The sequence below is a fragment of the Staurois parvus genome, unplaced genomic scaffold (assembly GCF_062004578.1).
Source record: "Staurois parvus isolate SC_StPar_1 unplaced genomic scaffold, SC_StPar_1.0 ptg000436l, whole genome shotgun sequence".
Classification (NCBI taxonomy): Eukaryota; Metazoa; Chordata; class Amphibia; order Anura; family Ranidae; genus Staurois; species Staurois parvus.
The window spans coordinates 4,092,044-4,164,132 of NW_028318232.1; the positions used below are offsets into that span (position 1 = coordinate 4,092,044).

General features: G+C 43.6%; 1 protein-coding gene across 2 annotated transcripts; it reads left to right on the forward strand.

Moving 5' to 3' along the window:
- The first annotated feature begins 11,498 nt into the window (after positions 1–11,498).
- LOC149454173 (uncharacterized) lies at positions 11,499–34,766 on the forward strand. Of its 2 annotated transcripts, none has more exons than XM_089687696.1 (3): positions 11,499–12,225; positions 14,705–14,887; positions 31,063–34,766. In XM_089687696.1, exons 1-2 carry the CDS (start codon positions 11,809–11,811, stop codon positions 14,714–14,716), a joined length of 429 nt encoding a protein of 142 aa, XP_089543822.1. In that variant the 5' UTR covers positions 11,499–11,808; the 3' UTR covers positions 14,717–14,887; positions 31,063–34,766. The 2 variants fall into 2 exon arrangements, 1 of the variants encoding a protein (XP_089543822.1); XR_016314358.1 differs by lacking the exon at positions 11,499–12,225 and adding an exon at positions 12,364–13,341.
- Positions 34,767–72,089: the final 37,323 nt, after the last annotated feature.

Genomic DNA, 72,089 nt, shown 5'->3' on the forward strand with positions numbered 1-72,089 from the left:
AAGAGAAAATATCCAAATTATATTTATGGTAAAAATACACTAAAAACATGGACACAATCCCAACCATATTCCTGTGAAATCTAAAGGATAAAACTGTACTGAGTTCATAAATAAAGCTGTGTGTGTAATTGAGGTCTTGGGGGTCATTCACATGGGTACTGTGGCCTGTAGAGTATGAATCAGTGGTTTGTTTTTGTGGCTGTCGCTGTTTGCAGGCAACCTATGTACACTATGGAAGTGCTGCAGGTCCTAATTTGACCAGGTGTACAGCCCTGAACACAGACAGTGAGCATTCAGGGCCACTTCCCCACGCCTTCACACCTGTCAGATTAAAACCTGTGTTCATACAGCTGTTGTGTCCCCATAGTGTAACAGATGGCTCCAGCCACATGAACAACCCACTCATTCATGCTGTACAAGCCAGAGGACCTGTGCGAATGTGGCATTTTTTACTTTTTTTTTCCTCAGCTCATTTATTTCAATGGGTTGCCTAACATGTGGGAACATGCAAAAATACTGCAGGCATATTATTTTAAAAGTGTGTTGCACCTGACCGCACAGTAGTGTGGTGCCATGCGTTTTGGTGGCTGTGAATGTGTCTGTGTTTACTAGACGTGTGGAGGTGCAATTAAGTTTTCATCATGGTACCTGCGCACATCTGTAGAGGGCATTGCATTTCTTTGCTGTACAGAAAAAATTTCTGCTCTTGCATGCGTTTTTGCACCACAAATGGTGTGAACAAGTCCTAAGAGCCAGTTCACACTATAGAAACACAGTCTAGATGTGTTCCAGATGCGTTTTTGCATGCACTTTTTTGATGCATGTTTAACGTGTTCCAGTGCATTTTGGATGCGTTTTTTATATGTTCCAGTGCATTTTGGATGCATTTTTGACATGTTCCAGTGCATTTTTTTATGCATTCCAGTTAATGTTTTCCACTCTCTTTTTCTTCAATTTAATTAGGGACATGTGCGTTTTAGTGAGTTCCAGGGCATTTTACCGTGTTCCAGTACAGTTCTATGCATAAACAATGCAGCCTGTTCAACTTTTTTGGCAGCACCTGCAACGCACTGGAACTGCAAGCGCTGATGTTAACTATGACAGTGACAACCATATAACCTTCTTTCTGTGCGTTTTGGATGCAAAAAAAAACTGAAACATGTAGTGTGAACTGGCCCTAAAGGTTATTATAGGTAAGGGAATGGGACTGACCAGGAATTGTGAATTCAATCAGACTAGTGGTGAGATACAATCAGGAATCATATACTAATGTGAGATCTGAGCTGGAGGTGATAGGAAATGAGACACATTAACTTGATCAGTAAATAAATAGTTAAATAAAAAGAGTAGGGGGGGGGATACATAGATTTGCAGCTGGAACAGGTGCTGACAGGGGTGGGGGTCAAGTTGTATAAGGAGAGAGGTTTAAGGGCTCGATCACACTTGAATTTATTTCTAACTCTTGCCAAGTGGCCCTATAGCATTTGACAGGCGTTTGGGAAGCGGTTTTAACGCTCCAAAAATGCTCCCCAAACACCCTATGCACGGTTTTGACGCATTTTATAGGCGTTTGCCAAGAGTTAAACTGCACCACAAATGCCTGTAATGAAGTTAAATGGTATTAACGCTTCACAAACGCCTCACAACTGCAGAATTTTCAGGCATTTGAGAAGTGTTAAAAATACTCCCAAACGCATGTCTGACACCTGCTGACAAAGCTAGTAGCCTAAGAGAAGAGAAAGTTGTAATGAAATATAAACAGAAGGAAAATTGAAAGTTTCAAACTTGTCAGAAGAACAGGACACAGGTAAGATTCACTCCCATTGAGTGATCAATGTTCCTGGCACTGACAGAACCCTGGAAATTGATCTCCATATTTTGGGCATTTACAAATGTCAAGGAGCTTACAATCTAAGGCCAGAAACATACTAGGCCCAATTAACCTAACAGCATGTCTTTGGCGTGTGGGCAGAAACACCCCCATGCAGAGAAAATATGCAAATTCCAGACAGGTCAGTCATTACTGGGATTAGAACCTGTGACCCAAGTGCTGTAAGTCCTGAGTACTAACCACTAAGCCACTGTAGGAGACAGAGGTTGAGCTGGAATGTAGAATAGTTACATGACTAAAGAGAAGGAAGATATATAATTATATTGGGAAATTAGAACTAGACAGTCAAATTATTTGAGATAAAAGTGTGAAAATGTTTGACATTTGAAAATAGAATGTATGACATTCATTAGGAAATGTATTAGTTGGCTGATCATTTTTGGAGAAACCGCAAAAAAAAAAAAAAAAAATAATATAGATGTGCTTTTTATTTTAAATTATAAGTATTCTCATATGCAAACAGAAAAACGCCAACGGGACAAAGTCCGCGGTTGTGTGCTACCTAGCGAACATATCCGGCATTGCATCTAGAAATGTGCCTGCCGTGATTCCGGATTTACTAACAGGAAAGCGTCTACAAAGTAGACTCTTTTCAGTGAGCTTGCTAGATGCCTTTCTGATGACTGACAGGTCTAGATTGACTGAATTGAGTCTGCCTGAATGTTCAGCGTCTGCTGGTAGACTCAATTCTTAGTAAATCAGGGCCATAATGTTGTCAGAAGAGACACTCTGGAAAGCTCTTCATCTATATATGATGATGAATATGCAGTGACTACTCACAACAGATTCCATGCGCTTCAGAACATACAAGATAATGAAATTGGTATGAGGGATATGAGATCTTTGCCATCTTCCGGGAATAATTTCCATAAAAGAAGATCTTATTTCTCTACTGCTAAGGGAAATTCTGGGAAAAAGAGATTTAAGAAGGGTAATGCTCCACATACAACCCCGTACCATTATGGACATCCTAAAAGGGAAAATATTTTCCCCACACATGGCCCCGGTTACAAGGGACCTGGGACATACACTAGAAGTTCAAACAATAGGTATGTATCCAATTCTCAATTTAGACAAACTAATAGGAATTATGGTGGCTATTGGGACTATCATGTAGATGGACGTCCCTATCAACGCCATTCTTTCCTAAAGGCTCTCCACCCAACCGTAAAAACCACTCTCATAATATGAAATATCCGTATGATCATTATCCACCTACGGGAGACCATGCCCGTAACCATAATACACCAAAACAGGATATGTGTTATTCTCACGACAAGAATTTTTTAGGGTTAGGCCATCATAAAACCAGTGGATAAAGGGGGAGCAGTTGTTGTGATGGATACAAATACATACATACAAGAAGGCCAGAGGCAGCTGGAAAATGCCATCTACTATAAAAAACTGGATTATGATCCGACCCAGGACTTTACAAAGCAATTAAAAGGCCTCATTAAAACACTTCCAGCCCACCTACATTCAGAACTTATAAATGCGATTCCGGATCATCCAGAAATCGGGGACTTCTACATGCTACCCAAAATCCACAAGCCAGGAAATCCAGGCAGACCCATCATAACAGGTATGAATACACTCACCGAACAAATCTCAGGCTTTGTAGAACATTTTTTTAAACCGTTAGTCAAGAATACTGCTATTTTCCTGCAAGACACAACTGACTTTCTGAACAAGATCAACAACATACAGCAATTACCATATGTCACGGTATAGGGGCCTGGCCAATTATCAATTCCTGCTTAAGGTATTAATTCCTTGTTCCTAATCCCTCCTGGCCATAGGAAGAGCCTCCTCCAATTAGTATTCACTCCTGTGTGCCAAAGGCCCCTAGCTGTACTTAAGGCTCCCCCTCCACAAAAGGTCCCAAATTTAATTAATGTATACATCCCTAATTAGTGTCTTACTTTTGCATTAATGTATTTTCCCCACTGTTACACCGTTTACAGCTGCAGATTAAATTATTGTGTCCATCCTGTTCAACCAGTTTGCCTAATTCTAATCTCCTCCCCACTAATTATTGCTTTACTTTTGTATGAATGTACTTCCCCCCACTGTTACACTGTTTACAGCTGCAATTCCAATTATCATGTTTCAGTGTCCAGCCGGTCCAACCAGTCTTTCTGTTTACAGCTACAAATTAAATTACTGTAGTTCCATTCCTGTCCATTTTCTTCATTGTCACCTGCTAATGACCCCCCCCCCCCCCCCCCACACCTCTCATCCTGCTCAGGGGGTTTAAGAGGCCAGTACTGGTCTCTCTGGTAGAGCCATTATGCTGGGCAACCACTGAGGGGTCCAGCTGGACTCTAGTGGCCCCTCGACTCTGCCTGAGCCCAATTGGAGGAAGGGGGACCCCAGAAGCTACATCATCCCTGCCCAAAACGCTATCAGCTTTGCCGGAGACTACCACATCAGCTCTGACTGAGACCACCACATCAGCTTTGCGTGAGTGTATGCTTCCCTTGTGCTATCTGAGTGCTTTTGAACTGCCTCTTGGAGTACAAATTGCTGTAGAGACTTTAACTTTTCCCGCCAAGGCTGGATTACAAGTATTTTGGACTCTCTCTCCCTGCACTACTCCCCATTGAGTGACTGTCATCTGTTCTAATAAAGCTTTAACTGTTTGCCATCTACTCTGTGTGTTCTGTCCCGCTTACCCTCTGTCACACTGGTTGGCAGCGGTGGGACCAGAACACTAAGGGAGATGGCAGACAGCGAAAGCCAGCTGATACTGGACCGGGCCTCCGCAGCCATCCCCGCTGGGTTCTCTGCATGAGCCCCCCTCCTCAAAGGTCAGACCCCACAGCCATGACTCCCGCTGCTGTTCCTGGCCGCTGCAAGGGCCCCTGCCTGTTGATCGCTGGGCCCCTGGAGAAGCTGGCCGCTGTGAGGGCTGCTGTCCGTTGCTGAGTGTCCTTGGAATCTGTCCGTTGCTGAGTGTCCCTAGAAGCTGACCGCTGGGAGTGTCCCTGGGAGCTGTCCGTTGCTGAGCGTCCCTGGAAGCTGTCCGTTGCTGGGTGTCCCTGGAAGCTGTCCATTGCTGAGTGTCCCTGGAAGCTGACCACTGGGAGTGTCCCTGGAAGCCGCCTGCTGCTGGGCACCTGTAAGACACCTATCGTAAGTGTCCCTAGAAGTCCTGAACTGTCCCTATTGTGCGCTCAGACCACCCGTGCCCTGAACTGTCCCCATTGTGTGCACAAACCACCCTTGTCCTGAACTGTCCCTATTGTGTGCACAGACTACCCGTGCCATGGACTGTCCCTATTGTGCGCACATGCAAATTTATGGCTGACCTGGTGGAAAAATCCTTGAACAGCATGGAACAAAAACCATACAGATACTATCGCTATATTGATGAGATTTTCATCATATGGACAGAAGGTGAAGAAAACCTAAAACAATTTTACTCATTGATCAACACTTCATCCATCAATCAAACTAAAAATGGAATACTCAAACACACACATCAACTTCCTAGACACCACAGTATACATCAGGGATGACACACTTCACACCTCAATATACAGGAAACCCACTGACAGATGCAACTACCTCCACAGTTCTAGCTTCCACTCCCAACATACGAAACGTGCCATCATACACAGTCAGGCCATTAGATACCACCAAATATGTTTGGTGACCCAAGAGACAGAGATACACATCTTGGGACACTAGCAGACTCCTTCCATAAGAAAGGTTACAAGGACAAAACTATCAACACCAGCATAAACACAGCCTTGAGAACCCGAAGGGAAAATCTACTTCAGTACAAAGAGAAAAAAACAAACAACTGTGTACCTCAATTAACCAAATACAACCCAGCACTAGAAGGAATAAGAAAAATATTCAAATGTTTACAACCCATTATAACAGAGGATGGAAAGAAATATTCCAGCAACCCCCAATACTAGCTTTCAGACAACCCCCCAACCTCAGAAATAAACTAATCAGCAGGAAACGTCCTTCTGATTATGAGGTCACAAATAATGGAAGCAAACCCTGCAATAAAAAACGCTGCAAACTGTGCAACCAAATCAATCCATCAAAAAGTGTCAGACACTCAAAAGGGATCTTCAATATCTCTGGATCATAGCTGCACCTCTAGTAATGTTGTGTACCTTATCCAGTGCAGAAAACGTAGCAACGGATCTTATGTTGGCGAAACAGGACAGAAGTTTCAAACAAGGATGAATTTGCACAGACATACGATCAAGGAACATAAAGAAGATGATTTTTGCACACCTGTGGGACACCATTTCGCACAACCAGACCACATTATGGAAGACCTCAATGTTTTAGTTTTTAAAGGAAATTTCAAATCCATGCAGGAAAGAAAAACTTTTGAACTAAGAATGATAATTCTATTTGACACAAGAGATAAGGGCCTTAATTTGGACATGGGATTCCTCAATCATTATCCAACATTTTTATGACTCCCTCTGTGAGTGTTGTTCTTCCCCCTCAGTCTTTGCTTTGCTGTGTCTTACCTCTAGTCTAACCCTAGGCTTGTGTTTCTTTCTGCTTTTTTTTCTCATCCCTCACATCTCTTCTAACATTCTGCTAAAACTTTGTGATTAGTACTGCTTGGACCTTGAAGAAGGGGACATACCCCGAAAGCTTGTCCTCAAAATTGTATGTTAGTGCAAATAAAAAAAGTATCATGTCAGTACTCAATTGTTTCTGTTGCAAGTGCACTAATACGGCTACAATCACCTCAAGCCACCATAAAAAAATTAATTTTCATCCGGAAGAGGCATCCGAGGGGGAAAGAGGGTCAATCGACCCCAAAAAGACGACGGGTGTAACCAACAGTGGTATATTCAATCTTAGTAAAACAGTCCTGACGACGGAGGAAACTGATCTGTTAAATAAAAGCTTGAAATGTACCCCCCAGACCAAGTTTAACCAGTTGCCGACCGCAGATAGCCGAATGACGGCTATACTGCGGCCGGCCAGTTCTGGGAGGGACATCCTCCCAGAACACGTTCTCCTGCATGCCCCCGGGGGGCGCGCACCTGGCAATTTCTGTGATCGCTGTGTCCTACGGACACAGCTGATCACGGGATGTGGTAAAAGGCCAATCACAGCGGCCTTTTACCACATGATCAGCTGTGTCCAATGACACACTGATCACAGGGAAATGCAATTGCCGGTTCTTGGCTGCACTTTCCTCACGCTGTCAGATCGTGAGAAAAGTACTGCTGAGAACCGGCAGTTGTTAGAGCAGGGATCAGCACCGATCATCAGGGCACTGATGATCAGTGCCCTGATGATCGGTGCCCAGCAGTGCCACCCACCAGTTCCGCCCACTTGTGTCCAGCAGTGCACCCATCTGTGCCCAGCAGTGCCCACCAGTGCCACCCAGCAGTGCCACTCACCAGTGCCACCCAGAAGTGCCACCTACCTGTGCCCACCAGTGCCACCCACCTGTGCCCACCAGTGCCACCCACCTGTTCCCACCAGTGCCACCCACCAGTGCCCATCAGTGCTGCCAGTCAGTGCCACCAGTCAGTGAAGGAGAAAAATTACCTGTTTGCAAAATTTTATAATAGAAACAAAGAAACTTTTTTTTTTCACATTTTTTGCAATTTTTTTGTGTATAGCGCAAAAAGTAAAACACCCAGCGGCGATTAAATACCACCAAAATAAAGCTCTATTTGTGAGAAAAAAATTATATAAATTTCATATGGGTGCAATCTTGCATAACCGCGCAATTGTCAATCAAAATGCGACAGCCCTGAAAGCTGAAAATTGGCCTGGTAAAGAAGGGGGTTAAAGTGCCCGGTAGGCAAGTGGTTAATAAGTTTCAGGCATACATCGACATCCACAAATTTGTGTGTAATGTTTCTTTAAAGAAATTTCTTGAAAAATCCTGTAACCAGGAACCTTACAACCACTAATATGAATATTAATTCCAATTTAAAAAATCCCTCACTTTTTAACCCTCCTGCTGGCAATAACCCACATATTACCACCTTCAAGAACATGGTTCTCAAGGATCTAGAAACCTTGAGAGTTAGGCATAATAGTCAACCTCATTCTACCTCTAAGGGTATTTCCAGTTTAATGAATAATAAAGATTTGGTCATCCGATCGGCAGATAAAGGGGATGGAGTAGTAGTCATGGATAAATCAGACTACATGTTTGAAGCGTACAATATTTTGAAGAATAATGCCAAGTATCAATTTTTACCTAAGGACCCTACACTGAATTTTAAGAGAGAATTGAAAAGTCTCATTAAGATTGGATATAGAGATGGTGCTATTACGAAAAAGGAAAAAGAATTCCTATGCCCATCGGCTCTGAGCTTGCCCATATTATATTGGTTGCCTAAGATCCATAAGGATCTGGTTCACCTCTCGTGATGTTCCATTATCAGTGTAATCGGTTCCTTTCTCTCTAGAGCAGGGAAATTTATTGATGTGTTCTTGCAGCCTATGGTGGGAAAAACTCCCTCTTTTCTTAAGGATACTAAGCAAGTTTTGCTAGATGTTATTAATATTTCTACCACCCCAGGCACATTCTTAGTTACGGTAGATGTTGCTTCATTGTATAGCAACATTAATCATAAAGATGGGATGGAAGTCCTAAGCTATTATCTCCATGAAATCAGAGACTATAGCGATGCTCAAAAGTCCTTTATTTTGAACCTTTTTTTACTTTACCATGTCGCACAGTTACTCTTGGTTCAATAAACAATTTTACCTACAGATTAGGGGTGTCGCTATGGGGTCCAAGTTTGCCTCGGAGGGAGGAGGATCTAATTTATGTGAGGGACTTGTCTGAACTAAAATTCTACCATAGATATATTGATGACATTCTCCTTCTTTGGCAAGGCGATAAAGGATCTTTGAATAACTTTATTGACACTTTAAATAACTTGTTAAACATTATCTTAAATCACACCTATAGCCAAGATAGGATTAATTTCTTGGATTTAACATTGATCAATAATGGGACCAACATAGTGACTAAATCCTTCTTTAAAAACACCGTTAGAAATAGCTATATACCCATTGACAGCTTCCACCACCCCCTGTGGTTAAAGAACATCCCCAAGGGGCAGTTTATTAGGATCAGGCGAGATTGTCAGAACATATCTGATTTTCATATACAAGTTGGTACCCTCAGAGATGGGTTCCTTTGAAAAAGGGTATACCAGTGATGTTCTGGATGACACCGTTAGTCAAGAAGCCAAATTAGAAATTCTCTGCTTGTGACTGACACTATGAAATCCAAATCCCCATTGACATTCTCAATCCTCATTGGAGAGGGTGTAATAAAAAGAAAGCTGTATCACAATTTGAGACTAGATGGATTTACGAAATGGGGTCCTTAATCCACATGGGTCATAACGTAGACATCGACATTAATTGTTTCATTGATAAAAGCTGAATTATGATTTTTTACCTATGTCATCCTCATTCATTATGTTGTCCGAATTTATTCTGATCATTCACTTATGATATTTGTAAAAATCTTTTATAAGGAGGATCCCCATATCAATATAGCATTTGGTAATTATGTTATATGATTCATATAATATTATGGCCTTTACTAATTATTTTATATCATATTCTCAATAATATATTTTTTATAATGTATGTTCATACATGTATCCCTTACATTTGGTAGCATCTTATTGTTAGGGGATTTAATTTTTTTATAATTTTTTTATACATTTCTTTATACATCTTTTTATAAATGTTTATATACTTTTTTCTCATGTATGTCCCACAATTTGCATTATCAGGCTGTACGATTTACAGTGAAAGAAATAAGTATTTGATCCCCTGCTGATTTTGAATGTTTGCCCACTCACAAAGAAATGACCAGTCTAAAAATCGAATGGTAGGTGTATTGTAACACTGAGAGACAAAATAAAAACAAAAAAATCTAAAGAAATCTAAGTCTAACAAATTATGCACTGATTTGCATGTTCATGAGGGAAATAAGTATTTGATCCCCTATCATTCAACAGGATTTCTGGCTACCAGGTGTCTTTCATACAGGTAACAAGCTTAGATTAGAAGCAGTCTCTTAAAAGGAGTGCTGCTAATCTAATTTTGTTACCTGTATAAAAGACACCTGTCCACAGGAGCAATCAAACAATCAGATTCCAAACTCTCCACCATGGCAAAGACCAAAGAGCTGTCCAAGGATGTCAGGGACAAGATTGTAGACCTACACAAGGCTGGACTGGGCTACCAAACTATCGCCAAGCAGCTTGGTGAGAAGGTGACAACAGTTGGTGCAATCATTCGCAAATGGAAGGAACACAAAACAGCTGTCAGTCTTCCTAGGTCTGGTGCACCATGCAATATCTCACCCTGTGGAGTGTTAATGATCATGAGAATAGTGAGGAATCATCCCAGAACTACACGTGAGGATCTTGTCAATGCTCTCCAGGCAGCTGGGACCACAGTCACCAAGAAAACAATTGGTAACGCACTACGCCGACAAGGATTGCAATCCTGCAGTGCCCGCAAGGTCCCTCTGCTCAAGAAAGCACATGTTTAGGCCTGTCGGAAGTTTGCCACTGAACATCTGAATGATGCAGAGGGCTGGTTGAAAGTGTTGTGGTCAGATGAGACAAAAATCGAGCTCTTTGGCATCAACTCAACTCGCTGTTTGGAGGAGGAGGAATGCTGCCTATAACCTCAAGAACAACATCCCAACTGTCAAACATGGTGGTGGAAACATTCTGCTTTGGGGGTGTTTTTCTGCTAAGGGGACAGGACAACTGCACCGCATCAAAGGGACGATGGACGGGGCAATGTACTTTCACATCTTGGGTGAGAACCTGCTTCCCTCAGCCAGGGCATTGAAAATGGGTCGTGGATGGGTGTTCCAGCATGACAATGACCCAAAACACACGGCTAAGGTAACAAAGGAGTGGCTCAAGAAGAAGCACATTAGGGTCCTGGAGTGGCCTAGCCAATATCCAGACCTTAATCTGATTGAAAATGTGTGGAGGGTGTAGCAATCGTGCACACAGAGCCGGACGCGGCCCTCTATTTTGTTAAGAATTCTCCATGTTGTCCCATGTTAGGGATCCAGGTATGACCAGAGATGTGTGGACTGAAATAGGGAACAGCAGGCTTCAGAAATGATGAAATAATAATAAAATTTATTAAGAGCTGCACAAATATACAAATGCAGTGCAAACAAAAACCAAACCTTAAACTAATATTAATATGTACAAGTGTAGTCAGGGCTGGAGAGGTGAAGTGGTCAGGCAGGCCAGGTCAGGAAAAATCGGGCAGATAAGGTACAACAGGAGCAGGCAGTAGAATGGTCAGGAATAGCTGGGGTCGGTGCAGGCGGAGTTCTAGCAGAGTCAGAGTCAAGCAGGAGAGTCAAACAGGCAGAAGACAAGCTACAGGAAACAGGATCAGGACAACAGGGCACATGGGAAAACACCAAGGCACTGATTGCAGGCCTGGTACTGCTTAAATATACCTCCTGCAATCAGCCTCAGGTGATGGCTTGATTGCAGGAGTGAGATCCTGGCTGCTGAAAGCACCCGCTGGCAAGCACCAGTACTGCAGCCCGCACAGCAGTGCCATATCCTGGGTGGAGTCTACTGCAGTGAGAGGTGCCAGTGAGCTCTCTCAGTCCCGTGGAGGCCTTGTTCAGGCCTGGGCCTCGATTTTGGGGGTTAGCCCAGCAGCATGGAGGATTCTGGGCAGGGCCCTGGAGGCGGCCCGGATAGTGATGTAAGTGCAGGCAGGAGTAGGGATGGAGGGCCTCATACTACCCAGGCTCTCTCCCCCCCATCCCCTCCTTTGAAGCTCGAGGAGGGGACCCAAAGGAAGGAGAATCAGTCACAGTGTACCGTAACAAAGTGGCAGCACAAATCTTGAGGATTGCAAAGGAGGAGGAGAAGCTGACCCACATGAGGATGGAATATAGGAAAAGGAAGGTTGCCTATGAAAAAGCATGGAGTAATAAGAGGTCTCTCTACAGGCCGGAGGTAACCAGCATGGGCGACAAGGTAAAGCGCCAAGCTGTTCTTGTGGCATGGAAGGAAACAAGCAGCTCCTTTAAGGAGAAATATAATAATGAAAGGAGATTCATGACGAGGAAAGGGGTCTCTGTTGTGACTAAGCCTGCTGTGGAGAGCCCCCCTCAACCCAGTGCTCCCATGGAGGGTATTGTGGAGAGTGCAGACATGCAGGAGGAAGCATGTCCTGCTGCAAGTGTGGAGCCAGGTACATCGGTACCTGACAGCCTGAGCAAGATTCCTCTGGGTCAAGGATCTCAGAATGTGGATGTGGAGCCTGCTCTGGAGGATTGCACTGGCACCCTGGAGGTAATCAGGGAGCTGGAGTCCCCCCTAGGCTCCAGGATGGCCATTTCTGGGGAAACCTCAGAGGAGGAGGACGCCATTCCCAATAAAGCACGGAAGCCAAGGGTGAAGGAGAGAGCCAGTTTCGTATCCCGGCCGTCAGCTGTGGGGGAGGAGCCAGCACCTGTCATGTCTGACACTGCAGCTAAGGACAAAGCAAGCAGAGACTTGTGTCAGCGCGGGGAGGGTGTGCACCCCACCCCGCTGGGTCAGCGGCTGGTTAGATTGTACCTGCTAGTGTTAGAGTGGGGGAGAGTGTTGCCACTGCTGCGGCTCTGGTGTCAGGCTGCACGCTAACCGGCTTGGTGGGGGGGTGGGAGTGGCTTGGTCCCTGCTGACAAGCCGGCAGTGAAGGAGAACGGCCCGGCCGCGACTGATAGGCTGGCAGTAAGGGGGCATGTCTCCGTGTCAGCAAAGAGGAGTGGTCTTGCCGCGACCGATAGGCTGGTAACAGAGGGGTGTGTCCCAGCATCAGCAGAGGGGCCGGTGATGAAGGGGAGAGATCCAGCTTTAGCTGTGGAGTCAGCAGGGGCCATGGCTTTGGACACAGGGAGCGTTGTATTAGCAGGAGGAGGAGGGGGGATTGGAACTCCAAGTGTGGTCCCTGGTGTGCTATCATATGCAGGGGCTGTATCAGGGGGTGTGCAGGCACCCCAAAGCTATGCTGCTGCAGCAGGGGGTGGAAGGGGTCAGAGTGCAGTGTAGCATCCCCAGCAGAGCTTCAGGCCGGGTGGGGGTGGGTCTTTTGCGAGGCGCAATGTGGTTCAGCTGCGCTGGATGGGTCAGGGTACCCCTCCATCAAGGGACTTTGTGGCAAACAGAATCCTAGAGATGGGGTTTAAGGTGGAAGAGATTTTTGCCTTAATTAGTCCAATAGGGTCCCCAGAGTTTGACTTGTCCTTTGTCCGGCCGGAGAGCCTGGACCTATTCTGGGACCGTTATGAAAACCAGTGTAAGATGATGGGGGACTGGGCGGGTCTGCTCCCCAAAGTGGTCTCAAGACAGCACCTAGTAAAAAACATAACTATTTTGGTCCAATGAATCCATCCCCGCTGCGGACCTGACAGTTTGGTTAAAGAGGTATGGGGACCTGATGGGATCTTTGAAGAAGGTCTATGATGGTAAGGGTATCTGGACTGGGGGTTGGACCGCTCAGGTGAAGCTGAGGGTGGTGGATAATGTGGTTCAACATATCCCCTCCTCTGCCTTCATTGGGAGGGACCGGATAATCATCTTCTACCAGGGCCAGCCCAAACTGTGTCATAGGTGTGGGGATAAAGGGCACTTTTCATCTTCATGCCCCATTCTGAAGTGCTCCCTCTGTCAGGGGCTGGGCCATCAGGCAAGGGGTTGTAATTTAAGACGCTGCAATCTGTGTAATGTGGTTGGTCACCCGTACAGTGCCTGCCCAGAGGCTCTGCATAATCAGAGGGAACTCATGGAGGAGTTTTTTATGATGGATGTGAAAAATGCAGCTTTGGTCCAGTCTGTCCCTGAAGAATCCCCTGTGTTGGACCCAGCCTCGGTCTCCCCCCCTCAGTTTGAATTGTCCCTTGAAGTGTCTGATCCTGTTGTATCTTCGGCAGAGTCAGTCCCTATGGTTGTTGAAGCAGTGTCGTCCTTGCCTGTGGTTGTTTCCCCCTTTGTGTCTGTCCAGTCATCGGGGGTTGTATCCCCCCCCCGCTAAGTCCAAATTAGTGCCCAGGGTATGTTTAGTGCCCTTAAAACCCAGCCAGTTGGCTGAAGCTGCCAGAGGGGTCGAAGTGGCAACCATTAATGTTGCCAGCATGAAGTCTGTTAGCGCTTGTAATTTGGCCTTATTTTTGCTCAGCGAGTTTGATGCTGATGTTTTATTTTTGCAGGAGACCCGGCTTGATAGCCTGGCCGATATCCACCTGGCAAAGAGGGAGTGGAGGCGTGGCCCCTCCTTCTGGTCTCTTGTGGCCGAGCCTTACAGTGGGGTTGCAGTTCTTTTACTGATATGGTAACGTGTCGGCGGGTTATTGAAGTGGAGATTGGAAGGTGCATGGTCCTGGACGTCTTTGTTAAGGGGCAGGACCTGCGTTTGATTAATGTGTATGGCCCACAGTTCAAGTGGGAAAGGAAATGCCTCTTTACAAAGATCAGGCCTTTCCTTTTTACGGCCCGGCAAGTTGTCTTTGAAGGTGATTTTAGCACCATCACTAGGCCCAAAGACAGGAAAGGCTCCACTGACAGGCTGGGTTATGATAGCGTTTTTCTTAATGCCATAGTCAGGGATGCAGGTCTGGTAGATGCACTGGTTAAGTGCAGCCCAGACAGCACGGGATTCACGTTCAGGCGAGGTAATAGTGAGAGCAGGATAGATAGATTTTTTTTTAAAGGGGGACTTTTTAGGCACCTGTGTGTCGGGCGGTTGAGTTCTCTGATCACTTTATGCTATCTGTGGTCTTGAATGTTTCAGATATGCTGCTGAAGGGAAGGGACATTTGGAAGATGAATTCGACCTTGCTGGACGACGAGGATGTGAGACAATCCTTTGAGGAATTTTTTCAGGCTCAGGTGACCCTTCTGGATTTCTGTAGCAGTAAGTCGGAGTGGTGGGAGCTTACCAAGCTGCGAACCGGCAGGTTTTTCAGAGCCATAGGTAAGGCAAGACAATTTGATAGATACAGTGGGGCAAAAAAGTATTTAGTCAGCCACCAATTGTGCAAGTTCTCCCACTTAAAAAGATGAGAAAGGCCTGTAATTGGCATCATAGGTAAACCTCAACTATGAGAGACAAAATGAGAAAAAAAATCCAGACAATCACATTGGCTGATTTGGAAAGAATTTATTTGCAAATTATGGTGGAAAATAAGTATTTGGTCAATATCAAAAGTTCATCTAAATACTTTGTTATATATCCTCTGTTGGCAATGACAGAAGTCAAACGTTTCCTGTAAGTCTTCACAAGGTTGGCACACACTGTTTCTGGTAAGTTGGCTCATTCCTCCATGCAGATCTCCTCTAGAGCAGTGATGTTTTGGGGCTGTCACTGGGCAACACGGGTTTTCAACTCCCTCCAAAGGTTTTCTATGGGGTTGAGATCTGGAGACTTGCTAGGCCACTCCAGGACCTTGAAACGCTTCTTATGAAGCCACTCCTTCGTTGCCCGGGTGGTATGTTTGGGATCATTGTCATGTTGGAAGACCCAGCCACGTTTCATCTTCAATGCCCTTGCTGATGGAAGGAGGTTTGCACTCAAAATCTCACAATACATGGCCCCATTCATTTTGTCCTGTACATGGATCAGTCGTCCTGGTCCCTTTGCATGATGTTGCCAACCCATGCTTCACAGTAGGTATGGTGTTCTTTGGATGCAACTCAGCATTCTCTCTCCTCCAAACACGACGAGTTGTGTTTCTACCAAACAGTTCTATTTTGGTTTCATCTGACCATATGACATTCTCCCAATCCTCTTCTGGATCATCCAAATGCTCTCTAGCAAACTTCAGACGGGCCCGGACATGTACTGGCTTAAGCAAGGGGACACGTCTGGTACTGCAGGATCTGAGTCCCTGGCGGCGTAGTGTGTTACTGATGGAAACTATGGACCACTTCTTGCTTCAGTGCCCTTTCAATGTGGAAGTCTATAAGGAGGTAGGGAGGGTCCTAGGTGTCCCTTTTCTGCACTGCATAAGTTATGCAGAGTGGGTATATGGGGCATTGCAAGACCGTTAGGGTTTTGATTTAGACACGCTTTACCTAGTTAGTTTAGTGGTCCGATACTTCACATGGAATGCACGGTGTCAGGTTTCTATTCGGCAGAAAGTCCTTCCTGCTGTGGTGGTGGTTCGTGACATCCTTGGTTAGGTGGGTAAAATTCAGGGTCTTGAGAGAGAGAGGTGGCGGCGAAGGGTCTGGATAAGGACGTGGAGAATATCTGGCCTGTGGTTGCTGCTTGTTGATCTCTGAGTGTTGGCAACTATTCTTTTTTCTTCCTTTCAATGTACTCCCTTTAGATTTTGACTGAGTTGGATTTTTGAAGAAAGGCTGCATGGACCTGAAGATCTGCGTTCCTTGGTCTGCGTAATGTATGTTTATTATGTATGTTGAAATAAGTCTAATGTGGCCATAAAGGCCTGTTAAGTGTGAAGTAGATATCTGGTTATAAAAAGCTATACATGCGTATATATGCATTTTTTGATTTGGACTTTGAAACTATGGACTTGAGAAGTTTTTTTTGGCCATAAAGGCCTTTATTGTTGGACACGTGGTCATTGTGATGAGATATGTTATTTATTCTTTTGTACTTTTATAGAAAAACATTTTGTATACTGGTTGTGAGAATTTAAACAATAAACAAAATCTCCTTTCCTGAGATTTTCCCCCCTCCCTCTCTATTCATCCACAGTGACATGTGGCCTGAGTGATGAGAAGGGCCACAGGCGGCCAAAGCTATAAAAGCTATAAAACCTCACGAGCTGGGTGCCTAGCTGTCTAAGAAACTGTGCAATCTGGCACATCGTAAAAGTATAAACCTAGTCCCTCACTTAACTTCAAAAGACCTTCCAAGGGGTCGTAAAAACAGACTTACTTTTAAAAACTTTTCATATAAGTTGATATCTTCACGTAGGACGTAACTACCTAAACATGGAGCCTATATTTGGAAGGCTCAGTTTGAGGCCATTCTCCTCGTATGTGAAACCCCTTAGCTGGCATACCTAGAAAAGCAGAAAAGTATATCTCTTGAACCATTCAAGTGCATATTTCATGTTTCATCTCTAACCATTCCGCAGATGCGGCTGAGTATTAATATACTAGTGCCCAGGCCGGCAAATGTACCTAGGAAAAGTTATGAGCCAAAATATCAGCTAGGAGAGATTCTGGTTGTAACTTAGGTCTCCACCCAACATCCCTCCCCAAAAGGAGACCATTGGTTACTAGTCCAAAGAGACACCCTGCTGGGATTTGCTAGGAAAAGGTTGCTATGCTTGGAGTGTGTGTGAGAGAAAGCAGAGTCTCCTGCGTTTAACATCGAAACTAGCAGTAGAGACAAGAAATCCTTTTGACTTATGACACTTGAAGCTGCTTAAACCAAGGCGGACTGGCAAGTACTTTAACCCTCTAAATTCCTTTCTGTTATCTCTTTATTGCTCTCTGTATTTTTATATCTATATATTGGCTACATCTTTTTTTCTGTAAATATTTTTATTGCACCCTTTTGACCTTTTCGTAATAAATATTACTTTCTGAAAGTGTTGAACTGTTTCTAAAGCTCTTTAATGCAACTTACGAATTCCTGCAGCTGAAGAGCGCTACTGTTTGTGTTTAACCCTCTGTATAACCTGCCTGCGGTGACAGTGGTATACAGACGATTATTTTTACCATCATAGTGTTATCGCTGATATTGCCGAGTTTCCTCATTTTCTGTACAAAAAGGAGGTGGTGGCAGTGTGAATGGTTAATTGCGTAATTAACCCGACCCAGTAACAATTTCTCCCAGGCTGCCGGTACATCGATTGTGGTCCAGTGAGCTGGAAAATCTTTGTGCAGGGTGCAGCTGGGCATGGCATTGTTACACAAGTGACATCGCGGTTTTAGATTGGCTAGTCCTTCGATCACGAGTTTGGTAAAAAAGGGTGGGGGTTTGACCCCGCGATCGTCACAGAGGGAGCTGAAAGTTCGAGTTGCCAAATGTCAGCAACCAAACCTTGAATTGGAGAGGATCTGCCAAGAGGAGTGGGCCAAAATCCCTCCTGAGATATGTGCAAACCTGGTGGCCAACAACAGAAAACGTCTGACCTCTGTGATTGCCAACAAGGGATTTGCCACCAAGTACTAAGTCATATTTTGTGAATGGGATCAAATACTTATTTCCCTCATGAACATGCACATCAGTGCATAATTTGTTAGACATGCATTTCTTTTGAATATATTGATGCTATTCTGTCGCTCAGTGTTATAATACACCTACCATTTGATTTTTAGACTGATCATTCCTTTGTGAGTGGGCAAACATTCAAAATCAGCATCAGGGGGATGAAATACTTTTTTCCTTCACTGCATATAATTTTATCACATTATGTTATAATAGTATGATATATATGTATTACTTATATTGTAACTCACTATTAAAATTGCCTGCTATATACTTTTATGTGCACTTATTGATATTATGGAGTGATTCCCCTTTAAGTGAATATTACATTATTTTTTACAGTTGCAAGAAAAAGTATGTGAACCCCTTGGGATTATGTGGAGTTTTGCATGAATTGGGCATAAAATGTGCTCTGAACGACATCTAAGTCACAACAATAGAAGAACACAGTCTGCTGAACATAATACTACACAAACATTAGATGTTGCCATGGTTTAATTGCACATAACATGTAAACATTCACAGTGCAGGGAGGAAAAAGTATGTGAGGTCCTAGCTTAATGACTTCTCCCAGAGCTAATTGGAGCCAGGAGTGAGCCGACCTTGACTCCAATCAGTGTGATGATATTGGATGTGTTGCTGACAGCTGTCCTGCCCTTAAAAAATACACACCTGTTTTGGGTTTACTAGTTTCAAGAAGCACTGTCTGATGTGAACCATGCCTCGCAGAAAAGAGCTCTCAGAAGACCTACGATCAAGAATTTTTGACTTGCATGAAGCTGGAAAGGGTTACAAAAGTATCTCCAAAAGCCTTGATGTTCATGTGTCCACGGTAAGACAGACTGTCTACAAATGGAGAAAGTTTAGCACTGTTGCTACTCTCGCTAGGCGTGGTCGTCCTGTAAAAATGACTGAAAGAGCACAGCGCAGAATGCTGCATGAGGTAAAGAAGAATCCCAGAGTGTCAGCTAAAGACCTACAGAAATCTCTGGCACATGCTAACATTTTTGTTGACACATCTACAGTAAGGAAAACATTAAACAAGAATGGAGTACATGGGAGGACACCACGGAGGAAGCCATTGCTGTCCAAAAAGAATATTGCAGCACGTTTGAAGTTTGCAAAAGAGCACCTGGATGTTCCACAGCACTACTGGCAAAATATACTGTGGACAGATGAAACCAAGATTGAGTTGTTTGGGAAGAACACACAACACTATGTGTGGAGAAAAAAAGGCACAGCACACCAACATCAAAACCTCATCCCCACTGTAAAACATGGCGGAGGGAGCATCATGGTTTGGGGCTGCTTTGCTGCCTCAGGGCCTGGACGGATTGTTGTCATTGATGGGAAAATGAATTCCAGAGTTTATCAAGACATTTTGCAGGAAAACGTACGACCATCTGTCCGCCAACTGAAGCTCCGCAGAGGATGGGTGATGCAACAGGACAATGACCCAAAGCATACAAGTAATTCAACAAAACAATGGCTGCAACAGCACAGAATACGCCTTCTGGAGTGGCCCAGTCAGAGTCCTGACCTCAACTGGATTGAAATGTTGTGGCATGACCTTAAGAGAGCGATTCACACCAGACATCCCAAGAATATTGCTACACTGAGACAGTTTTGTGAAGAGGAGTGGTCAAAAATTACTCCAGATCGTTATGCAGGTCTGATCTGCAACTACAGGAAACGTTTGGTTGAGGTTATTGCTGCCAAAGGAGGGTCAACCAGTTATTAAGTCCAAAGGTTCACATACTTTTTCCTCCCTGTACTGTGAATGTTTACATGTTATGCACAATTAAACCATGGCAACATCTAATGTTTGTGTAGTATTATGTTCAGCAGACTGTGTTCTTCTATTGTTGTGACTTAAATGTTCAGAGCACATTTTATGCCCAATTCATGCAAAACTCCATGTAATCCCAAGGGGTTCACATACTTTTTCTTGCAACTATACAGGGGTTCAATTCTGCCAAAGTCTACTTCCATCCCTTTCTCAATTTCAACATTTCCTGTATTCATCTTCTGGGTTAAAGGGACCTTCCCCAGTTTTTCACCATCAGTCTGGGGGGGGGGGATGACTTCTCTTGTTACTATACCCTCTTCAGAAGATCCTGTTCTCATTCAAAAGGACTTCAACTTTGATGTGTACCAACTAAGGTTCCATCAAGTGAACAGCAGGATCTGTTCCTATACTTGGGAATGATACTAAAGGGAACATTATTGCATGCAAATTCATTTGAAAGTTAAATCCTGTTTTCTATTCATTGAGAACCCATTAGTAGGTTAGCATGACTTCTCTTTATACTCTTTCAGCTCACTTTGAGGGAAAACATCTCAGGACTGGAATTACTGTTTAAACTCTGATCCTGCAGGTCAATTGGGTTTATATATAGTGGTACTGTATATGTTCATTTTGGCTACATTTTCTAGAGTGATTATCTTTTGTACACACATATTATTGTTTGTTTTGTGTGCATTACTTTACTCTAACATCAATACAATCAGAGCATTTATTCACTTTAAACTGTGTGATTATATAATGAACTTTTTTTTAGTCTGATAGTTTCTTTGATATAAAGACAAAAGAAAAGAAAGATCATATTATCATTATTCAGTACTTATTGTGCTTCATAGCTATGGGTTTCAGCAGGGCTGTGCTCCAAATCAGTCTCAGAAAGAACAGGGGGCCCAAAATACTCAGCGGATCCTTAGTGAGTAGCGCTATATAATGAACTTTTTTTTAGTCTGATAGTTTCTTTGATATAAAGACAAAAGAAAAGAAAGATCATATTATCATTATTCAGTACTTATTGTCTTGTGTACGAGATTAGTCGAGGTGGTTAAGAAGAAAGAAAAGCACATATTAGAACAGACTCAGAGGCACAGGGTTGTGGAGAAAGAGTTGAATGAGAAGATATCTGATCCCAGGTTACATGCCATGACAACTAAGGAGGTACTGATTGAGAAAGCTACTTTATGTGACAATTTAATACAGGAAAATGAGGAATTGTCAGTTAAGATACAAGTTGTATAGAAAGAGCTGGAGTTATGTAAGCATGCAGCTAACATTGCTTTTGATAAATTGGCAGAAAAATCAAATCGCACACATCAAAATGACACTTCTAAAGTTAAATTGGATGTCAGAGAATATAAGCAGATATATCCCTGGGATTATCTAAATACAGCTCCCAGCATGCCAGCAGCTCCCACAACTGCAACAACTGTGTTGAACACTGACAATTCGAGTGAGGTTCAATTGATCACAAAACAATTAAAGCCACAGGAGATGGAAGCTATTGTAAGAGGAATAGAACAGGTATGCGCTATGACATAAATAGGTTTATGAAGTGGCTTTGTGTTTTACAGAGAGCCAGAGAAGCATACAACCTTATACAGAAGAGCTGGCTAGGGTGTTGCAAAAAGTTGTAGGCAATGGTTTATGGGTATGGATTTTTGCAAAATTGTTGCCAGTGCCATAAATGTAAAGATGTGTTGAGGGAATTATTGAAAGCATTGTATGCTCTTGTCAGGGAAGATCTGACAAATGAAACATAAATGCACATATGAGCTCACAGATAGGATTTCCAATATGATGCAGTATGTTATGACTGGGAATATATCTTTGAACATGGAGGTTAGATTCACAAAGTAATGTTATTAGAAGCCTTTAATAGTGATGTCAGGGAAAGCATTTTACCTGTTACCATAGAACCCTGTGACTCCAATGCTGCTCCAATTTGCATACAACAAAACATAAATGTGCAAAAAGTCTGATTTATTCCCTTAATGCACATCTTTAAAGTGCTTTGTGTTGTCTGAATTTCTTCTTCTGTGATTTTTCAATAGTGCAGTTTTACTCTCACCTGACTTTTTTGACCTTGCAATCAAGTATGCTCAAATATCACTTAAGACCATGCACATCCTCCTTTTATAATCCTGGATGGCAGGTCAGATGAGTTGTACTGTGTACTTCAAATAGTTATTCCAAACTCTCCTTTATTGCTCATGTTACATGTGAAAGAATAAAAAACTATATGGTGCTTTAAGTAACATTATACTCTTTATACAGTATATTCCAGCCACATAAATACAAATATCCACTGTGCCTTTATTATCATGCACTTTGCTTCACCTCCACCAGATGTGCCTTCACCTGGTGCCTTTCTTTTGTAAGTTTTAATCAACTTAGATGGCTCCTCAGAGTTAATCCAAAAGGAGATCAATTCATATGCTTGGTTCTGTTCGATTAAATTCTTCTCTCATTCTTCATTCCCTTCATTCAGCATACAGAGAAAAAAAATGTACATAGTGTCTTACCCTTAATTAAGTAATACTGTATATATGTGCAGAGTGCTACTCAGAAACACTGTAAAATACATGCGTTGTTATCATGCATTTTGGGGTTTCAGATTGAGATTATGGCCACTCAGGTGTCCCCTCGCCTTGATGCTCAAATCCACAGCCAATTTTTATCAGCAAAAGGATATCCTTTCCTATGGGCACTCTCCAGTCCTCTCCCTCACTCAGCCACATGCAAAAGTCAGAAAAGTTGCAATAGTTCTTTATCCCTTTAAAACATTTTATTTCTCAAATTGCCAAGTTAAAACTTGCATTTAAATCTAAAAACCGTTGCCTCTTATAGTATACCAAAACCCCCATTTTTCAATGCTCTCAATTATGTATAACAGAGCATGAATGCAGCAACTCGCCTCTGGTAGTCTTCACAGCATCTTGTCACCTATCACATGACTTCCTCAGGAGATCCAGATGACCCTGGAGAGCCATCAAATGTGATTAAACTGACAAAAGAAAGGGACCAGATGAGGGCACATCTGGTGAAGGTGGCACAAATTGCATAATAAAAGCACAGTGGATATTTGACTCCTGCTGTTTTTCTCCTGGGTAAATGCACCTCTCCTACCTCCACTCCTAACTCAAACGCATTGACTCCTGCTGTTTTTCTCCTGGGTAAATGCACCTCTCCTACCTCCACTCCTAACTCAAACTCGCTTTCACTCCTGTTATATTCAGAACAAATGGTGTACTTATATTTGTGTGTATGTTGAGCAGTCCTCACCTTCAGTTGCACCCAGTTTACGACTGTGGCCTGGTTCCTATGAGACATCCCCCAACATTCATGTGAGCCTTATCAGCTTCTAATTGGGGTGGAGTTGAATGCTCATTTGAGCATCTCTCTATAAATTCAGATCAGCTCATGGGGGAGATCTCTGATGGGGGGCACAGTCTCTGATGGGGGTGCGGCTTTGAAAGAGTGCGAAGCAGTTAAACACAGCAGTTGAACTAAAGCAGGAGAAAGACACAACAACAGCAAGAAACTCTACTGCATGCTGGACAGACTGCAAGCAAACACCCTGGGAAACATCTCTTACATGCCTGAGTCCCACTCTGTGTACCTTTATATAATACACTCCTCTTCATACGACTATCCTCTGTTCCCAAGATCTCACTTCTTTACCCCTCTGCTCCACCCCAAAACTTGCACATCTCCCCCTCATTGCTTTCATCTCCCTACTACTGCCCTCATCACCCCCAAAATGCCTCTTCTACTCCTCATTTTCCTCTCCTCCATTCCCAAAATCCATTCACTATATCCCTCTGCTCCTCCTAAACATTTGTATATTGTGTCCTCACTGCTTCCTTCGCCCCTCTATGGCACCCACCACCTCCTCCTATTATTCCACTCTCCCACTGACCCGAACACCTCCACTAGGAGTTTCTTACGCTCCTGCACATCCCGCTCCCATGCCACCATTCTCACCCTTCTCCTCCTTCTAGCTGCGGGAGACATCTCCCCAAATCCTGGCCCTCCACCACCTCCCTCACCCGCACAACACCCTCCCGCCTCCATGTCCTACCGCAACCTAGTATCTGTCCCCCTGCTCCCTAAAATCTCCCCCCCGTTTTCATGTGCACTCCTGAACACCCGATCGGTGTGCAACAAGCTTACCGCCATCCACGACCTCTTTGTTTCCCGCTCCCTCAACCTCCTGGCGATCACGGAAACCTGGATCCAGCCCACTGACTCTACCTCCCCTGCTGCACTCTCCTATGGAGGTCTCACCTGGACCCACTCACCCAGACCTAACGGTCGTAAAGGTGGTGGGGTTGGTCTGCTCCTGTCACCGCAGAGCACCTTCCGAGTCCTCCCAAACCCCCCCTCCCTATCCTTCTCCTCCTTCGAGGCCCACTGCGTCCGACTAGTCTCCCCAACCCCCCTGAAGATTGCTGTGATATACCGGCCTCCTGGATCCATACCCCGCTTCCTGGAAGACTTCTCCTCCTGGCTACCCTTCTTCCTCTCCTCTGAGCTACCCACCATCATTCTTGGGGATTTCAACATCCCTGTCAACCTTGACAACCCGGACACAGCCCGTCTCCTCCACTTAACCTCCTCCTTTGCACTTGAACAGTGCATACAATCCACCACCCACTCCGACGGTAATATCCTTGATCTTGTCTTCTCCAACCGCTGCGCTCCCCACAACCTCACTAACACCCCCTTCCCTCTCTCTGACCACAACCTGATCACCTTCTCTATCTCCTCGTCCTCCAACACCTACCCCTCCAAATGTCACACTACTACCAGCCGTAATCTCCGCAACCTTAACCCTGCCCCCCTCCACTCTGCAGCTGATCAACTCCACGACCGCATCCTCCCCCTGTCCTGCCCCGACTTGGCTATGATTGCCTACAACAACGCGCTGTCAGCAGCCCTTGACTCACTAGCGCCTTTAACCACACGCAACATCAGACTCCGACCGCTCCAGCCCTGGCAGACTGATCACACCAAAACCCTCAAACGACGCAGTCGTGCCCTGGAGCGACTATGGCGCAAAACAAAATCCCAACAAGCTTTCACCTGCTACAAATCTGCCTTCCGCACCTACACCTCCTCCCTCCACGCAGCCAAACAAGCCTACTTCCTGACCCTCATCAAGGCCCTCTCCTCCAATCCTCGCCGACTCTTCTCCGCCTTCAACTCTCTACTCTCTCCACCCCCACCTCCACCCAGCACCTCACTCACCGCCCTTGATATTGCCAATCACTTCAAAAACAAGATTGACACAATTCGCAAGGACATTGCCGCAACTCACATGCCCTCTCAACCCGCCCCTCTCACACAGCTACCCCATCATCCCCCCTCCCCCTTGACATTACCCGCAGGGACTTCGTCGCTGCTCAAACTCCCTCCAACCCCCTTCCCCCTCACTTAGCTACCCCCTCTTCACCCCTCTCCCACGGCCTCACCACTGCTCTGACCTCCTCTCCCACCCCACCCTACATTCCTCATACTGAAGCTCCCCCAACACTCCGCACCTTTGACCTTACTACCATCGAGGAAGTCTCCAAGATCCTCTCTGATGCCCGCCTCACCACCTGCCCCCTCGACCCTATCCCCTCACAATTCCTACGACCTCCCTCCCCCTCCATCCTACGCTCCCTCACCCACATCTTTAATCTCTCCCTCTCCTCCGGCACTTTCCCCTCCCCACTGAAGCATGCACACATCACCCCCATACTTAAAAAGCCCTCCCTGGACCCCAATGACCCGAACAACCTCAGACCCATCTCCCTGCTCCCACTTACATCTAAACTCCTCGAGCGCCTCGTCTACACCCGCCTATGCTCTCACCTCAACGACAACAACCTCCTCGATCCCCTACAGTCTGGCTTCCGCCCCCTACACTCCACCGAAACCGCCTTACTCAAACTCTCCAACGACCTTCTAACCGCCAAAGCTAATGGCCACTATTCAGTGCTCCTACTCCTTGACCTCTCTGCGGCCTTCGACACAGTTGACCACCCCCTCCTCCTCAAAATACTACACTCCCTCGGCCTCAGAGATTCTGCTCTCTCCTGGCTCTCATCCTACCTGTCACAACGCTCTTTCAGCGTTACCTATAATGCTACCACCTCCCCCTCACTCCCCCTCTCTGTTGGGGTCCCTCAAGGCTCTGTCCTTGGGCCCCTTCTCTTCTCCATCTACACCTCCTCCCTTGGCCAACTCATACACTCTCACGGCTTCAACTACCACCTCTATGCCGACGACACACAAATCTATCTCTCAACCCCCCACCTCACCCCCTCGGTCTCTGCCCAAATCACACACCTACTGAGCGACATATCAGAATGGATGTCGCTCCACTTCCTTAAACTGAATCTCTCCAAAACCGAGCTCCTTGTCTTCCCCCCAGCCCGAACCCCACCCCCCATTGACTTCTACATCACATCCAACAACGCCAATATCAAACCCGCTCTGCAGGCCAGAGTACTTGGTGTCATTCTGGACTCCAACCTATCCTTCCAGCCCCAAGTCCAATCTTTAACAAACTCGTGCAGACTCCACCTCCGCAACATCGCCAAAATCCGCACGTTCCTAACCCCAGAAACCACTAAACAGCTCATCCACTCCCTCATCATATCACGACTCGACTACTGCAACTCCCTCCTCACTGGCCTGCCTCGCCGCTGGCTATCCCCGCTTCAGTCGATCCTGAATACGGCTGCCAGACTCATTCACCTTTCCAAACGCTCCGTTTCCGCCACCCCCCTCTGCCAATCCCTCCACTGGCTTCCGATTGCGCAACGGATCAAATTTAAAATCCTAACACTGACGTACAAAGCTGTCCACCATACTGCCCCGAACTACATCACTGACCTAATATCCAAGTACCACCCAGCACGCACACTCCACTCCTCACAAGACCTCCTTCTCTCTAGCTCCCATGCCCGCCTCCAGGACTTCTCCAGGGTGTCACCCATCCTCTGGAACTCCCTGCCCCAACCCATCAGATTATCACCTACTCTCCTCTCCTTTAGGCGCACCCTGAAAACCCATCTCTTCAGGGAAGCCTACCTCACCCCCTGCTAACTTGCTGACCTCCTCCACTCTTCCTACCACTCCATCCCCCACAGCTATCTCCTCCTGTACCACTATCCCATCCCTTCTAGATTGTAAGCTCGAAAGAGCAGGGCCCTCGATCCCCTCATGTTTTGCATTGTATTGGTATTGTTCTGTCACATGTTCTGTCCCCCTTTGTAATGTACAGCGCTGAGTGAACTATTGGCGCTTTATAAATACTGTATAATAATAATAATAATTTATGTGAGTAGTGTACAGTATGTGTAAGTATGGTACAGATATACTGTATATATATATATGTAGCACACCCTTGGGTGATGCTTGGCTAGATATATAGGTGCAGCTCCCACCTGAATCTGGTGACACCTCCGATTATACCCAGAACACTCCGACACTCTGAGAATATTTTTTATGGGTTTTATTGAAGAAGACAAACCCTGAAAAAGAACAAAAGAACTAGCTGATTTAACACAGGTAATGTACACAAAACACAGATACCACTTTGCATAACACAGTAAGAAATCACAATTCACTCGCCAAAGACTCCAAAAACTGACTAGTATCACACTGACTAGGGTGACATTGACACATGAAACAATAACTGTTAATGAGATTAAGCAGCTTATTGACATTTGCTATAGCAGTACTATCTAGAGCAGAAATGTCCTACCTAACCACTGGCCAGTGGGATGAAACATAAAGTCTCTCAACGTTGGGGCCCTTTAATCAATGGAAGAGTGCTCACTCTCTGCATGGGAGAGTATTTGTAATCCAGGGGTAGCAGGATAGCACAGTCTCCTTTAAGCAGAATCTTCCAGTGAACATTGCAATAGAAGAAAACAACACTTCAACAAATCTTTACCGTACAGGTGAAATCCTGATATACTGACACTTGCTCAGTATATTTAAAGCAGCAAACGTCTGTGGGGACTTAGAACTAAACACACTCTTCAGCCACAGCACAAGTCTTGAGGAGACAAATCGGTAATATACAGAAACAGAGTTCTCTCATCAATCAGCATCAGGAATAGCTAATTCTGAGCAGCTTGGGCTTTCCAAGATCTGTGTCACTCTGAGAATTAGAGAGCAGGCTTTCTCATGACCATTCTCCAGAGAGGAACAGCAAATGCAGCAATATCAAAATCCCCTTTCATCACAGAGTATGCACTGTTTCTGGATTGTCCTCTAGATAGCATTAGACAGCAGTAGAAATCCTCTCTCTTTCAGCAGCTCCAGACTTTGAGAGATACATGCACTTGAGTGGCTGTAATCCTGAGTGTCAGGCAGGACAATCCTTAGTTTGCACACTGTCCTCCTGCAACAATTCCTCTGCTACACACTCCCAGCCCAGTTTATGGGTTCCAGCAGCACAGAGAGTGAGCCTCTGTGACTTTACATCAGGAGCCCCTGCTCCATGCGGTCCCCTGAAAATGCCTGCCTCCCCACATGTGCTTCTTCTTCCTTTTTCCTCTCTCCTTTCCTCCACAGCCAATCATAAGTCCAGCTGCAACAGTGCTGCTATGGGTGGATCCTTCTCAGCTGTAGCAACAATCAATCAGAGCACAGTCTTGCTTTCCCTGTCTGTCACTCACAACGAGGGAAAAGAAAAAAAATGCTTTGCAACTGCTGTTTAAGATTTAAAGCAACCAGCACATCTCTACATATATATTATACTGTATGCTTTCACCAATATATGGAATGCCACATAGCACTGTTTTTTTGTTAATCTCCCTTTTCCCCTCCAGGTTTGTGGGGTACTCCACTCTATTTTTGTAAATAGTTTTTGTAGGAGCTGATGTTCAGGCCAGTGAGGACATGGACTATTTTTTGGTGGGGGGTGGATGTAGCAGCCTCCTAGATAGGTGCTAGGTTTAGATAGGTACCTTTTAGTGTGTGTTTTGATAGGTAAATTTAGTTGTCACACTGTAGTCAGTGTGGTTGTGATGGTTGTTAGATAAAAGCATAACTTGCACACTGTAATCAGTGTTGCTGTGTTATGATAGTTAGGTCTATTCAGTGTGTTCAACTGCTGCCAACCTGATAGCTATAGAATTAAATGGATGATAGGTGTGGTGCTATGCAGATGGCAGCATGAATATTGATACAGCCCTGGCCTATCCCAGAGAGAGAGGCTCTGATGGCATACTGGGTAACTGTACATATTCAGTGAGCACACTGAGTTCTGGGTCTTTTCCTATAAAGAACTCACTGAGGGGCTAGATCTCACTGAGGGGCTGTCTACTGAAGATCTAGTCTGGTATCACAGAGGAAGGCAGCCATCTGTCCTTTGGCCTTGTGAGTACAACCACCTTTGAAAAGATCTTAGAGACTTTGTGCTGCTAAAACCCCTCTGGTGCTAGGGAGTCAGCTGCAGGATTAGCAAAAGGGGACACTGGCTAGTGTTCCAAAGAGCTTTGTCCACTTAATCTCCTATTTGAAAGGACTCTGCTCTAGCTTACTACTACTTCTACAATTGCCTTAAAGACTAAATTCACTGTTTGTTGCAAGCATGGACTTTGTTATAGCTTTTTCTGAAAAATACCTAAGTCCTTAAGTTGTACATATTTTCTTTTTTAAAGTATCCCACCTAATTCCCTCAACCCTATCCAAGTTCTACAAAAATAAAAACAACAAAAAACAACATCCCTAGACTAGTCATTAAAGAAATGTGTGAATAAGCCTATGTGCTTGGCTATAGGGCAAAGCTTTTGGGGAAGACCTGGACAGTATTCTTGTGGCTTCTATGGGAGTAGCACTACACTTTATTAAATCATCAAAAACCCATTCCCTGGACTGTCTCTTGAGCCAACAGAGTGACTGTGCATGTGTTCCTGGCTGCGGGGCACCTAGGGACCAAAAGAATTACTGGCTTCAGTAGGGGTACCACTACATTAGTAAGACCTCAAATGGAATATGCAGTTCAATTTTGGGTACAAATTCACAAAAAGGATATTAGAGAACTGGAGAAAGAGAAGGGCAACCAAACTGAAAAAAGGCATGTAGGATCCCTGCAATTAGGAAAGAAGTGTGTAAGGCGGGATACGTTTGCCATGTTTAAAAGCATAAGTGGTCCGTACAGTAAACTTGGTACAAAGTTATTCTCTAAAGGAGTTCTATGGTCACAGTATACAGTTTAATTTTATAACATCAGCATTATAATAGCAATACAAACAATTGTTTTTGACAATCCAATATAGGCTTGCTTAATAAATATCCTTTCATGTTGTGAGTGCTGCTTGTCTGCTGCTCATATCTTTCCACAACTTCCTGGATTCCCTGCATTTCTACTCTGTTGTTTATTTTCAGTTTCCAAAGACTATATGTTACATGTTACCTTGCTGCTTGCAATCAGTGATACCTGTACTGACTCTGCCTCCTCTCAGCACCTCTGTGGTTCAGAAGGCATGTGTGACACAGCAGTGCATATTTATAGAGCATAGTCAATATGTGTCACAGAATTCAAGGAAGTAAAAATGTGGAATTAGTCACAAAGTAAGTTTTCAAACTTTAAAATTGTTTAGAGTAATAATAATAGGCTAGAAATAATTAAACTACAAGGTGGAATTAATATATGAATGCACATTTTGATCAGAGATATTTGTTAAAGTCATTACCAATGACAATAATGTTATCTATTCCTATATTCACCTCTACTTCAATGAACAGGGTGCTGTAATAACCTCATCCTGTCTAGGAAAATGACAATTGAGTATCCTAGTGGAACCTCCACTGAAACTTTGGTTGCATCAACTGCCAAACTGTCCACTCTGAACTTTCTCCTTTCTCAAATGATCTACTCTTAATAAAAGTAATTCAAGTCACAGGTGAATTGCCATATGTATGTGTCTTGTGAGCTGCTTTGGACCTCTTTAAATAAACAGCTGCCAGCACTCCAACACACTCCAATACAAATGTATATAAATGTAAAATTACCTTTAATTGGTGCAGCTCTGCTCCAATTTGCATACAACAAAACATAAATGTGCAAAATGTCCTATTTATTTCCTTTAGAAATGTCTTTAAAGTGCTTTGTGTTGTCTAAATTTCTTCCTCTGTGCTTTTTCAATAGTTAAGTTGTACTCTCCATGCAAATCTCCACAAAAGCACGAACGCCCTCCCTCAAGAAATAGCTACGCAGTGCTCCAGAACTGGCCACTCAGATACCACTCACGCTGAACGCAGCCCAGTTTGACCCAAAGGAGAAGAACTCTAGCTGCAGGAAGATACTACAACAGGAAACTCTACTGCATGCTTGACAATCTTCAAACAAACTCCCCTGGGAAACATCTCTCCGTATCTGATCCCCACTTCCTGCACCTGTAAATGCCTTCTCTACTCCTCCTTTTCATATTCCTTTCTTGTGTTCCCAAAACCTCACTTCTTTGTCCCTCTGCTCCACCCAAAAACTTGTACATCTCACCCTCACTGCTCCCATCTCCCTACTACTTCTCTCATCACCTCCTGCTGATACTTAATTTTCCTGATGACCCTAACACCAGGACTGGAAGGCATGTGTGCTCATATACTTCCCGCTCACATACCACCTTCCTCACCCTTCTTCTCCTCCTAACCTCTGGGGATATCTCCCTGAACCCTGGTCCTCCATTATGTCGCCCACACACAAAACATCCTCCTTCTTCCGGGAATTGCTGCAATCCCCTCTAATATCTGTCCCCTTGCTCCCCAAAACCACCCTCCCATTTTCATGTGCACTCTGGAAGGCCCGCTCGGTCTGCAATAAACTCACCTCTATCCACGACCTCTTTGTCTCCCACTCCCTTAACCTTCTTGCACTCATCGAAACCTGGCTCCAAGCAGCAGACACTGTCTCCCCCGCAGCACTCTCCTATGGAGGCCTCACCTTGACCCACTCACCCAGGCCCAGTGGTCGGAAAGGAGGCAGGGTTGGTCTACTTCTGTCAACACTGAGCACCTTCCAAGTCCTCCCTAACCCTCCCTCTCTATCCTTCTCTTCTTTCGAGACCCACTGCATCCGGCTATTCTCTTCGATCTCTCTGAGGATTGCAGTGATCTACCGGCCTCCTGGACCCGTGTTCTGCTTTCTTGATGACTTTGCCGCCTGGCTACCCTACTTTCTTTCCTCTGAGCTACCCACTATCATCCTCGGAGACTTCAACATCCCTATTAACGTCAATAACCTGGCTACATCCCAACTCCTCCACATAACCTCTTCTTTTGAACTAGCACAGTGTATACAGTCCTCCACCCACTCCGACGGGAATACCTTAGACCTTGTCTTCTCTCAACACTGTACTCCCTACAACCTCACAAACAACCACTTTCCCCTCTCTGATCACAATCTCATCACCTTCACAGTCTCCTCGTCCTCTAACACCTATCCCACCAAACAGCAAACAATTACCAGCAGAAATCTCTGAAACCTAAACCCGGCTCTCTTCCACTCTGCAACTGACCAACTCTATGACAGCATCAACCCCCTGTCCTGCCCTGACCTGGCCACTGCTGTGTACAACAACTCACTTTCATGCGCTCTAGACTCGCTTGCTCCCCTAACAACACGAAGCATCAGGCCCCGACCTCTACAACCTTGGCAGACTGACCACACCCGAAATCTCAAACGACACAGTTGCGCGCTGGAGCGATTATGGCGTAAAACCAAATCCCACCAAGCGTTCACCCATTATAAATCTGCCTTCTTAACTTACACTTCCTCCCTTCACTCTGCCAAACAAGCCTACTTTGTCACTCTCATTAATACCTTCTCTTCGAGTCCTCAGCGGCTCTTCTCTACCTTTAACTCTCTACTTTCTCCGCCCCCACCACCACCCAGAGCTTCACTCACTGCCCACGAGATTGCAAACCACTTCCAAAACAAGATCGACGCAATTCGTAGGGACATCGCCACTAGACAGACACCCACACTACTTAGCGTTCCTCATACCATACCTCCCTCCCTCAACACTTTCCTCCTTTGTCCTCGCTACCACCAAAGGAGTTCTTAAGGTCTTCTCAGAAGCCCACCTCACCTCCTGCCCCCTGGACCCTCGCAACTCCTTCGGTCACCCTACTCTTTCATTCTATGCTCCCTCACTCACATCTTCAATCTTTCCCTCTCTACAGGTGCCTTCCCCTCCCCTCTAAAGCACGCGCATATCACTCCCATACTTAAAAAACCCTCCCTAGACCCCACCAACCATTTACCTCTAAACTCCTTGAACGCTTAGTCTACAATCGTCTGAGCGCCCACCTCACCGACAATGACCTTCTTGACCCTCTACAGTCTGGCTTTCGCCCTCTACACTCCACTGGCACTGCCCTACTAAAACTCTCTAACGACCTACTAACTGCAAAAACCAATGGCCACTATTCAATACTTCTACTACTCGACCTCTCCGCGGCTTTTGACATGGTTGACCATCCCCTTCTCCTCAAAAAACAACACTCTCTTGGCCTCAGAGACTCTGCTCTCTCCTGGTTCTCCTCCTATCTATCGCAGCGCTCCTTCAGTGTTACCTATAACGCTGCCACCTCCTCTTCACTCCCTCTCTCTGTAGGGGTCCCTCAATGTTCTGTCCTTGGACCCCTTCTCTTCTCCATCTACACCTCCACCCTTGGTCACCTGATAAACTCCCATGGCTTCAATTACCATCTCTATGCTGATGCACACAAATCTATCTGTCTACCCCTCACCTCACCCCTTCAGTCTCCACCCGCATTGCTAGCCTACTAAGTGACATATCAGCTTGGATGTCACTCCACTTCCTCAAACTCAACCTTTCCAAAACTGAGCTCCTAGTATTCCCTTCTGCTCGTGCCACCTCCACTGACTTCACTATAAATATCGATAACACAATCATCAGTCCATCCTCTCATGCCAGGGTACTAGGTGTAATCCTAGACTCCCATCTGTCCTTCCAGCCCCAGATCCAATCACTGACAAAATCATGTAGACTTCACCTCCGCAGCATCTCCAAAATATGACCATTCCTAACCTCGGAAACTACTAAGCAACTTATCCACTCCCTTGTCATATCATGCCCAGGGGCGGACTGACAACTCATGGGGCCCCTGGGCAATAGGACATCATGGGGCCCCTGTGTCCTTGCCCAAACTCAAAAAAGCCTATGAAAAAGGTACCAGGGGCATCTCATGGGGCCCCCTACTGACCCCGGGCGCTCGGGCAGTACCCGAGTTTCCAAATGGTCAGTCCGCCTCTAATCACGCCTTGACTATTGTAACTCCCTCCTCATTGGCCTACCTCATCGCAGGCTATCCCCCCTCCAGGGTGTCACCCATCCTCTGGAACTCCCTACACCAATCTATCAGACCATCACCTACTCTACTTACCTTTAGGTGATCACTGAAAACCTATCTCTTCAGGGAAGCCTATCCCACCCTCTGCTGATACTGGAATCCTCTACTCTTCCAACCACTCCATCCCCCACAGTTTGTACCATTCACCCCTCCCTCCTAGATTGTAAGCTCCATGGAGCAGGGCCCTCAATTCCCTCTTGTATTGAACTGTATTGTTACTATATTGTCTCCCACTGTAATGTAAAGCGCTGAGCAAACCGTTGGCGCTATATAAATCCTGTATAATAATAATACTCTCACCTGAATTTTTTGACCTTACAATCAAGTATGCTAAAATATCGTTTAAGATCATGGACATCCTCCTTTCATAATCCTGGATGGCAGGTCAGATGAGATGTACTGTGTGCTTCAAATAATTCTTCCAAACTCTCCTCAATTGCTCATGTTACATGTGAAAGAATAAAAAACTATGGTATATGGTGTCTTATCCTTAAAGTAACATTGTACTCTTTATATACAGTTGCAAGAAAAAGTATGTGAACCCCTTGGGATTACGTGGAGTTTTGCATGAATTGGGCATAAAATGTGCTCTGAACGTCATCTAAGTCACAACAGTAGAAGAACACAGTCTGCTGAACATAATACTACACAAACATTAGATGTTGCCATGGTTTAATTTCACATAACATTCACAGTGCAGGGAGGAAAAAGTATGTGAACCTTTGGACTTAATAACTGGTTGAACCTCCTTTGGCAGCAATAACCTCAACCAAACGTTTCATGTAGTTGCAGATCAGACCTGCACAACGATCTGGAGTAATTTTGGACCACTCCTCTTCACAAAACTGTTTCAATGTAGCAATATTCTTGGGATGTCTGGTGTGAATCGCTCTCTTAAGGTCATGCCACAGCATTTCAATTGGGTTGAGGTCAGGACTCTGACTGGGCCACTCCAGAAGGCATATTCTGTGTTATTGCAGCCATTGTTTTGTTGAATTACTTGTATGCTTTAGGTCATTGTCCTGTTGCATCACCCATCCTCTGCGGAGCTTCAGTTGGCAGACAGATGGTCGTATGTTTTCCTGCAAAATGTCTTGATAAACTCTGGAATTCATTTTCCCATCAATGACAACAATCCGTCCAGGCCCTGAGGCAGCAAAGCAGCCCCAAACCATGATGCTCCCTCTGCCATGTTTTACAGTGGGGATGAGGTTTTGATGTTGGTGTGCTGTGCCTTTTTTTCTCCACACATAGTGTTGTGTGTTCTTCCCAAACAACCCAATCTTGGTTTCATCTGTCCACAGTATATTTTGCCAGTAGTGCTGTGAAACATCCAGGTGCTCTTTTGCAAACTTCAAACATGCTGCAATATTCTTTTTGGACAGCAATGGCTTCCTCCGTGGTGTCCCCCCATGTACTCCATTCCTGTTTAATGTTTTCCTTATTGTAGATAAGTTAACAAAAATGTTAGCATGTGCCAGAGATTTCTGTAGGTCTTTAGCTGACACTCTGGGATTCTTCTTTACCTCATGCAGCATTCTGCACTGTGCTCTTGCAGTCATTTTTACAGGACGACCACGCCTAGGGAGAGTAGCAACAGTGCTAAACTTTCTCCATTTGTAGACAGTATGTCTTACCGTGGACACATGAACATCAAGGCTTTTGGAGATACTTTTGTAACCCTTTCCAGCTTCATGCAAGTCAACAATTCTTGATCGTAGGTCTTCTGAGAGCTCTTTTCTGTGAGGCATGGTTCACATCAGACAGTGCTTCTTGAAACCAGTAAACCCAAAACAGGTGTGTGTTTTTTAAGGGCAGCACAGCTGTCAGCAACACATCCAATATCATCACACTGATTGGAGTCAAGGTCGGCTCACTCCTGGCTCCAATTAGCTCTGGGAGAAGTCATTAAGCTAGGGCCTCACATACTTTTTCCTCCCTGCACTGTAAATGTTTACATGTTATGTGCAATTAAACCATGGCAACATCTAATGTTTGTGTAGTATTATGTTCAGCAGACTGTGTTCTTCTATTGTTGTGACTTAGATGACGTTCAGAGCACATTTTATGCCCAATTCATGCAAAACTCCACGTAATCCCAAGGGGTTCACATGCTTTTTCTTGCAACTGTATATACATCTTTACAGGTAGTGCCCTACAAAGGTGCAACATACTATTGAGTGCACCCCTCGCCAAAAAATAAGCAACTTGGCGGGGAACCAAACAAATGTACATATTCCCTGACTAATTCCTATCACCAACTAAACACACAAATATTTACAGTGGTAAGTTAGTACTAAAGCTGAAGTTCAACAGTCTTTACCTACAAGAAAGCATAGTTTGTACATATTAGTCTGGTAGGATGTACTATCTACTTAGCAGCATAAAGGTTGAAGCACTATCCCCACAGGGATAACACTTCAAAAGTTCACAATACTACAACATAACATTCTCAACCGTAAATGTTATATCTGAACATACAGCTGATGCAGGTGTGCACAATCTACATTTAAGGCATATAAATCACTATACTAGATGCCATAACATCCTATTCCTAGCAGAACCATGCCACCTAGTGGCCTAACTCTATAATTGACCAAGCCCCTATTGGGCATAAAAAAACAAATGTGATATCATTACTGAGTCTTCCAGAGCCCTGGAAAACAAAGCATAAACAGACATCTTTGCTATTCTAGGCTATATAGACATCCGAACATGACCTGCTATGATATTTTTGCTACTTAGCAAGGGATACTTAGCAATACATAGCAACAGTAGAAGAGTCCTTTAGAATGTTTGTGTTCATGCTCTGCTAATCAAAGTTCATGAATCCCTGTAAGGGATTACAAAATGAAACGCAATAGGGGGATCCTTCCCCTATGGAGCAAAAAAGGGTTCTTGCAAGATACTTGAGGCATAAAGTCTTCTTTCCTCTTGAATCTACGTAAAGACTTTGGCATAACATGCCCAAACACAAGCCAAAGCACCCTCCCCCCTTTGCTGACAAGAAGGATTTAGAACAAAGGATTTTGCCCCTGTAAGTTTTAATCCTAAAGAACTAGGTTGATAGTCTTTCCTCCTGAGGGCATGTGAACTTTGGTAAGCAGCTGCCCATTTTGCCACAGAAGCTACTCACTTAAACTTGGCTTCAGCTGTTCCTCTGTATAGGAGTTGAAACACTCTTCTTTGTAATTTGCTAGGATAATAGGGAAGGGGATGTGGAAATTAGGGGAGGTTGCCCCCTTAAAGTGCTCTTTAACAAGAATGAATAATTGAGGAGTCTCTCTCTCCTCCCCTGAGAACATATACAACAACTTGCAGCCAGGATGGTTGTCATCTGAAGCTACAACAACTCAGCTTACTAAACAGGTCCACCACAGTGTAAAACAGAGGAAGGGAAGGTGGATTCCCAAAATTAGTTTTTTTTTCTAACAGTAAAACTCTGGATTGGGAACATGGAGCATCTTTCCTTTAGGACCCTGGATTTTGATAGACCACTCCAGATCCCTGCGACCAGCCTTTACAAACTGAACCTTTTGTCCATGTGTATGGACCTCCCCAAACTCCAGTTCCTCTTAATGGCCTGGAACTGCTGCCACAGATGGGGTTAGGTTTGGTTCCAGAACTGCCTGGACACAAACATAAAGTCCTAAATTTAGCTCTCACACCAGGAGACCCTTTTTGCCTCTTTTTCTTCCATGACTTCCAGTGGGACATAGGGGAAGTCAGATCCATATTCCAGAGCCACCCCCTGTTGAATTATAAGTTTTGAAGCATAAAAACCTTGGCAGCTCATCCCAGTCTCCTTTCTCTGGTGAGCCAAAGGGGCTTTTAGCTTTAATGTGGTGGCTGTAGGCCTTGTTCTGCACCCAGGCTCGAGTGAAAGTGCATGGTGGGGATAGATCAGGCCTCTTCTTCACATAGACCTTGCTAAACCTGAGATTCTTGGCACACTTCCTTAATTGACCAGCATGCTCCTTCTTATCACTGTTCAGATCAGAGCCCTGCGAACCTTCTCATTCCTTGGCTTCACAGTCCCAATCAGGACCTCCAGTCCTCTATCCCCTCCTCTATGGACCTGTAGAAGTGTTCAAACCTCAGTGACCCCACATCAATTGCTCCCAGCCCCTCCTAACCTGATGAACTTGCAGACACTGACCTCTGGACACTGTGGGTCTCTGAGATTTGCGATCTGGTTGCTTACTGTGACTGCTGCTCTGGTGCTAGGCTGCTATCCCTCCCTGGCTGACTGGATGCTTTGAATGGTAGAGATGCATGTCTCTCTGGATTGGCTGAACATGGTCTGGGTATAGAGCACTGGTTCTTGCCCCAGCAGTAGCTCCATTATACAGCTGTCTCCTTCAAGAGCTATAAAAGTAGTAGTAGTCGGCATCTCCATCAGTAACGTGTCTCCCAGTTAACAAGCAGGGAATTCGGTTGACCATTAATGGGTATCAACTTCAACAACATCTCCCACAGTGTCCACACCAACCCCAGGCATTCAACTTCACTCTGACAGACTGGCGTCTGCCACATACCAGCCCAATGTACTCCTTGTCTCCTCCGCTTCACAGAGCCAAGCTCTCTTGGGGTATCAACCCCACTCCGTTGTCAGAGTCTTGCTGTACAGCTCCGTCAACCTGTCTCAACATCCACCATCTCTAGTAACTCTGGTACTCAGGCATGCACCTGTATAACCATCTTGTTACTCACTCCTTGTGGTTCTCCATTGGCTACAACCAGAAATGGTGCCATAGCTCCGCCTTGCTTTCCAGATTGGCTGACTGCAGGCAACGGCCCGCTCCTCCAGATAGGCTGACTCACTAGTGATCACATCTCTTGTTGGGCAGACTTTTCCAGCGCACACTTTCCCACACTCTGAGTTATCCTTTTCCCTCCATTACATACTCCAGTATTAGCAGTTCATTCTGTACTGTAATACACAGACCAGTGGCACTGTCCTTGTCGCCTAACAAGCTTCACCGGCACTCACAGTCCAGCACCCCGTGTTAACTCTCTCATCGCCACTGCCCTAAAATGCCTTTGTACTGTCAACTGTGTAGCAGACATTTTCTAGCCTGGCACACACTCTAGGGATGACCCTGCCAACTGCCAGGTAGACCTCTCTGACGCCCCGAGTTAACTCTTTCCATGCCACCTCCTGGAAATGCATCTACACATTCCCCACCGTGACACAATACTTCTCCACTTATTATAATAATAATTTATTCATTTTTTTTTTACTCCAGGAGTATACACAATGAGTTTGAAAATTCTAGAGAAATGCTTAAATAATGTTTTTACAATTTAATTTAACCCATTAGATTTTAGTTGACTAAAATAATTTTAGTTGCCTAAAATGTAGAATATTTTAGTCAACTAAAATGCACTGTAGATTTTAGTTGACTATAATTCGACTAAAACAATTCAAATGACTAAAATACAACTAAAACTAAAATGGCATTTTAGTCAAAAGACTATAACTAAAACTAATTTACTAATAATTGAAACTTGATATACAATTAACATTGAAATGCACATTTTTTTACCTGCAAAAAAATGTGTATTTATTATTTTTTGTTAAAAGGTGAACTTATCCTTATAGGCAGTAGTAGAAGTAGTAGTAAGCTAGAGCAGAGTCCCTACTAGTAGGAGATTTGGTGGACAAAGCTCTTCGGTACAACAACCTGAGTTCCCTTTAGCTAGACCAGCAGCTGACTCCCTAGCACCAAAGGGGTTTTAGCAGTACAAAGTCTCTAAGATCCTTTCAGAGGTGTCTGTACTCACAAGGCCTAAGGATAGATGGTTCCTCAGTGATACCAGACCAGATCTTCAGTAGATGGCCCCTCAATGAGCTCTAGCAGAACCTGGGACTCAGCATTCAGGACCTCAGGTCACCCACCTGTGGCCTACGACAGCAGATGCAGCAACATTGCCGGGCAGCAGTTGAACACACTGAATAGACCTAGCTAGCAGAGCACAGCAACACTGATTATGGTATGCAAGCTATGCTTTTACCTAACAACCATCACAACCACACTAAAGTGTGATAACTAAATTTACCTTTCAAAACACACACTAAACCTTATCTATCTAAGCCTTGCACCTATCTAGGAGGGTGGTACAAAAGATTGAACTTGGATAGGGATGGGAGATGGTGGGATACTCCAGTAACTCCTAGAGACAACTTTAGGACACTGAGCTTGCTTCCTTGAACACTAAGCCCAGTCCCTGTATAGCAGATATCAGACAGGCTCTTAGCAATCACTCAGCTGACCTTCTAGCGCATAGGAGGAGTGACAGCAGCGCTCATTCTCTAGGATATCTTACCCTTGTCTGAACTTACTAATGCTGTCAGCCACTTGCTTCAAGTAGTACCAAACCAGATCATCAGAGGACAGCCCCTAAGTCAGCTCCCAGTAACCTTTAATAGCTCCAGGCCCTCCTGCCTCCCAGCTGGAGCCTCCTCTTGGCAACCACATGACAGTAGTATCTGGGGAAGGCAAACAGCACCCTAGGCTGTGATATTTCCCTCTGCTCTCAACTCCAGGGTATTAATGCATTCTCCTAGAATCCATTTGGCCAGAACCCACAGGGATTGCCTGGGGCTACATAAATATTAAGCTGCTGATTAAAATCTTCCTGCCTCTATTACTCAGAGCTCCTCCAGGTGAACAGGGGGAACCAAAGAAACATGCAGCCTCTGGAACACAGACCATACCAAAACAATCATATGCAGCTCCACTGGTTACAGTGAGCCATAACTAAATTTACCTACACTAACGCTTATACTACAACCCAAATAATTTACAGCCCCATTGGATACAGTGGGCCAAACTAACAGTACAAATTAGCTCCATTGACTAGAATGGTCCCAACTAAATTTACATATCCTAGCGCCTAACTAGGAGGGTGCTACACTTATGATTTTTACAGGGGTAAATTATGTCTCTCTCTCTCTCTCTCTCTCTCTTGCCCTCTCTCTCTTGCCCTCTCTCTCCCTCTTTTAATACTAAAAGAAAGTATGTTGCTAGCTTAGAAACAGCAGCTTGGCAGTGCATGCTAATATTAGGTCTGTTGTCTATCAGAGCCCCCAGACCCTGGATAGAAGCTTAAAGCTGGGTGCACCTGATAAGAAAATCAGATGAAAATTTCCATAAGAGAAACAATTTGATTATCTGGTCATTAGTATGGTGCTTTTGTCAGCTGATTCCAACTGCTCAGATGAAAAAAAAAGGAAGGTGCAAGGTAGAAAATGTTTATTGTACGTGAAAACAATGTCCGATTTTTGCTGAATGTGTACAGTAATCATATAGAAATAATCAAATAGAAAAAATATGCAGGATCAGAAGCACAGAACAATCCAGAAAAAGGTGGCCTTTTATTAAAAAAAAAGCTTATCTTTTTATTTTATTTTTTCACACTAGAGTCTCTAAAGCATTGCACCCATGAACAGTGGTATTCCTACCACTGCTAATTTTGACAGATCAGCTCAGGGTTGCTGGTTGTTAAGGAGCTGGCACCTAAAAATGTCTTAACAACCATGAATTATCCTTGCTGTCAGCAGGGATTCCCCGCTGACAGCAGAATGTAAACAAAAGAGCCATCAGTAAAAAAAGTTATAAAAAGTGACTTCCTTAAGGACTATGCAGATGGAACCTGTCTTATATACACTTCAGATGACTAGGGTCTGGTGTTTTCTCTTAGCTATTAACATGTGTAGTGACATCATGCCAAAATCAAAAGAGCTCTCCAAGGCCCTCAGTGAGAATGTTGTAATAAATCTGACAAGGGATTTAAAAAGACTGACATATTATTTTGAAATCAATCATTCCACTATCAGGAAAACATTTTACAAGCTGTGTAGATTTTAAAAGATAACTAGTAAGTTCAGCCCAAGAGATGACAATTTGATGTGAAAGGAAGCCTACACGAACCCCAACATTTAACTGCAGGATATGTCAGTAACTATTGCTAATTGCAATAGTTGGTGTCAAAAATACATGCATCTACAATCAGGAGGAGATTGCACAAATTTCACCTGCATGAGGGGGGCAGGAAAAAGCCTTTGATGTCCAAGCCAAAAAAAAAAGATCAAAACTAGAGATTGTTTTTGAACATATATGTAATGACGAGGTTTTCAGAAATAAAGTGATGTGGACTGATGTATCAAAGATACACTTGTTTTTGTCAGTCTTGAGCAGCTTGCAGTTATCAAGTCAACTATGAGTTCTGTAAATAAATTCTTTAATATATTAATGATCTAATGCACACAAGCAAATCCATGAAATAATAGCTTAAAAGGAAGAAATGTAGGGATATTGATTGGCTTAGACCAGTGGTCCGGATGTGGCCCTTTGCTTGCCCTTATCCAGCCCTTGGGGCACTTTTTCTCTCACTGATACAAGACACTATTCTTCTCACTGACAAAGGGACACCAACAAGGGGGCATACTTCCTGCTATTGACATCAACAACAGGCACTATTCCTCCCATTGACACTTACAATTGGGCACTATTCCTCCCATTGACACCTACAATTGGGCACTATTCATCCCACTGAAACAAACCATGAGGCACTATTCCTCCCACTGTCACTAACAACGGAGCACCATACTTTCCTCTGACGCCAACGATGGGGCACTATTTCTCCAACGTACACCAAGAATAGGGCACTACTCATCCCGCTAATGCCATAGATGCATTGTTTACTCCCAATGACGTAGGACAATTTCCCAATGGCCACAGTCCGGCCCCCCTAAAATCTGAAAGCTAGGAAATCGGCCCTTTGTTTAGAAAGTTTGGAGACCCCTGGCCTAGAGAAATCCCTGTTTCAATAAGATTGAAATGTTGAGAGCTAATTTCAAGGCAGCAGTCAATGCAAGGAAATTCACTAACATCTTGCAACTGAGGAATTTTGGACTAGGAAATGGTCAAAAATCTAACTGGCTTGATGTGGTAGACTGGTATGAAGTTATGCAAAATACCTACAAGAAGTCACTTGTATCTCTTCTTCTCAAGAGAGAGTAAGTTCAGTTCCTCTAACCTTTCCTCATAACTGAGCTCCTCCATGCCTCTTGTCAATTTGCTTGCCCTGCTCTGTACTTTCTCCAGTTCCCCAATGACTCCATACCCATGACTAAACTCTGGGGGAGGGGCGAACCGCATTAGGGGTGTGGCCTGGCGGGAGCACAGGCTGAGAATGCCAGTCACTTCACTACAGAGGTCTGTTTTAATGTGCAGTTTTTGGGACACCGCACTCACTTTTTGAATGAAGATGTAATGTTTGTCTCTTCGGTTATGTGGATACAGCCAAAAAGTTCCAAGGGTTTATTTACTTTTCTTATAATATTGTGAAAAGTTGCAAAACCAGTGAATAAAACAAAAATATACAAACTAATAAATAAACAGTGTTCAATGTTCCAAATGTGAAGTCTCTCTTAAATCAAAGTCCATATATATTGAAATAAAAAAAAAAGATCTTCCACCATCCAGTAGATCCCCGTAGTGTAACAAAAACACAGAATGCCATCAAATGCACACTCACCAGACCATAAGCTGTAATAAGTACAACAGACACAGCATATTTCTCAGGCATAAATGCTCCCCAGGTGTATGAACTTCCATTCCAGAATCACTTCCTCTTAGCCAGCAGCAAAAGGCAACTCCCACTAGAATAGATAGATCTTACCAAGGAGCCAACCGAAAGTCGGTGATAGTTTAATAGTTTAACCTCCCTGGCAGTATTCCCGAGTGTAGCTCGGGGTAAAGTTTCAGTACCACAAGCGGTAACCCCGAGCTACACTCGGGCTTACCATGCAGCGCTGCTCCGGGATCTGTTCTTCTCTTACCTTGTACTGCGTTCCCGCGATGTCCCTCCTGCAGTGTCCCTTGTAATGTCCTCCGCCGGTTGCCGGCATCTGTCTTCTGGGTTCCGTCCCCTGTGACGTTGGGACGTACGGGGACGGAGCGGCGGGAAATTTGAAAATGACAAAAAGTGACATTCACTAAATTCACTAAAATCACATAGTAAAACATTACTTTATCAAAGCATTTCACATACATTTTGTCCCTAGTGCTTTGTCCTGTGCCCTGCCTACATTTTTACTGTTCTTTCTGCCTGGAAACTGAGAAAAGTCCATGGCGTCCAAAAAGCATCCCTTTAGGTCAAAAGCGGTTTTAGACCGGCTAGAGAACAGCGATAGTAAATTAGAACTACTTGCATAATTGAGTGATAATGATTCGTGGGGAAAGTCCTCATCAGCCACTGAAAATGATTTTGCGACTTTGCTCAGTGAAGTGCGAACTTGGTGCTATATTTCAAATTTCAGTGTTTGATTATATTATTGAATTAAATGTATTATTATTATTATATTATTATTTTTTATGATTATTTATTAAATTATAATTTATGATTTAGTGTTTCAAATTTTAACATACCCGGATGTTTACTAGACTCTTGTTCGGACAGATTTCAGTGAGTCATTCCTAAAAATTACAGGCCTACAATAAAAAAAATACATATTTTCATGCAAAAAAATGTACCGGTTTGAGCACAGAAATATGGGCATAATCAGACCGTTGGGGAGGTTAAAGGTATATTGTAGAACAGTCAGTCATCCAGATAAAACAATGTGACAGCAAAAAAAAAACAGTAAAAACTCGCTAAGAAAGCCACTGATGATCTAAAACCGTGCAGCGGTGTACCGTCAACACTGAGTCTATGTCCTGACTAGTTTAGTCCGAACATTCTCAAGGGAACTGGGAAACATGCATCTGCGGTTTGCTGCCTGCTGTTCTTGTCTGCTGGTATGTACGAGTGTGTGTCCCCGAATTCACCCTGTCTGTTCAGGGACCCACATGCACCTGCACCCAAACAGATGTCATATTGGGACACAGCGGGGTATGTCCGTGCAGCTGCTGTATCCCATAGACATCAATGGAACTTCCTGCACTGGATGCACGGATCACCTGTGCATCCCCATGTGGGTAAATACAGCCCTGCATGGGCATACTGTATTGTATGCCCTGTGTGAGGTCTTTCTCTGCTCATTTATATGTGGCAGTATATGCCTCTGTGTTTGTGTGACAGTTTACTCAGTTTTCTGTCTGCTACCGTAAAGGTGTACAATTTTCCATGCAGGAAATGCCCAGTACAGTGGATAAGGTGCAGAATATGCTTTTGTGTAGAGGAGAGGTTGCAAGGAGTAATGCAATACTGAGGGCAGACAGGGAGTCGGAATTATACTCCGTGAGGTCAGTAAGCCGAATCAGTGAAAGAAGCCTCCAGTGCTCCTCTTTTAAAGGAACAATATAGGCCAGTGGTCTCCAAACTCTGGCCAGATGCGGCCCTTTGCTTGCCTCTTTCCAGCCCTTGGGACACTATTCCTCCAACTGACACCAATGATGAGGCTTCATTCCTCCTGCTGACACCATGAATGGGGCACTCTTCCTCCCACTGACACCTTCAATGGGGCAATATTCCTCCTGCTAAGACCAATGATTGGGCACTTTTCCTCTTGCTAAGACCAGTGATAGGGTATCATTCCTCCCACTGACACCATCAATGAAGCATTATTCCTTACATTGATACCAGCCATGGGGCACTATTCCTTCTGATGCCACACATATTCTACTCACATTAGCCCCCCTAAAGCCTGAATAGGGCAAAAATTTGGGGACCCCCTGATATAGGTATACATGCCTTCCAACTTTCTGAAATGGGAAAGAGGGGCACCCTTTAAAACAAATTGTGTCAGTGAAGAACATACCCCCTGCCACACCAACATTTATGTGGCCCTTGAAGAGTTACCAAGCAAAAAAATCAATGGCTAAACCCAAAGGTGCTTTTTTATCACTATGTTACCTTTACACTGTCTTTAAAACAATAGTGTGACAACAAAAAAGGTCTGTGTGAAAGGTAACTTATTATAACAATTTTGATATTTAAGTATTGCATTTATTGTAGTGTAGCACTTCCCCCATAGGAGCTGCTAAAGTACTGTCCAGGTCTTCCCTAACTTTGCTCCGCAGCCAGGCACAAGGTAGTTTCATAGCCAGGTGCACACACGCTTTCGCTCGTTGTCTCCGATGATCAGTTTAGGGGTTGTTGTTTTTGTTGTTTTATTCTTGGAGAACCTGGGTAGCGATGGGAAATCTTTATAGGATATTCCAAGAATAGAACTAATTACAGTTGAGGACAGACCTTCCTTAAGTAGCAGCCATGAGGAAAGCCGCAATGTCAGGAAGGATTAAAAGGACTGAACTCATCAGGACATCCCCTTGTTTTAGAACCATGCTAACTATAAAGCACCAGAGGTGTAGCAAAGCACACAGAGTCCCCAAGATCCCTCAGTGTCTGTACTCACAAGGCCCAAAGACAGAATGGTAGCCTCCCTCCAATCTTCCAAGCGATGCTCTCCAGTGATACCAGACAGATCTTGGGCAGACAAATACCCTCAGTCAGCTTTCTGAAGAACCAGGGTCATTCTCCCTCTTACTTCAGGCCATTATGTAGTCCATCTGAAGCAACATGGCAGCAGGTGCCCAGGGAGGCCGTGTGCCTTCCCCCCCAGGCTGGTGCAATCCTCTCCAGGAAACCCAGACTCAGTATGCCCAAATAAAGAAAAACCTTCTCCCAGCATCTTTCAGGGCAACATTCCTTGGGATTGGCTGGAGAGACAATAATATTCATACTATGTTCTGTATCAGTTCAGCTTATACATCCAGAACCTTCTTAGGTTACTTGGATAAAGAGGAAGCTGGAGCAGAACTAGCAACACTTGAACACACTGAGCAAGCACTACTGACAATTGCAGCTCTCTGTTAAGCAGAAAGCCTAATTAGATTTTCCTAACAGTTCACCTGTTAAGCACAGGAACCAACTATAATCTACTTATACTAGCATCTATCTAGGAAGGTGCTACAATAGAGATGAAACTGTGTGCAAATGTACCTAGAAAAATTGATGCTGGTGTGAAGCCAAAGGGTGGTCATACCGAATATTGATTTTGATTTAGATTTTTCTTCTGTTCCCCCACTTTGCACATTGTAAACTGATAAATATAAACATGCTTTACAGCATTTCTTCACTCCTGAATAAAACGTCTGCACAGTTATATATATATATATATATATATATATATATATATATATATATACACACACACACACACACACACAATATATTGCCAAAAGTATTGGGACATATATTTACACGCACATGAACTTTAATGGCGTCTTATTCGTTCAATATTGAGTTGTCCCACCCTTTGCAGGTATAACAGCTTCAACTCTTCTGGGAAGGCTGTCCACGAGGTTAAGGAGTGTGTTGGAACAGGAAGGGGCCATCCCCAAACTGTTCCCACAAAGTTGGCAGCATGATATTGTCCAAAATGTCTTGGTATGCTGATGCATTAAGAGTTCCCCTCACTGGAACTAAGGGGCCAAGCCCAACCCTTGAAAAACAACCCCACACCATAATCCCCCCTCCACCAAACTTTACACTTGGCACAATGCAGTTAGGCAAGTACTGTTCTCCTGGCAACCACCAAGCCCAGACACATCCATCAAATTGGCAGACAGAGAAGCGTGATTCATCACACCAGAGAACAGGTCTCCACTGAGTCCAGTGGCAGCATGCTTTACGCCACTGCATCCAACACTTTGTATTGCACTTGGTGATGTAAGGCTTGGATGCAGCTGCTCAGCCATGGAAACCCATTCCATGAAGCTCTCTAGGCACTGTTGTACCAATCTGAAATTTGGAGGTCTTTAGCTACTGACTCTGCAGACAGTTGGCGACTTATGCGCACGGTACTCTTCAGCTGACCCCACTCTGTCATTTTACGCGGCCTACCACTTTGTGGCTGATTTGCTATTGTTCCTAGTTGCTTCCACTTTGTTATAATACCACTAACAGTTGACCGTGGAATATTTAGTAGCAATGAGATTTCACAGATGGACTTATTGCAAATATGCTCTTACACAGTTAATATTTATGTTAATGTACATGAGAATTCATATAGTTTATTTTTTGTACCATTTCCTATGGAAATTTCTATAGTTAGTTATGCTGCCATCCAGTGGCCTTATTTGGTAATGCATTTGTTTTATATTACCTCCCTGAGATCTATGACACAGTTCCTTTGTATATGAAGCTCCTCCCTTCTTCTTGAGTTCAGCACTTCCTGTGTCATGGAGGCAGCTAACAGACCACATGTAACAGAGACACATGTATTCTGCATAGTACGCTACAGAAAGTATCATCTTTTGACCGCATAATACTGGAAACCATTCATTCTGCTGTATCCTGTTTCACATGTACAGAATAAAGCAACTTCGGGATGAACACAGTATTGGTGAGTTCAAGCTATCTGATAAGGATTGCCCACAGTGATTATATCTGCTTATACAGGCTAGGCAGAGAGGTCTCACAAGGGATAAATCGCTATCACAACAATCTGAGTCAGAATAGTCAAAAGATGCATAGAATCCCTACAGCCTGCTGTGTATATGTGTGTGCCTAATCTGCAATCAAGCTCAGTGCCATCCGCCATCTTGCAAAGCACATGGTCGCACAAGCTTACTGCACTTCATGTGAATGTTGAAAACTGTTTCTCTGCATTGAACTGTGTTACCCCACCTGTCTAAGCTGCTGTTCGTCTTCTTAAAGGGACAGTACCAATTTTTGCAGAACAGTAAAAAATGTCTAGACAAGGCTCTGAACACTCCTTTATGGCCGAACCAATGCAGATACATCATTCCTCTGAACCAGCAGATGTACAGGGAGCAGATTCTGCAGACATTCCCGAACAGAGCGTAAAACCCAAACGTACAATAAAACCAACACAGAAACTCAGGGAAAACTATGAAGCCACTAGAGATGAGTTCTCCAGTAATCTGTCAGACCTCTGGGACCAAACTTCACAATGCATGTCAGTTTTGTCACACTTTAATGATCAACCAGCTGAATTAAGAGACTCTATAAATCGCCTATCTGCTGCGTATGAACGCTACCAGCGGCTGTCTGTAAAATACTCAGCTTTCTTGCAGGACTCTAATATAGAGGATTCTTCAGCAGAACTAACCAGGACTGATGCACTAAACCAACAAAGGGATCTTGCAGTGCAAAATGCTAAGTTTAAAGCAGAACTCCGCATTACTCAACTGCAGGAGACCAGATCTCACAGATCCACCTCAACCAAGCGCACTGCACTTTCTTCTAGATCCTCTCGCTCCAGAAGTTCGACGTTAAGTGATAAGCTAATAGAGGCCCGCGCTGATGCTGAATCAAAAAAGGCGCAAAGCTTTTTTACCAGAAAGGAAGCAGAGGTAGAAGCACGCAAGATAGCTCAACAAGCAGAGATGGAAGCTGAAAGCAAAGCTCAACAAGCAGAGGCAGATTCCCAAATAAAGATTCTGCAGATGGAAGGGGAGGAAGCAGCTTCCCTAGCAAGGCTGAAAGTCCTTGAACAAGCAATGGGACAAAGTACTAATTCAGACTGCCTTATCCCAGCAGAACTGGAAGATCCAGTTGAACGCACCAGTGAATACGTATTAAAGCATAATATTTGCGAAGATACAGAATCATCTCCTGTACCTCCTACTAACAACACTGTTCTGACTCTCAACACAGAGACCTCTCAGCTCCATATGCCTAAGCCTCTTCAAATCTACAACACAAGCACATCTATACAGCAAACCACATCAACTCCTGCCAACAACAAGGTGACTTCCAGTGACAAGTCGCAGCTCAAGCCACAGCCAGCACAAGCCTTAGAGACTACACCACAGTTAAACGCTCATTCAACATCATTTTACCCTGGTAAACCTCACCCTACATCACCAGAGAGCTTTCACACCCAAGGGGTTCCACAAGTTACTTTGGCAGCAAAGAGTGAGAGATCAGACTTGAATGACTTTGCCAGATATATGATTCGCCGTGAGCTCATTAACGCCAGCCTCTCAAGGTTTGACGACTGTCCAGAGAGCTACAGGGCCTGGAGATCAACCTTCAAGGCTTCTATTGCTGATCTCAACCTTACTACTAAGGAAGAACTTGATTTGCTCATAAAGTGGCTGGGACCAGAATCTGCAGATCGTGTTAAAAGACTGAGAACAGTACATGTTGACCACCCAAACGCAGGTCTTGTTGCTGCATGGGCAAGACTTGAGCAAGCCTATGGTAGCTCTGAAGCCATAGAGAGCGCTCTATTCAAGAGGCTGCAAAACTTCCCAAAAATAGGAAACAGAGACTATCGCAAGCTCCTAGATCTAAGTGACCTCCTCATGGAGCTAGAGTTGGCAAAGACAGACCCACGTCTATCTGGACTAAGCTTCCTGGACACCGCTCACACTGCCATACGGCCTGCAAGATAAATGGGCACAACAGGGCTCAAGGTACAAAAGAGACTATAACGTATCCTTTCCTCCATTCTCATACTTTTGCAGGTTCATTAGTGATCAAGCCTGGACGAGAAACGATCCCAGCTTCAGCTTCAGTGAACCAAACTTGCCTGCTTCATCCTCATCATCATCAAGGTATGATAACACAGCAGCTAAACGTAGAGACTGTACTAGAGCAATATCTGTTAAAAGGACAGACGTCTCACCCTCCACAACCTCACCTACTGACCAAGGCATTGTGGATGCCAGAGATAAAGACCCTAATTGTCAGTGTCCTATTCACAAGAAGCCTCACTCTCTTAAGAAATGTCGTGGGCTTAGGGCAAAGACTTTACAAGAGCGCAGGGAGATTCTCCAGAAACTTGGAATATGCTACAAGTGCTGTGCTTCTTATAACCACTTTGCTAAAGACTGTAAAGTTGTCATCAAGTGCACAGAATGCGGTAGCGACAGACATGTTACAGCCATGCATCCTACTCCACTTCCAGACAACCCGCAGCAGCTACCTACCTCAACCCCTGTGTCAAATTATGTCGGGGAGCAACAAAGTCATGCTCTTGCCAAAAGTAATATTTCTTCTTCATGCACAGAAGTCTGTGGAGAGGGACTGGATCACAAATGCTGTGCCAAGATATGCCTAGTCAAGATATACCCAAAGGATCATCCTGAGGAAGCTGCTAGGATGTATGCCATAATAGATGAACAGAGCAACAGATCCCTGGTTAAGCCTAAATTCTTTGAGATCTTTGGCTTAGAAGGTCACGCCACACCGTATACTCTCAGAACCTGTTCTGGTCGTGTAGAGACCTTTGGCAGAAGGGTCGATGGATTCATGGTCTCTCATATCAAGGATGGAGAAGGCATACCCCTCCCAACATTAGTTGAGTGTGATCAGATACCAGACGAAAGAGGAGAGATTCCTACTCCAGAAGCTGCATATCATCATCCTCACTTAAGGCACCTTGCTGATGAGATTCCTGCGATGGACAAGAGTGCTGAAATCTTGGTCCTGCTAGGAAGAGACATTCTCAGAGTACATAAAGTACGCGACCAATGCGATGGACCTAACGATGCCCCTTATGCACAAAGACTTGACCTAGGCTGGGTAATAGTGGGGGATGTATGCCTGGACAGAACGTCATCTGAGATCCACTCCTTCAAAACTTACATGTTGGGAAATGGACGTGCATCCCACTTCAAACAGTGCCCTCACCATTATGAAGTAAAGGAGAAGCCTCTTGACATCATCCAAGTACCTGATGTTACTCCTGTTCTTTGTGATGACAACCTAGGTACCACAGTGTTTTGTACTACAAGTGATGACAACAAAATAGCCTTGTCAGTCGAAGATAGAGAGTTCATCAAAATAATGGATGAAGAATTCTTCCAGGATGAGTCTAACAGCTGGATCGCACCATTACCTCTGCGTGCTGCAAGGGCCACACTCCCAACCAATCGTGAACAGGCTCTATCCAGATTCAACTCACTTCAACGAACACTAAAGAACAGGCCTGAAATGAAGGAACATTTCATCGCTTTTATGAAAAGGATCTTTGACAATGATCACGCCGAACCAGCGCCACCACTTCAAAGACACGATGAGTGCTGGTACCTGCCTTTCTTTGGAGTGTATCATCCACGTAAGCCAAAACAAATCAGGGTAGTATTTGACTCCAGTGTCAAGCATCAAGGCGTATCCCTGAACGATGTTCTTCTCACTGGCACGAATCTAACCAACAACCTTGTAGGTATACTTATGATATTTAGAAGAGAACCAGTTGCCATAACTGCTGATACTGAGCAAATGTTTCATTGCTTCATTGTATGTGAAGACCATAGGAACCTCCTAAGGTTTCTGTGGCACCGTAACAACAACATGGACAATGTGATCATTGAATACCGCATGAAGGTACATGTTTTTGGAAATAGTCCCTCACCCGCTGTTGCAACATATGGTTTACGAAGGACTGCCCTTGATGGAGAAAAGGAGTATGGTGCAGATGCTCGACACTTCGTTGAGAGAGACTTTTATGTTGACGATGGACTTAAGTCTTTACCTACAGACGAAGAAGCCATAGACCTGCTCCAAAGGACACAAGGTATGCTTTCCGAGGCTAACCTCAGACTACACAAGATTGCCACGAATAGTGTCGCTGTTATGAAAGCCTTTCAACCTGGCGATCATGCCACTGGGTTTAAAGATTTAAATCTTGGGATGGACATGCCCCCTGTACAGAGAAGTCTGGGCCTACGGTGGGACTTATTAAAAGATACCTTCGGCTTTCAAGTCGGCTCTGCAGACAAACCATTTACCAAGCGTGGTGTTCTGTCAGTGGTGAACAGCTTATATGATCCATTGGGATTTGTGGCTCCCATCACTATACAAGGTAAAGCCTTACTTAGACAGTTCTCAGAGTCTATTAAAGATTGGGATGCTCCGCTGCCTACAGACAAGCTCCCAAAGTGGGAGTCCTGGAAACAATCTCTACATGCCTTAGATGGAATCAGTATACCACGCTGTTACACCTCAGCTTCCCTTGCTACAAGTCAGGGAAAAGAGCTTCACATCTTCTCAGAAGCATCTGCCATAATAAATTCAAGACCACTTGTTCCAGTTTCTACAGATCCAGAGACCCCAACTATCCTTACCCCAGCTACTCTACTTACCCAGAAGCTTGGGTCCGTTCCTGTTCCACCTGGAAACTTTAAAACAGGAAATCTGTGCTATGACCAGTGGAAGCAAGTACAACACCTCTCCAACTGCTTCTGGAATTGTTGGAGAATGGAGTATATTTCTACTCTGCAAGGACGCAGAAAATGGCAACGCCTGAACCCTAACATTAAAGTTGGAGATCTTGTTCTGCTGAAGGACCAGCAAGCTGAAAGAATCGAGTGGCCTATGGGACTCATTGTAAAGAGCATTCCTAGCGATGACGGCAAGGTACGCAAGGTGGAGGTGAAAGTTGCAAGACAAGGGACTGTAAAGACTTTCAGCAGACCTATCACGGAACTTGTTCTGCTCTTGCCCTTTGGAGAATGAACCTGATTGCGTATGCTGCTGGATCCAACCTGTGACTTCAAGAAGGAAGTGTCTTGAACTTTAATTGATACAACTTGAAGCCTTACATTATAATTGTTGCACTATATGCATGTTCCCTTTTTTATGTCTTTCAGGTCTTCAAGACATCGAGCAAATTGCACTGTTGTTTATTTGCAATTGTATAACTACCATTATAGTTTAAATAGTGACATTTACAATGCCAGACGGGGAGTATGCTGTTACACAGTTAATATTTATGTTAATGTACATGAGAATTCATATAGTTTATTTTTTGTACCATTTCCTATGGACATTTCTATAGTTAGTTATGCTGCCATCCAGTGGCCTTATTTGGTAATGTATTTGTTTTATATTACCTCCCTGAGATCTATGACACAGTTCCTTTGTATATGAAGCTCCTCCCTTCTTCTTGAGTTCAGCACTTCCTGTGTCATGGAGGCAGCTAACAGACCACATGTAACAGGGACACATGTATTCTGCATAGTACGCTACAGAAAGTATCATCTTTTGACCGTATAATACTGGAAACCATTCATTCTGCTGTATCCTGTTTCACATGTACAGAATAAAGCAACTTCGGGATGAACACAGTATTGGTGAGTTCAAGCTATCTGTGAAGGATTGCCCACAGTGATTATATCTGCTTATACAGGCTAGGCAGAGAGGTCTCACAAGGGATAAATCGCTATCACAACAATCTGAGTCAGAATAGGAAAGGTGGCAACCTATCACGGTACCACGCTTGAATTCGGTGAGCTCCTGAGAGCAACCCATTGTTTCACAAATGTTTGTAGAAGCAGTCTGCATGTCTAGGTGCTTGATTATATACACATGTGGACAGCATTTTTGGGTTCCCTGCCTGTTTTGGAAACACAGTCCCTGCTGATACCACCTTTAAACCTTGACCAGTAGAACCCTGTGACTTTGATCCACAAAATAATCACACAGTTTAAGGTGCACAAATATTGTGATTTTATTGAGGCCAGGGTATAGGGAGTGCATGCACAAAACGATGTGCATAAAAAAAAATTAAACACTCTAAAAGGTTCAACAGAAAAATCAAGCACAATATCACTTTAAGCAAACCCAAATGCCTTGCAGGAGTTTAAACATCAATTTCAGCAGTGAGATATCTTTTCCCAAGTGAGCCGAAGTAGGCTGTTGATGCTGGGCTAACTCATTTTTCAGATCTCGATAGCTGGGAACAGGGTTTAACTCTAGAGATGATTTTTTTTATAAGCAATATTATCCCTGTTAGTATCTTGTCAAGGAATGGTAACAAATCTTCTGCGCGCTTGATGGGGCTCTAGTTGGTGCACATCAAGGTTGAGATCTTTTATTGTGCAAGAGCAAGATTTCTTCAGGATGGTACAGCAACAGAAAGATTCCACTTAGTGTGGAGTTGAAAACTGGGTAGAATCTTTAACACAGAAGATGAATGTAGGAATTTGCTAAAGTTTGAAGAAAGGGTGGAAGCAGACTTCAGCAGAGTTTGCACCCCTACAAGTGGAGAACTAATCTGCTGAAGCAAGTTCCTTTAAACCTGGAAAGGGCTTGAAATGAGTCCTGTGGATTCAGAATAATAGGGAGACACTAAAGCAGGAGGCCGCAATATGGAATGAGCTAGGCAGTCTGTGTCCCAATGTCATAAACTGTGGTGTAAGGCACACTAAACTGGAACAGCTGAAAATAACAGAGACACTTGCAACTTGTGGTGATCTCACCCGGTCTGTAGTATTTTCAGCGCAAACAGTGGTCTCTGTTGGGGGGCCCCCTTGTGCTCTTGATCCTTCTGTTAAAGAAGCAATAGTGATGATAGCACTACAATCCGCCTGCCAGCAGGATTGACTGTCCTGCTTGTCAGCAATACCAGAGGTCTGCAGTCCCTCTCTCCTTCTCCTGCTATCAGCATACAAGTTCAATAGAGTCTGAATAACTAAATGGCAGAACACTGCCTTCTTGTGGTTAATGAAAGTGGTTGTAAAGGCTCAAGTTTTTTTTACCTTCATGCATTCTATGCATGAAGACAAAAAATCTTCTGTGTGCAGCAGCACCTCCAGCCCCCTCAATACTTACCTGAGCCCCATCAAGATCCAGAGATGTGCACAAACAACCTCATCTGTCCCGGGTCCCTGCCTCCTCATTGGCTGAGACAGCAAGCGGGAGCCATTGGCTCCTGCTGCTGTCAATCACAGCCGGTCAGCCAATGAGGCAAGAGGGGGTGGTGCCAAGCTTCAGCTCCGTGTGTGAATGGACACATGGAGCAGCAGGTGCTCCCATAGCAAGTTGCATGACCCCCTAACCACCACTACACTGACATACAAAACCCTCCCCGCTGCCACCGCACCCAAGCGCACATAAACTTGCTACTACTACACGTATTCACTTGCTGTCACTGCACCAGCATGCACTTATTTAGTTCCTGGCACTGCACTGATATGTACGTAATCACTTGCCAACAGTGCACAGATGCACACTTCTACATGGTAATGCAACTCCCCATGTGATTTCTAGCTAGTCTGGTTAAACTGTCTATAAACTAAAACATATTCATACATTAGAGGTGCATTGTGCATTTGATATCTTAATTTGCACTGACTACAATGTTATGGGTGTTTTGGGCAGGGGAAAGTCTTGGTCAGGGATAGAAAGGATAGGCAGGATATAATCCTAAAACCATGCATCCTTAATATAGCTTTAGTTTGATATATCATATCTAAGCTGTAATATTTTTAGTAGTATTCTAATTTTAATGCATGCACTCTAATGAAAAAAAAAAACAATGGAAGCATTACCTTTCTTTTTTTTTTTTTTTAAAGCTGCTGCCAATCACTACAACACACCAGATTCTCTAGATTGCTTCACACAATGCATGACAAAAAGCCAACACCACACTGTTGCTGGCATGTATTCCTATACTATGGGACAGTGGTAAGGTAACCAGCTTCTCCAAATATAAACTTACATCTCCAACCCTGAACCGCAAGTCTGTTGCATGGAAGATACAGCCAACAGAAAAAACAGAGGATATACAGTATTAGCAATTATAGTGTAGATGATCAAATTTTTGTTTAAAGATAAAGTCCAGACAAAATGAAAATGAATTTCATATCTTAGGTTGTAAGCTCTATCGACTAGGGTCCTCTGTTTCCTTTGGTACCAAATTGTATTGTAACTGTAATGTCTACCTTCATTTTGTAAAGTGCTGAGCAAACTGTTGGCGCTATATAAATCCTGTCTAATAATATAATAATAATATATATGTAAAGTGCTGCGTAGCTTGACGGCACTATATAAGTTCCTGTGAAATTCAAAGACTAGTAAAAGCAATAAAATAAATATAACTGTCTTTCAAAGTTCAAATATAGAATAAATTCAAATGCCAAGTCAAATTCAATTCAACCAAATTCAAATAAATGAGACTAAAAAAAATTATTTAAATACTGAAACAAAGCAACTTTACTTCATCCTGCACATGTCTAGCTTAAACAACACACCAACCCATTTGATTGGCTTGCTGCAAGTGTTGTTGGTACTATCCAATGACATCACTAACAAAAGCCGCTTGTCTGCTCATATAAACATTTTTTTCATATAAACACTACACCATGCTTTGCATGTTCGAGAAAGTGAGAGGTAGCACTAGGAGCCCATTAGATGTACTATATATACTGACAGGAGGAGAGAACAGAGGGGGATGTGCTCATCAACTTGGGGAAGTAGGATGACCTAGCTATATTTCTGCAGTACAGAAAAGTCAGGTATGATGTCTGCCACAGCTGTTTAAATATCTGGACTGGTCGGACAAGAATATAAATCTGTTTGAAGGTAAAAATGATCCTCTATATCTTCACTGTAGACATGCATTTAGCTGTTTAACTTTAAGGTAATCTTGAGTTAGGCTTTCATTTTTTTATTTCAAGTTTTCAGATAACAGGTGGAATCTCATTTTCACTTAGCTAATAAGCCTTTTTCTTGGCAACCACTGGACACATCTATAAAACATGCTTATTATATCATATTACTTTAACAATATTATTTTAACACTGACAGTTTCATAAACATACATTTTACTGTACTCAAGACCCCAAAGGAATCATGGACCGTTTTTTATAGACTAAAAATGAAATGTCACATGCTTGTCCCAGTTTTCAGGTTTAATACAATGCTAACACAAGTGATGCTCTACATGCAGCTCCCAACCTCCCCCAGCCTTATTCTAATGAGTGGGATGTAAATGCTGTAAATTGCATTCTGCTTAACAATATTGTATCCACATTTAGGGTATTAAAGTCAGAGGTTCTATACATTCTGTACTTCTTGAGGACTGAATTGAGCCATACCTGTCATTATGACAACATGTTACATAAAAGTATAAAATCGGTCGATAAAAAACAGGCAGATATTACTACTAATAAATATAGAATAGAATAAGTACATAATGTATCCAAATACACTGAACACTCCACAGCATGCACTTCAAATACTCTCAGTACACTGCTGTATTCAACAAAATACACTCAGCATTTGCCACTACATACATCTGCACCATGCTCTTTAGTGCACTTCAAAATGCACCCCAATATGCACATTGCAAAATGTACTTTATTACACTTAGCATTTTAAAGTGGTACTAAACCCACTGATTTAATGATTTCCCAAAACACTTACTGTACACAGAGCACTCCCAATGAATTGCCACATCTGGGCATTGCCCAGAGGCCCCAGGTGAATGGGGGCCCATGATCAGGGCCAAAACAAGAAGGGGGCCTGGGCGCTGCATTGGGGAGTGTACTGGCGATTTGGCTGTGTGCTGCTTTGTTTTTGACGAGAGTAACTGTAATGTCACTCCTGTCAGAAGGCACAGGAGCTGGCTTCTGCTGGAGAGAGGATTCAGCTTTCTCCTCCCTCCTGCAGGGGGAGATACGGAGCCAGCACTGAGAATAAGAACTTACCTCAGTCTTAGCATGGGAGAGGAGGCAGGTGGGAACAACATTTGTGATCTGTGAGTACAAGGGAGAAAGGGGGTACAATTCTGATGTATGGGGGCACTGTAATGGGGACATCGGATGTATGGGGATCTGTGATTGGGACACCTGATGGATGAGGACACCTGACATATGGGGACACTGTGATGGGGACACCTGATGGATGAGGACACTGTGATGGGGATACCTGATGGATGAGGACATTGTGATGGGGATACCTGATATAAGGAGGCACTGTGATGGGAATACCTGATTGATTGGGACCAGACCTGGACTGGGACAAAAAATAGGCCCGGGCACATTGGACTGAGGGACCCTTTCCTCGGAGCCCATTGGTGGAACGCCAGGGCCCGGTCGCCAGAGCAACCTTTGCGACCCTTGTAATTCAGCCACTAGTGTCAGTAGGTTATTATTTATTTTTTCACAATTTTATATTTTATTATTTTTTCCTTTTTTTTTTGTAAGAAAGAAAGAGGGAAAGAAGAAAGGAAGGAGGGAAAGACAGAGAGAAAGAGGGAGAGCGAGAGAGAGGGAAAGAAAAAGAAAGAAAGGAGGGAAACAGGAGACAGAGTGAGAAACAAAGAGAGGCGTGAAGGAGGCAAAGAAGGAAGGAGGAAAAGAAGGAAGGAGGCAAAAAAGGAAGGAGGGAAAGAAAGAGGGAAAGAAAGAGAGGGAAAGAAAGAAGGAAGGAGGGAAACAAAAGAGAGAGAGAAAAAAAAGATGTATAGAAAGAGGGAAAGAAAGAAGGAAGGAGGGAAACAGGAGGCAGAGAGAGAAAGAGAGAGACGTATAGAAGGAGGGAAAGAAAGCAGAGGAACAGGAGACAGAGAGAAAGAGAGAGAGATGTATAGAAAGAAGGAAAGAGGGGAAAAAAGGAAGGAGGCAAAGAAGGAATGAGGGAAAAAGGAGAGAGAGAGAGAAAGAAAAAGAGACGTATAGAAAGGAAGAAGGAAGGAGAGAAAAAAGGAAGGAGGGAAAAAGGAGAGAGAGAAAGAGAAAAAGAGATGTATAGAAGGAGGGTAAGAAAGGAAGGAGAGAAACAGGAGACAGAGAGAAAGAGAGAGAAAGAAAGAGAGACGTACAGAAGGAGGAAAAGAAGGAAGGAGGGAAAGAAAAAGAAAGAAAGGAGAGAAACAGGAGAGAGAGAAAAAGAACAAGAGACGTATAGAAGGAGGGTAAGAAAGAAAGGAAGGAGAGAAACGGGAGAGAGAGAGAGAGAGAAAGAAAGAAAGGAGAGAAACAGGAGACAGAAGAAGAAAGAAAGAAAGAGGGAGAAAGAAAGAAGGAATGAGAAAAGCAGGAGACAGAGAGAGCGAAAGAAAGAAAGAAAAACTATAAACAAGAAAGAGAAAGGAAAAAATTAGAGAAACGAGAGAGAGAGAGAGAGAGAAAGAGGAGAAAGAAAGAAAAAGAGACGTATAGAAGGAGGGTAAGAAAGAAATGAAGGAGAGAAACAGGAGACAGATGATGAAAGAAAGAGAGAAAAAGAAAACAAGAAAAAGAAACAAACAGGAAAGAAGCAGGAGAAAGAAAGAAAGAAAGAAAGAAAGAAAGAAAGAAAGAAAGAAGAGAGAAAAAGAGGGAAAAAATGAGACCACTCTGGAGACCACTAGCCGGGATAAGAGGTGGAGTGCAGTTGGTATCGCTCCGCATGGGACAGCAGCCAGCACTACAGAGGGGGCATCGGCTTATGCAGCTCCTGCTTCCTACTGCAGCTTCAGCTTTACAAGTAGTCCCTCTGCACTGCACTCTGTATGATGCTCTGGGATGATGGGTCAGCAAACCCAGACCACAATCTACCAGTCACCTGGCCACAATCTACTGTTAGATCACGATCTTCGGGTTGCTGACCCCTGCTCTACATGGTGATCTCTTCCCACAGTCCTGGTTACAGGAAACCTGAGAGCATTTCGGAGAGTGTGATCAGGTGAATGAATGCAGGGGAAGAGGGGTTAAAAAAAATTCACCACTAATGTAAAGGAGATGGGGAGTAGCATTGCAACTGACCAACTGACCACCAGTGCAGCGGTTAACGGGGGAGGGGGGTGGGGTGGCTGTAATAGTACTGGAAGCACTGCTGGGGTTTATTGCAGCCATGGATGTCAATTTTGGGGCTATTATCGTGGTTTCTGACTCCAATGACGGGGTTATTTTTGTGTCCACTGACACCAATGCTGAAGGCTATTATTGCAGGTACGGATACCAATACTGAAGGTTATTGTTATGGCCATTGACATCTATGCTGAGGGTTGTTATTATCGCCACTGACACCAATTCTGCGGTTTACTATTACTGCAACTAATAATGGAGTTTAATTTACTTCCACTTCCTCCTCTTTGGTGTGTAATGTCATAAACTGCAAAAAGTACAGCAGGATGGGAATGTTGAGGTGTGCCTAAATTGATGCATTAAATCTCAACACATGAAAATACACTACTGTTGTGCAGCCGTTTCAGATCTATAATCTTCATGTTGAGCACCACTGGGGTCCACTTTTCTAGGAGTTATAGTTACATAGTTAGTGAGGTTGAAAAGAAGACACACTTCCATCTACTTCAACCAATAGAAAACATAAATGAATAGAATTAATACACAGAAAACATACATATACAGAATCCTTTACCCACAGTTGATCCAGATAAAGGCAACACAAAAAAGCATGGTCCAATTTACATCCAGTTGGTAAATGACAATATCCTGTTATATTTTGATAATATAGAGAATCATTAAAAATGATCTACTGAGCTGGCCAGAACTACGTAGTTCTCAGGGGAGATTACTGGTGCCCAAATCTAAATTTCATATTTTAGATGAGTTCTTCCTAAAGGTTTGCACAGGGGAAAATTATGTCTCTCGTTCTGGAGTCCATACTTTCTTTAATACAATAAAGCATTTTGCTAGCTTTAGAAACTGCAGCTGGACATTGCATACTGTTATTAAAGAGAAAAAAACCAATCCCCTTCGGGTGATCAATGTACATTGCAGGAATTTTATCAAACTGTGTTTCAGATTCTGATCTGTTTCTGCACTGAGGAAATAGGTGTGTGCTGTGTGCAGGATGAATCTGAATGAGAGTGACATTTTCATTATTAATCAGCTGATGCACTTGTGATGTTCTAATGAGGAACGTTGCAGGGCCTGCATCCCTGAAGAAGCCATTAACCATTTGGGAGTATCTTACCTAAAATGCCATTTTTATTACAAGGGAATGCCTAAAATATTATTATTATTATTATTATTATACAGTATTTATGAAGCGCCAATAGTTCGCTCAGCGCTGTACATTACAAAGGGGGACAGAACATGTGACAGAACAATAACAATACAATGCAAAACATGAGGGGATCGAGGGCCCTGCTCCTTCGAGCTTACAATCTAGGAGGGAGGGGATGGTGGCACAGGAGGAGATAGCTGTGGGGTATGGAGTGGTAGGAAGAGTGGAGGAAGTCGGCAAGTTAGCAGGGGGTGGGGAATACTTCCCTGAAGAGATGGGTTTTCAGGGTGCGCCTAAAGGAGAGGAGAGTAGGTGCTAATCTGATGGGTTGGGGCAGGGAGTTCCAGAGAATGGGTGACACCCTGGAGAAGTCCTGGAGGCGGGCATGGGAGGAGGAGACCAGGGAACTAGAGAGAAGGAGGTCTTGTGAGGAGCCGAGTGTGCGTGCTGGGTGGTACTTGGATATTAGGTCAGTGATGTAGTTCAGGGCAGTATGGTGGACGGCTTTGTACATCAGTGTTAGGATTTAGAATTTGATCCGTTGCGCAATCGGAAGCCAGTGGAGGGATTGGCAGAGGGGAGTGGTGGAGATGGAGCGGTTGGAAAGGTGAATGAGTCTGGCAGCCGTATTTAGGATCGACTGAAGCGGGGATAGCCAGCGGCGAGGCAGGCCAGTGAGGAGGGAGTTGCAGTAGTCGAGTCGTGATATGATGAGGGAGTGGATGAGCTGTTTAGTGGTTTCTGGGGTTAGGAACGTGCGTATTTTGGCGATGTTGCGGAGGTGGAGTCTGCACGAGTTTGTTAAAGATTGGACTTGGGGCTGGAAGGATAGGTTGGAGTCCAGAATGACACCAAGTACTCTGGCCTGCGGGGCGGGTTTGATGGTGGCGTTGTTAGACATGATGGAGAAGTCAATGGGGGGTGGGGTCTGGGCTGGGGGGAAGACAAGAAACTCAGTTTTGGAGAGGTTCAGTTTAAGGAAGTGGAGCGACATCCAGTAGGTTGCTCAGTAGGTGTGTGATTCGGGCGGAGACTGAGGTGGTGAGGTGGGGGGTTGAGAGATAGATTTGTGTGTCGTCGGCATATAGGTGGTAGTTGAAGTCGTGAGAGTGTATGAGTCGGCCAAGGGAGGAGGTGTAGATGGAGAAGAGAAGGGGCCCGAGGACGGAGCCTTGAGGGACCCCAACAGAGAGGGGGAGTGAGGGGGAGGTGGTAGCATTATAGGTAACGCTGAAGGAGCATTGTGACAGGTAGGATAAGAGCCAGGAGAGAGCAGAATCTCTGAGGCCCAGGGAGTGTAGTTTTTTGAGGACGAGGGGGTGGTCGACTGTGTCGAAGGCTGCAAAGAGGTCAAGGAGTAGGAGCACTGAATAGTGGCCATTAGCTTTGGCGGTTAGCAGGTCGTTGGAGAGTTTGAGTAAGGCAGTTTCAGAGGAGTGTAGGGGACAGAAGCCAGATTGTAGGGGATCGAGGAGGTTGTTATCGTTGAGGTGAGAGCTTAGGCGGGTGTAGACTAGGCGCTGGAGGAGTTTGGATGTAAATGGGAGCAGGGAGATGGGTCTGAGGTTGTTCGGGTCATTGGGGTCCAGGGAGGGCTTTTTAAGTATGGGAGTGATGTGTGCATGCTTCAGAGGGGAGGGGAAAGTGCCGGAGGAGAGGGAGAGATTAAAGATGTGGGTGAGGGAACGTAGGATGGAGGGGGAGGGAGGTCGTAGGAGTTGTGAGGGGATAGGGTCGAGGGGGCAGGTGGTGAGGCGGGCATCAGAGAGGATCTTGGAGACTTCCTCGATGGTAGTAAGGTCAAAGGTGTGAAGTGTTGGGGGGGCTTCAGTATGAGGAATGTAGGATGGGGTGGAAGTGGAGGTCAGAGCAGTGGTGAGGCCGTGGGAGAGGGGTGATGAGGGGGTAGCTGAGTGAGGGGGAATGGGGTTGGAGGGAGTTTGAGCAGCGACAAAGTCCCTGCGGGTTATGCCGAGGGAGAGGGGGGATGAGGGGGTAGCTGTGTGAGAGGGGACAGGTTGAGAGGGCATGTGAGTTGCGGTGATGTCCTTGCGAATTGTGTCAATCTTGTTTTTGAAGTGATTGGCAATCTCAAGGGCAGTGAGTGAGGTGCTGGGTGGAGGTGGGGGTGGCAAGAGTAGAGAGTTGAAGGTGGAGAAGAGTCGGCGAGGATTGGAGGAGAGGGCCTTGATGAGGGTCAGGAAGTAGGCTTGTTTGGCTGCATGGAGGGAGGAGGTGTAGGTGTGGAAGGCAGATTTGTAGCGGGTGAAGGCTTGTTGGGATTTGGTTTTGTGCCATAGTCACTCCAGGGCACGACTGTATCTTAGTGCAGACTTCTGGGAAAATCAGTGAGAAAATCACGCAAGCAGGAAATTACATTTTTTGGGAAGTTCTGTACCCCAGCCGTGTGCAGAAGCCCTCCAGGGTGCTATATAGAATTGAAATTTATAGAAAAGGAAGGATAATGTTTAATAACATTAAATTAGAATTAAACTTGTATAGCAATTGTATATGCTATATTATTTTTTATATTTGCTATATTTTTTCTTGGAAAGTGGAGTTACCCTTTAAGTCTATGATCTACAAGAACACCCAGATCCTTCTCAACCATTGACCCTCCTGGTTGTACTTCTTCTAGGCTGTATGATGTATGTTTTTAGCCCCCAAGTACCAAACTTTACATTTATCAACATTAATCTAGACGTGTTATTTGTTTCATTATCTTCCTCTCTCCTTCTTCCACCCGAGTCTCCCACACTCCTCACTCTTGCTATTGAGCAGGCTCTAACACTTTTAAGGGTGTCCAGCCCTTTGCCAACTCCTTGCTGGGGGTTGGCTAGGACCCCTCAAGAGTGCAGCTATCCACTCCTCAGATCCACCCACTGCCTCTAAGGCCTCCAAATGCCCTAGAGCAGGGGGAAATTACAGAGGACTGGCCCACAGAGCCTCTCAGCCCTGACCACAATTTGACCCCTCTGACTATTACACCTATGCTGCTATTCAGCTCCTGTTCAACCATCAGGATCTAGCTCTCCCTGCTAAACTAGGAGGGTGCTACAAATGTAAAAGCATAAAGAATGAATCCAAAATTATTTTTTTTCCATTGGTTCTTTCGGATCCATGTCATTTTTATTTTGCATTAACATTTTTCATTATTAAAAATGCACTACATATGAAATTGAAACAAATTGTTCCATTCGTTTTTCAGATATCATCCATACAGCTCATTCCATTTCTCTTTGTAACGAATGAACATAACAAATTAATCCAACATTAATTTTAGTTCCGTTTGTTCTTTCAGATATCGTACAATCAGCTAATTCCATTTCTCTTTGTAACAAATGAACATAACGAAAATCCAAAATTAACTTTGTTCTTTAATTTTTCCAATGTAGTCCAAATACTTCATTCCATTTCTCTTTGTGGGTTGGACTAGCCCAAAAAATTGAATATACAAAATTAATCCGAATATACAAAACAAATTACAAAAACGAATAATTCTAACATAACAAATATAAAGAAACAAAATTAATAACATAATGAATGAATCCGACACAAAACACGTTTTACACAACTCTACTTCAGACTTCAGCTTGTAAATTGCAAACATTCTCTAAAGATGTTATTTTGCTACAAAGATTGATGTTGTCCTTATTCACAAAAATTATGTTTTTAATTCCAAACTCTAAATAATTTATAAATGAGTAATTTTTGTGTGTTTGCAGTGTTCTAACAATTCAGAGTAAAAAATAACACACACCTGGAAACATTATGCACATGGTTCAATTGTTCTATTTTTCAATTCGGGTGAATTTGTGCAATTAAAAACTCACAAAAAAAAATCCCAATTACAATTGTTGACTAAAATTAATTTTTTGCAATATGCTTATACAATAACATAAAAAAATAGTTGGTACATACATTTTAACAATTCCTACAGTATGCAAATGTATTTTGTTATCTACTATTTTAAGTAGATATTTAAGTAGATATGTATTTTCAGTACAGCTTTTTTTCAACTTGTTAACACACAAAACATTTAAAACATTGTTAGCAGTTATATATATATATATACACATCAAAATAGTAAAATGGGATCTGGTCACAAAGGTATAAAGTAGCCCTGGTCCTTTGTATATATGAGCTGTTATTCCGCAGGAGTGAACGACAAGACCAGGCGATGTCAGCAGGCAGCCTTTTTGGAGTCCGCCTTAACAAAGTATAAACCCAAAATCAAACATTTTTTTTTATATTGCAACTTATCAATCCTTAGATGTGATGGCTGCAGTCGTTTTCATTTGTAGGCTGTCTTTCTTCTATTTTCACCAGGTGATCCAGCCAGTATGTTTGTTGTTTTTCATGCTTTCCTTCAAATGTATCAGTTACAGAGTTGAGACAAACCATTTAACACTGAAGGGGTGCGTACAGTAATCAGCTTTTATTTATTTACGTAAAACCTTTATCCCAAAAGGACAAACACTGTATGCTATTACTGCTTACAAAATGTTGGCTGGAGTATGAAAGAACTAATAAGACCATAAAATCATGAAATGACAAGTGACAAGGTGCAAATGATAATACAGTGACTTAGTGGTATCATAAAAAAGGTGTCACTCTGATCAAATATACTTGTATAAACACAAAATATGGCAAACTGATATATAAGTGACACTAGTGATAAAGTGCTGGCAAATAAATAAAGTGACTGAATAGTGATTCACTTTCACATATAGTGACCAATGGTGTAAAAAGTGCTGAAAATGATAATCAACATATAGCCCAACATAAGGTGCATAGGAGATTGTGATGATCTTCAATATCTGGTGGTCTTATCCAGTAAAGTGGTGATGTGGCCCAAATTGTAAAGACTGCGCACTCGCCAGATGCGCAATCAATATGCACATTTAGAGATATCACTCTCAGAAACCTGGAGGTCCCTTTAAGGTCTGGTCTGGTGTCCCTCACTGTTCAAGATCCGCTGCTAGCAATGGCTCAATCGCTCTGTGGGTGGTTAAAGCTCCCAGGGAGCCCCAGAAAAGGAGGCGAATAGAGTGATATTGTTTTACATATATAGTTATTTATTCCAAAAGATAACAGAAGTAAAGGACAGAACAACTTTCACTGACCAGATGTAGTTTCCAAAGATGGCCACCGGGACCCACGTGGTGCCGGCGGCGTGATGTCACAACGCTGTAGCTCCTCCCTGACGTGTTATGTGCAACCGCACGTATTCATAGGGGGTGTGCCTACAGCACTGGACATCTTACATTTCTTTTTAAATAGGGTAAATGGAACATGCAAATTCTGCGCACACCATTTTGTTGTAATCGAATGTCTCCATGCAGAGCGCTATTTTAACGTAGTCGGCTTGCGGCACATGCGCAAGCGCCATGTAAACGGAGGACAGGATGTAATCAATATCACTTAGATCACCAGGGAGTGAGATGTCATAATAAAATATATTATATAAAAACCGGACAAAAGGCATACTAAAAGGTTCCATGTACAGTTGTGACCAAAATTATTCAACCCCCAATGCTGTAAAGGGGTTTAGGGACTATAGTGTACATTTGGAATTGTATTCAGAATCAAATCCTACAAGGACGTTGTAACTACCCAAATGCAACTAAAATGACATCAATTGTTTATGTAATACAGTAGTAAATGGTTCTTATGTGGTTTCTTCATTGCCACAATTATTCAACCCCTTAAAGACTACCACTCTGAAGAACAGAGGTTCATACAGGTGCTTTCCATCAGGTATTGAAAACACCTGTGGATGTCACCGAGCAGCAATCAAGCATAATAAGCACCAATTAGGCAGCTTTAAAATGACTGTGATACTCAGCTCCTTCTAGACATTTACTGGTGTGGTTACAAACATGGTGAAGGCAAGAGAATGGTCCAGGAAGACAAGAGAAGAGGTGATTTCTCTTCACAGGAAGGGCAATGGCTATAAGAAGATTGCAAAGATGTTAAACATACCAAGAGACACCTTAGGAAGCATCATTCGCAAATTCAAGGCAAAGGGCACTGTTGAAACGCTACCTGGTCGTGGCAGAAAGAAGATGCTGACTTCGACTGCTGTGCGCTACCTGAAGCGTAGAGTGGAGAGAAGTCCCCGTGTGACTGCTGAGGAACTGAGAAAAGATTTGTCAGATGTGGGTACAGAAGTTTCAGCCCAGACAATAAGACGCACACTGCGTAATGAAGGCCTCCGTGCCAGAACTCCCAGGCGTACCCCCTTGCTGTCTCCAAAGAATAAGAAGAGTCGACTGCAGTATGCCAAAAGCCATGTGGACAAACCACAAAAGTTGTGGGATAGTGTTCTGTGGACTGATGAAACAAAATTAGAACTGTTTGGGCCCATGGATCAACGCTATGTTTGGAGGAGGAAGAACAAGGCCTATGATGAAAAGAACACCTTGCCTACTGTGAAGCATGGTGGAGGGTCAATCATGCTTTGGGGCTGTTTTGCTTCTGCAGGTACAGGGAAGCTTCAGCGTGTGCAAGGTACCATGAATTCTCTTCAGTACCAGGAGATATTGGATGGAAACGTGATGCAGTCCGTCACACACCTGAGGCTTGGGAGACGTTGGACCTTTCAACAGGACAATGATCCCAAGCATACCTCCAAGTCCACTAGAGCATGGTTGCAGAGGAAAGGCTGGAACATTTTGGAGTGGCCATCGCAGTCACCAGACTTAAATCCGATTGAGAACCTCTGGTGGGACTTAAAGAAAGCAGTTGCAGTGCGCAAGCCTAAGAATGTGACTGAACTGGAGGCCTTTGCCCATGAAGAATGGGCGAAGATACCCGTAGATCGCTGCAAGACACTTGTGTCAAGCTATGCTTCACGTTTAAAAGCTGTTATAACTGTAAAAGGATGCTGTACTAAGTACTAAGATTGAATGTCACTTGGGGGTTGAATAAAACTGATAATGCTGTGAGCACAGAAAAGACATTTGTGGTTATTTCATTATAACTGTTATGTTATATTTGTCTGACCTACAAGTGCCTCTTTAATGTAAATGTAAGCAAGATGACTGAATGATCAAAAGCAATGTCAAACTGGCCAAAACACTCAATTTCAGTGGGGGTTGAATAATTTTGGTCACAACTGTATAAGGTAATGACATGGAATTACTATGTGAACTCGCATATGGTGATTACTGTACATGGATGCTTCAGCCCACATACTAATACACACGAGGTTATAGAAGAAAGATCCTGCAGGTATCTCATAATAAGTGATCATGATGTTACATCAAAAAGGGATGTGTATTAGCGCCCCAATGTTTAAGTGATAATATTGATAATCACTGGTGATCATAATAATATAAAATAAATAAATTCATATACATCCATAAAACCCTATATATAGGTAAATATATAATAAATATAAATATGCAGGTTAGGTAAGTTGAAAACAATAGGTAAAATGCAATGAACAACATATATGAATTATCCACTAGACCTAGGGGACCCCTCCCAGGCACCGACAGTCTCTTTAGCACTCCATCTTCCACCCTACTTCTTTGTCAGCTAACTCTCCATATTTGTGGGCCAATCCACCAATGTACCTGCCCTTCCTGCTTAACGACTTCTAGAAGGTTCTATGGTCCTCCAGAGTGAGGAGGAGGCGTTAGTCAGTCACAACCTGTTTAGTCATCTGGCTGACCTGCAATAACCCAACCTCAATCACAGACCCACACAATTACCATGAGTCATACACAATGCTTTTACCTACAATACACTATACTATTCTAGTGGCACACTAGAGGGCGTTACATTTTTATTACTGCACCCCCATAAGCTGTGTGAAATATTGTCTTACTTTTGTAGCACTACCCCCTTAAAGGTTGCTTAATAATTATTTTGGGCTCCCTGTCAATCTGAACTTCTGGTTGCAAACCCAACCTCTGCTGACACCACTGTGCTCCCAGGATCAAAGTAAATCACAACTGTAAAATGGACTCGCACACAAATTAGTGTAAACCAATATGGAGTTTATATTGGAATCAAAGGTAACTTGGTCAAAAAGAACAAAATTACTGTAGCGCTCACCCCCGAAGGAGCTGCTGGAATTAACGGGCACTTCTGTTCTTACTTCAGTGATGAACCATATACTGTATATCAGGGTGGATGAAAATCAATGATTTTTAAAAAAAAATTAAAAAAATCAGATTTTTTTTATTTAAATCAGATTTTTTTTATTTAAATTGGATTTTTTTAAATAAAATGCTTTTTGAGGAAAATATATTACCATCCAAAGGTTATTCCACCATGAAATAAAGATTAGTTTTTTAATTATGTAGAATTAGGCTGTATATATTTAATTTTTTTGGTAAATAAATTCCATTAATCCATTCACAATGTCATGCTCTTCCAGAGGTTTTTGTAAGATTATTGGGCAGTTTCTCTGCCTACAAGATATTATCACAGATGCTTGGTTTACTTTTGCAGTTCTCAAAACTGAATTTGACTTAGCGGAGATCACATGCCTCTTCTTCACATGAACAGAGTAAAGAAAAAGACCTTAATCCTAACTTCTACAAACCTATGAATACAGAATCAACCCCTTCAGTGCTAAGTTTCAAGAAGTTCAGTGAATAGAATAGAAACAATATTTTTCTGATTGTTTGGAGTGGAATAGGTCTGCACAAGAAGAAAGTGAAACTAAGTGTGAGGAGGAAGGGGCTGACAGTCTACGTTTCTTAAAATATATATATTTTGTTTAGCCAAATTAGTTAACAAACATGGATGTTTGTTTAAGCAAATAACATATGCTGTAATGTTATTGTTTCAGTTGAATAAATCTATTTAAATTGTTATTATTAAGGTAATGATTATTTTTCTCCTTCCTAAGTACAACAGAAAAGTTGTCCAAATATGAATGATTAACCTATTAAACTGGGGATAAAAAAACTAATATGAAAAGTTTTTATTCTAAAAATCTTCATCTACTTGCATATTAAAGTTATACCAGCAAGAATTAGTCTTTATGTAGAAAACTATGATTTAAATCAAGCCTTACTGACTAGTGATTTAAATCATGATTTAAATCAGTTTGATTTAAATCAAATCCACCCTGCTGTATATATATTGGATCCACAGCACACCAGTGCACCTTGTGGGAAGTTTTATAACAGGTTTAATAAGACAGGTAAAACTCAGCAAATAGACTGCAAATTAACTTGGAAAATAGCAGTTAAATGCACTGAATACACAAACCTTTTAGAATTGGCACAATAACATCAATAAACACAATATTCATGTATATACATATATACCAGTATAGCTAGATCAGAATTAACCCCCTGCAACTACAGTAGTAATATGTCCCCAGCTAAACTGCCATCTCTTTAGACTCAGTCCCAAATTCACTTGTATGCTGTAGGATTGTAACACTGTGTGAGTCTATGCGTTGCACAGGCCTGTGTTAGTGAATCGGTGGAGCGCTCTTAAGGGCTGACATGTCACTGGTTAGCAGTTGCTCACCACATCCAAGAAGAACAGTCTCCAGGGGTTAGCTCCTTGAAGGGATGATGAATGGGGCTCTGTCTCTTTGGCTATTTTTTTCCTGTTGTCAATTGTTGGTGCTGTACAATCTCTAAGGTGCCTCACCTGGGATGGTCACACGCCTCCTCTGCGATTTCCAACACTCTGACCTCTCTCTGCGGTGGGAGATGTCGTTGCTGTCGGTAACTGCCATCGTGGGTGACTGGTACCAATGATCACAGTTGCTGCTGACTTCAGCTGCTGCAGATAACCGTTGTCCTTAACAACCTCGGCTGTTATGGAAACAGTGTCAGTGTACTTCAACAGTAGGGGCTGCAGACTAGCTCCCACATGTCCTCTGGAAAGGCACACCCACCCCCCTCCTCCTTGCAAAGCATCCTGGTCCTGTAGTCCTGTGCAGTATAAAGTTACATTGTCTGCCTCTGTGATGAAACTGCAACTCCCACAAACACCAGTGCTGCTGAGAGCTGAGCCAATCAAACCCTTTCTGACAATATGCAGTCTTAAAAGGGAAACCGTTCTTAAAAAGGGAAACCGCAATGGCCCCGCTACATTACATTGATATATGCAGCAATATAACCACTTTTGCTAATTGTGAGCAAAAGTAAC

Coding starts and splice junctions, on each gene's coding strand:
- LOC149454173 (XM_089687696.1), top strand. CDS start 11,809: ATGAGGATGGAATATAGGAAAAGGAAGGTTGCCTATGAAAAAGCATGG.